The 72,089-nt window shown below is 46.0% G+C and overlaps 1 protein-coding gene and 2 long non-coding RNA genes across 5 annotated transcripts; all 3 read right to left on the bottom strand.

Annotated features, from left to right (window-relative positions):
- Window positions 1–32,094: 32,094 nt before the first annotated feature.
- LOC141023352 (uncharacterized) lies at window positions 32,095–33,522 on the bottom strand. The gene is made up of 2 exons (XR_012184489.1): window positions 33,241–33,522; window positions 32,095–32,448 (listed from the first exon to the last, which is right to left on the bottom strand). It is a non-coding gene; the product is annotated as an uncharacterized lncRNA (long non-coding RNA).
- Window positions 33,523–34,549: 1,027 nt separating this feature from the next.
- Window positions 34,550–39,019, bottom strand: LOC120964452 (uncharacterized). Of its 3 annotated transcripts, none has more exons than XR_012184487.1 (8): window positions 38,482–39,018; window positions 38,181–38,294; window positions 37,665–38,051; window positions 37,438–37,552; window positions 36,954–37,201; window positions 36,215–36,873; window positions 35,203–35,286; window positions 34,550–35,111 (listed from the first exon to the last, which is right to left on the bottom strand). It is a non-coding gene; the product is annotated as an uncharacterized lncRNA (long non-coding RNA). The 3 variants fall into 3 exon arrangements; XR_012184488.1 differs by having other exon boundaries at window positions 38,219–38,294; XR_005756824.3 differs by lacking the exon at window positions 38,181–38,294 and having other exon boundaries at window positions 38,482–39,019.
- A 526-nt stretch (window positions 39,020–39,545) lies between these two features.
- On the bottom strand, window positions 39,546–45,322 carry LOC109785142 (chaperone protein dnaJ A7A, chloroplastic). Its single transcript, XM_020343752.4, has 7 exons — window positions 44,763–45,322; window positions 44,348–44,459; window positions 44,199–44,256; window positions 41,381–41,423; window positions 41,116–41,164; window positions 40,936–41,016; window positions 39,546–40,830 (listed from the first exon to the last, which is right to left on the bottom strand). Exons 1-7 carry the CDS (start codon window positions 45,185–45,187, stop codon window positions 39,982–39,984), a joined length of 1,617 nt encoding a protein of 538 aa, XP_020199341.1. The 5' UTR covers window positions 45,188–45,322; the 3' UTR covers window positions 39,546–39,981.
- Window positions 45,323–72,089: the final 26,767 nt, after the last annotated feature.

The following is a 72,089-nucleotide window of genomic DNA, read 5'->3' as shown; positions in this document are numbered from 1 at the left end:
ACGACATAAGCCAAACCTTCTCAATTTTTTACCACGGCAAGGTGAGGTCATACCATGGCACCATGCCAGGCGTCATGTTTTTTAAGCATTTATTTCATTTTTCCTGTAGTTGAAAACCCAACAAACAAACATTTGTGGTTGACTATTGCCACAGATTTCATCGAAATATCTGTCCATTCCTTGTAAAAGGCATGAGAATTTACTAAATGGCACGAGCATGGTTTTCTAGGCCGTTCTTGTGGACCCTTTCATCTATCGATTGTTTGAACTTGAATTATGCGCATTAATGCCTAGGAAATGCACATAATCCCCTAAATATGGCAATTGAACCCGGAAAAGTGCCAAATTTGAACACGGTGATTTGCAGGTTGTATGTTCATCATAGAAGAAAAAACTCGTGGACAAAGGACAAAGGAAATTTGGAACCCCCCCCCTCTTCAATCTTGGTGATTTCCCCCTCGAAACCATGAAACTTCCTCGGTGATGGTTCGATTTATGAAAGGCGCGCATCACGACATAAGGAAAACATTCTCCAATTTTTACCAGGGCATGATGAGGCCATACCATGGCACCACGACAGGCGTCATGTTTTCCAACCATGTGTTTCATTTTTTGTATAGTTGTTAACCGAGTAAATGACGCATTTGTGGTTGACTATTGCCACACATTTCCTTGAAATATCTGCCTATTCCTTGTAAAAGGCATGAGAATGTACTAAATAACACGAGCATGGTTTTCCAGACCGTTCTTGTGCACCTTTTCATGCACCGATTGTTTGAATTTGAATTATGTCCATTAATGCCTAGAAAATGCACATAATCCCCAAAATATGGTAAATGAGCCCGGAAAAATGTCAAATTTGAACACGTTGCATTTGAGGCGGTATGTTGATCGTTGGGAAAAAACCGAATGACAAACTAGGACGGAAATTTGGATTCCCCTTCAATCTTGGGGATTTCCCTCTCGAAAGCATGGAACTTCCTCGGTGATGGTTCGATTTATGAAGGGCGTGCATGACGACATAAGCCAAACCTTCTCAAATTTTTACCAGGGCATGGTGAGGTTATACCATGGCACCATGCAAGGCGCCATGTTTTTTAAGCATTTATTTCATTTTTTCTATAGTTGAAAACCCAACAAACAAACATTTGTGGTTGACTATTGCCACACATTTCATCGAAATATCTATCCATTATTCCTTATAAAATGCATGAGAATTTACTAAATTTCACAAGCATGGTTTTCCAGGCCATTCTTGTGGACCCTTTCATGCACCGATTGTTTGAACTTGAATTATGTGCATGAATGCCTAGGAAATGCACATAATCCCCTAAATATGGCAAATGAACCCGGAAAAGTGCCAAATTTGAACACGGTGATTTGCAGGTTGTATGTTCATCATAGAAAAAAACTCATGGACAAAGGAAATTTGGATCCCCCTTCAATCTTGGTGATTTCCCCCTCGAAACCATGAAACTTCCTCGGTGATGGTTCGTTTTATATATGAAAGGCGTGCATGACGACATTTTTTACCAGGGCACGGTGAGGTCATACCATGGCACCACACCAGGCGTCATGTTTTTCCAAGCATGTATTTCATTTTGTATAGTTGTTAACCCAGAAAACGACGCGTTTATGGTTGACTATTGCCACACATTTCCTTGAAATATCTGCCCATTCCTTGTAAAAGGCATGAGAATGTACTAAATAGCACGAGCATGGTTTTCCAGACCGTTCTTGTGCACCTTTTCATGCACCGATTGTTCGAATTTGAATTATGTGCATAATTAATGCCTAGAAAATGCACATAATCCCCTAAATATGGTAAATGAGTTCGGAAAAATGTCAAATTTGAACACGTTGCATTTGAGGCGGTATGTTGATCGTTGGAAAAAAAATGAATGACAAAATAGGACGGAAATTTGGATTCCCCTTCAAACTTGGGGATTTCCCTCTCGAAAGCGTTGAACTTCCTCAGTGATGGTTCGATTTATGAAGGGCGTGCACAATGACATAAATCAAACCTTTTCACCTTTTAACCAGGGCACGGTGGGGCCATACCATGGCACCATGCCAGTCGTCATGTTTTTCAAGCACATATTTCATTGTTCTATAGTTGGTAACCCAGTAAATGACGCGTTTGTGGTTGACTATTGCCATGCATTCCATTGAAATCTCTGCCCATTCCCTGTAAAAGGCTTGGAAATTACTAAATACCATGAGTATGGTTTTTCCAGACCGTTCTTGTGCACCCTTTCATGCACCGATTGTTTGAATTTGAATTATGTGCATTAATGCCTACAAAATGCACATAACGCCCTAAATATTGTAAATGAACCCGGAAAAGTGTCAAATTTGAACACGGTGATTAGCAGGGTTTATGTTCATCGTCGAAAAAACTCATGGATGAAGGACAAAGGAAATTTGGATTCCCATTCAATCTCGGTGATTTACTATCGCACACGATTCATCTCCGTCGCCTCTGCGAACCGTGTGTGTTCACTCACACATGCAAAAGGAAAAGAAAACCCTCGCCCACTTTGTCCCCACTCACTCGCCGCGGACTCCTCCGCAACTTTGCACCCTAAGCTCGACGGCTGTTGGCGGCGGGCGTAGGTCGCGCTCCAAACGGCACCGGATTTCGCCTCCACCGCTTTCCGCCGCCTGTCTGCACCGACATTCTAGACTCTGGTCGAGTGGGGTTTTCTGCGGGATTGGGCCGGGGATTTTTCTCATGGAGAAGGTAATCAACTTAATTAGCAAAATATTCACTCATCTCTTATCGCAGACCGTCCGTCGCTATTAATCAACCGGCGGAAATCATCGTGGAATCATTTTTGTTCTAGCTGATTTGTGGGTGTTCATTCATGTGTCCATAGTGCGAGCGCAAATCGGGCAACTGTGGTCGTGGCCAGTCGGAAACGAAGTTCTATCTCAGCATTCTGTATGACTTCAGGGAGCGCTCGGTATGTTCAATCTCAACCTACCACGGTCGGCATGGCCTAAATTTGTGAACATATACCGTCTGTTGCTACATTACCTATATATTTGCATCAAATCTTTGTTACATTATTTATTTTTAATTCTACATTTTTGTACTTTGCTTTATATATATGGATCTATTCTATCTGTTACTCCCATATTTGCATCTTGCTCTGTTATGTCAATATATCTAATTTACGTTCTTAATTTTCATTTCAAGCAGAACATCCCTTGCTTTGCAAGAACGGGAGTAGAAGGAAATCTTGGGCTTTACTTTGCTGATGACTCCCAGGATGTCATATTGACAACGCAGCATGGATTTACAATGACGGTTAGCGTCAAACTTGATAAAGATGGTCACTCCTATTTTAATGCAGACCTTTGGAGAAAAATGTCTAAGTGTTATGAACTGAAAGCTGGCAATAAAATTCTAGTGCGTGCACCACAGCCTGGTCTAATTAACATGGATGTTTACTTCCCCAACGTCATCAGTCGATCAAAGTCTGATCGAGGTTAGTGTCCTTTAACTTTCTCCTTGCTGTCATATTACTATTTAAGCAACCAATTGATCACTATTTAAGCAACCAATAGTGATATCATATTCTGACTCCGTTCCTAGGCATTAACAAATTCTATTTACCAATTTATGCGCACTATATATTCTCCTGCCATGTTCTGAATAAATAATACCTTTCCACCTTTTAAGCAGGATATGTTGGATGCATAGTGAACGATCTATATGTTACTAAGCATACCAAATTTCACTGGAAGGACTTGAAGCATGTCATAAACTTTGTTGATAATCTGACAGAGATAGCACAGCGTATGAATGCTGGATTTTGGATGGGATTAATTAGACCTATGGTGCACACACTAAACAAGACAAATTGTGTGCACAAAACGCTGGTAAAAAGTCTTATTTTAATGTTGATGCGTATAAACTATATATGTCTTCAATGATATGTTACAATTGTTTTTTTATTCTACATGTCAACAGAAATTGCCCCCTGTAGCAGTTCCTGGATCGATTTCCCGGCGTGGTCGAATTACACTTGTGCCTGCTAATAACGCCAAAGTGATTGCAAGGTAATGCATTTCCCGCAGAAATGGAACCATTCAAACTAACAAGTTATCGCTTCTCGTGGCAATGCATCCATATTGGAAAATTGGAGACACTGTTCTACTCATGATCTACCAAGGCACAGGAGGGCTCTTCCTTTTCATTGACGAGATGCCGAGTCGCCGTGATCAAGCTGCTTCCAGTGGATAGTTGTGGTTGTTGGCCCTCAGCCTCTTAAAATGTGCTAGCTGTTACTATATATGGTAAGTATGTAGATATGGACCATATGGTTGTTGGCCCTTAGCCTCTTAAAATGTGATAGTTGTTACTATGTTAAGTATGTAGATATGGACCATATGGTTGTCAAAACCGTGTTACGAAGATCCTCCTTTTGTCGAATAGTGTAACCACTATATATATGTTACTCAAATTTTGTTACCCAAGTTCATAAATTTTCATGGAAAGTATTAGTATCGTACACAATTCATTGAGTTTAAGCGTGTGCCCGATGACCAGAAGGCATTTGCATATTAACTGTCCATATTGCAAACTCACGCACATGTTAACATAAGGAAACATATGTGTAACATACTAATCATCGCACAAGAGTACTCGCAGACGCATCGTGTGCGATACTCCGCCACCGCAAGCAACTAGTTTGCATTTTTTTTAAAGTATTTTGTACACACAGAATCGCACACGAAGTAATTGCATTGACCATCTGTGTTGTAATTTCTCATCGCAAACAGTTCATCCGAGTCAGCTGTTTGCCACGTATCACACACATCTTGTTTACACGACTCGTTTGTGTTCTTTTGGCTCATCGCAAACAGTTCATCCATGTGAACTGTATGCCGCATATCACACACATCTTGTTAAGTTGAACTGTTTCTGTTGTGTTCCCTAATCGAAAACAGTTCGTCCGAGTTAACCGTATGTTGTATATCGCACACACATTGATATGGCTGCCCGTTTTTGTTGTTCTACCTCATCGCAAATAGTTCAAATGGATTAACCGTGTGTCCTGCATCGCACACAAATTGTTATGGCTGCCCGTTTCTGTTGTTCTGCCTCATCGCAGATAGTTTGAATGGATTAACCATGTGTCCTGCATCGCGCACGCAACTAAAATCTGAACCATGTTTGATGGCTCCGCCATTGCAAACGTTTTTGCACCTTTTCTGACGGGTTTTTACACCACCGTTTGCGATTATTGCATCGCACACAATTTCAGCAAAGGGTCTTTGATCGTACTGTCGCGTTAGTAGTATCCTGCAGTAGTGTGTACAAACACTTGGAGATGATGGTGAGCTCCAATTTGGGCTCAAGTGGGTGGATGAAAAATATACTTCCTTCACAACATGGCTAGGTGGATGCAATCTTTGGGAAAATTGCGGAGGAAGCTATTGTTGTTGGATGTGGCTCAAATTTGGTGATAATGCATGATATGATCTTATGGTGGTGTATGCAAATTATGGGCTTCATAGGATGAAGCTATAATTTAATTTCTTTGCAATTTGACAGATCTAGCAGAAACTTAAAAGGGGTGCTCTGATCAAAACTTGACTTGGGTGTGGGTGGTTTAAGATTGAAATAGTGAAGATATTTGTAGGAGGATCTCTACAAATATCTTGGTGATTTTATGTGCAAGGAACAAGGGTGTTTTAGTGCAACTATGGTTCTAGGGTTTTTGTTAGTAGGGAGGGTTGTTAGGGTTTTGGGAGGCAGAACCCCAATCTCAAGTAACTAGGCAAGTCACTAGTCTGAATTAAACACAAGAGTGCAAATAAAATCCAAGAACATAAAAAGAAAAGGATGGGAGGCAAAACAAGAAATGAATTTTCCAGAAGGGAAAATCTAGGGTGTTACAAACCTACCCCCCTTAAGAAAATCTCATCCCGGGATGTCTGGGCTTACCTTTCCCACACGGAAACATACCTGGGGTTTCTCTGGTAGTGCTTGAGGTCTTGATCTTCTGGGTATACTGATCATTTCTGACTGCCCTGATCCATACTGTGACATTGGGTCTCTAGGGTTATTGGGGTTGAATTCTGGTTATCTAACGTCAATTACTTCTTGATGTTATGTCCTACTGATGATCAAACACCAAGCCTTGCTGGTATCATCTCTGGTTATAGCATGTCATCTGGGTGGTCCGTTGCCAAGTTTCCCAGGTCTTGCTAACGGAATTGTTCCTTGTTGATGTGTCTGTCCCCTGTTCTGAGGCGTTGAATCCTTTTTGTGGTGGTGGCTTGTTGGAATAATGGTTTATCCTGCTGACGTCCTTGTGTTGGCAGGGGCTTGCACGGGATCATATTGTCATTATGGTGTTGTATCCAATAATTGGTTTGTATTGTTGGCGGTGTAGTGTGCTTTGTGTGCCAAGTCTTGCACCCATATTCTCATGCGGGATTGGTCAGCACTGCATTCTGACACTAAGTATCGTATCCAGGGTGGGTACCAAGTGTCGTAAGTGCCTGACACCAAGTGCACCTAGGGTGGCCTCTAACACCAAGCATGTATATCTTCTCGTCTTGAGCTTGCTTTCCGTCTGGTTCTGTCATACTTTTCCAGGGAATCTTAAATTGCATGGGAACTCAATCTTTGAATTTGGGTGGCAATCCATTTGCGTGGGAAAACTGAAAGGTCAAACTCTTGGGTGACCACACATCCGTGTGTTTTATGACAGACCAATCTTGTCACGTGGTGCGGTGGTTCTAACACCAAGGCTTCTTGCTTTTTGTCTTATGGGTGTTTGGTGGAGTTGAGTCTGGGTATCGCTTGGTGTTAGTGCTCTGACACCAAGTCTTGTGTATTGTATGTGCACTGGGTCTTGTGTGAATGCCAAATCCTCCATTTGCGCCAAGTCTTGTCCCAATCGTAAAGATTCAACGAGATAAAAACAGCTAATCAATTTCAACAACAAAAGTGGAATCATGAGCCACTATTCTACAACTTATAATGCAAACTACACATAGACATTGTTCATAATTAATTTGCACTAATGATTAAACTTAATTAATTCATAATTGTGCTCCCACTCAAATCAAAATCTCTCATAATTGATAGTGAGTGATTCAAGAACCTGGTCTTGTTCTAGCCATTGATGTGTACATCACTGATGACGTGAACTTCGACCGGTAGGCAATCTTTTGTCGATCATATATACATATGGATCTTTTTCCTTTTTTGATGCTCCATGCTCGAGCTCACAACGATTGTGCCAGAACTTCAAGACAACTGAGTGTTGTCTGCTTGCTTGGTCTGCCCTCGCCCACCTTACACTTCACGGTCCGTTTGTACTCATGTGGACATGATGCACTCCGGAAAGCCACATGTTATAGATAGTTGCAACATTGGGAAGAACACCTTTTAACTTGATATTTTCAATGAGAGATCACCCGAATAATTGACTATTGCGCAGTCAGAGGATGCAAAAAATAAAGAGATAAACATCTCAGGCAATTCATAATAGCATGATATGGTATAGCCCTGGTGATGCAGAGCATCCTACTGTCAACCAGATGGACATGCCATCATCACCTGAGACACTGAGTGGGCCGATGATAAGAGCTCGTGCAATAGCAATCGAATCCAAGGTGAACTCGCTCCTTAGTTATTTCCCTTTGCATGCATGTGAGACACGACTACTACCTCAAATTGATATGTTATGTGTGACCAGGAACCAAGAGAAGATCCATGGAGCAGCTAGGAGCGATCACCGGAAGTGGAGCAAGGAGTTGAGAAGCTGGAAGCTACACGCATCGTACGTCCGAAAGCCACCGGACATCCAGTGCGGCAATAGGAAGAGTGCTCAGGAAATCTACCGAAGGCCAAGTCTACAGCGACCGGATGACTGGCCAACGCCGAATGTTCGACAAGCTCCAACCATAAATTTACTGACCACATCTGGAAATCTGATGCCTCATGTCCAGAGCCAAAACTTTGGAAGTTTGACGCCCTCCAGACGACCGGATGCTCGCGCGCCACCGGACGACCCAAACTCGTTGGACGGTCGACGCTGCTGATACGTCTCCAACGTATCTACTTTTCCAAACATGTTTGCCCTTGTTTTGGACTCTAACTTGCATGATTTGAATGGAACTAACCCGGACTGACGCTGTTTTCAGCAGAATTGCCATGGTGTTATTTTTGTGTAGAAATAAAAGTTCTCGGAATGACCTGAAACTTCACGGAGAATATTTTTGGAATAAATAAAAAATATTGGCAAAAGAGTCAACACCAGGGGGCCCACGCCCTGTCCACGAGGGTGGAGGGCGCGCCCCTGCCTCGTGGGCCCCCTGAGGCTCCACCGACCTCAACTCCAACTCTATATATTCATGTTCGGGGAGAAAAAAATCAGAGAGAAGGATTCATCGCGTTTTACGATACGGAGCCGCCGCCAAGCCCAAATCTCTCTCGGGAGGGCTGATCTGGAGTCCCTTCGACGCTCCGGAGAGGAGAATCCGTCGCCATCGTCATCATCAACCTTCCTCCATCACCAATTTCATGGTGCTCACCGCCGTGCATGAGTAATTCCATCGTAGGCTTGCTGGACGGTGATGGGTTGGATGAGATTTATCATGTAATCGAGTTAGTTTTGTTAGGGTTCGATCCCTAGTATCCATTATGTTCTAAGATTGATGTTTCTATGACTTTGCTATGCTTAATGCTTGTCACTAGGGCCCAAGTGCCATGATTTCAGATCTGAACCTATTATGTTTTCATGAATATATGTGAGTTCTTGATCCTATCTTGCAAGTCAATAGTCACCTACTATGTGTTATGATCCGTAACCCAGAAGTGACAATAATCGGGACCACTCCCGGTGATGACCGTAGTTTGAGGAGCTCATATATTCACTAAGTGTTAATGCTTTGGTCCGGTACTCTATTAAATGGAGGCCGTAATATCCCTTAGTTTCCAATAGGACCCCGCTGCCATGGGAGGGTAGGACAAAAGGGGTATTCTATTTCTCAGTCCTGAAGATATGCAAGAGGCAAAGAAATCTATGAAAGAAAAGGGTATTAAAGCTGAAGATGTTAAGAATTTACCACCTATTGAAGAAATACATGGTCTTGATAACCCGACACAGGTAGTAAAGGTAAATTCTCTCTATAGATTTGATGAAGGTGATATCCCTCGTTATAAGTCTGCTAGCCAATGCTTAGAGGAGTTTGATAATTTTATTGTTAAACAAGAAAACTTCAATGCTTATGTTGGTAGACAATTGAAACATAATGCTTATATGATTGAACACTTGAGTGATTATATGTCTAGAGTTAAAGGCGAACTTAAACTTATTAGTAAACATGCTTCTATGGTTACCACTCAAGTAGAACAAGTGCTTAAAGCTCAGAATGATTTGCTCAATGAATTAAATAATAAGAAAAATGATAATGTTGTTAGAGTTATGACTAGAGGGGGTAAAATGACTCAGGAACCTTTGTATCCTGAGGGCCACCCTAAGAGAGTTGAGCAAGATTCTCAGAGAACTAATGTTGATACACCTAGTTCTTCTAAGAAGAAGAAAAAGAAAAATGATAGGACTTTGCATGCTTCTAGTGAACCTGTTGTTGACACACTTGAGAATCCCAATGATATTTCTATTTCTGATGCTGAAACACAATCTGGTAATGAACATGAACCTAGTGATAATGTTAATGATGATGTTCATGTTGATGCTCAACCTAGCAATAACAATGATGTAGAGATTGAACCTGCTGTTGATCTTGATAACCCACAATCAAAGAATCAACGTTATGATAAGAGAGACTTCATTGCTAGGAAGCACGGTAAAGAAAGAGAACCATGGGTTCAGAAACCCATGCCTTTTCCTCCTAAACCATCCAAGAAAAAGGATGACGAGGATTTTGAGTGCTTTGCTGAAATGATTAGACCTATCTTTTTGCGTATACGTTTGACTAATATGCTTAAAAGGAATCCTTATGCTAAGTATATGAAAGATATTGTTACAAATAAAAGAAAGATACCAGAAGCTGAAATTTCCAGCATGCTTGCTAATTATACTTTTAAAGATGGAATACCTAAGAAACTAGGAGATCCAGGAGTACCAACTATACCATGCTCCATTAAAAGAAACTATGTTATAACTGCTTTATGTGATCTTGGAGCCAGTGTTAGTGTTATGCCTCTCTCTTTATATCGTAGACTTGATTTGAATAAGTTGACACATACTGACATATCTTTGCAAATGGACGATAAATCAACTGCTATACCTGTCGGTATTTGTGAGGATGTGCCTGTTGTGGTTGCAAACGTTACTATTTTAACGGACTTTGTTATTCTTGATATTCCCGAGGACGATAGTATGTCGATTATCCTTGGTAGACCCTTTTTGAATACTGCAGGGGCTGTTATTGATTGCAACAAAGGCAATGTCACTTTTCATGTTAATGGTAATGAGCATACGGTACACTTTCCGAGGAAACAACCTCAAGTCCACAGTATCAATTCTATTAGAAAATTCCAACGATTACTATTGGAGGTTTTCAATTCCCTCTTCCTACTGTCAAGAAGAAATATGATATTCTTATTGGTGGGGATGTGCATATCCCCGTTGAGGTAACTGAGGGTTATTCAAAAATTCTCCGGTTTCATGCAATTCGGAAAGAGATTGTTAACAAGACTTGATCAACCTTGTTAGTGGATTCCTTTTGATGAGCATGAGATGGATGAAGTTAGAAAGCACAACTCTTTGTACCCTCCTGTCACTTTCTGTTATTTAGATTAAATAAGGCAAAAATAGTATTTTCTGTCTGTTTTCTGAATTATCCTTGCAATAAAAAATATCCTGGAAATAAAAGTTCTCCAAATGCCCCGAAATTGAAATATGATTTTTTGTAGAATATTTAAGAATATCTGGCACTGAGAACACAACAGAGGGGGCCACCACCTGGCCACGAGGGTCCAGGGCGCGCCCCCTGCCTCATGGTCCCCATGTGACCCCCCCTCCACTTATTCCTGCACCCACACACTTCTTCTTCCTCCAGAAAAAATCCTCCCATAGATCAAACATGTGTTCTAGCTCATCTTGCTACCATTTTTGATCTCCTTGCTCAAAGCTTCATTCACAAAACTGTTTTGGGGGATTGTTCTTCGGTATGTGACTCCTCCAATGGTCCAATTAGTTTTTGTTCTAGTGCTTTATTTATTGCAATTTTTTGCTGCTTAGGTGACCCTGTTCTTGAGCTTGCATGTCAAATTTATATGGTCAAAAGTAGTTTTAATGCATGATATAGCCTCTAGGCACTTGTGGGAGTAGTTGCTATCAATCTTGTTGAGTTTGGTTCACTTTTATTTTGAGTCACTAAAAATTTCAGAAATTTTTCAGAGGAAGAAATATGTTTAGGAAAATGTACCAAGGTGGTTCCTCAAGAAAGCAAGGACCCAGGCTCGCGATACGTGAGCCGGACAATGAACTACCAAGGGAAGCTCAAGTGCGGCCTTGTGAATGGTCGTCAGAGGAGTTTATGGCCGGAGCAGGTATCAAGGATGAATTTGACGCGTATGTGCGTAATGCTGATCTTGAGGGCTTCGTGTTAGATAAGTGCCCGCAATACCGTTACCTAACTGATTCCTTTGTGAGAAGGTTTAAATTTACATCCTCACGCAATTCTCACACTGTTTTATTTGATCTTTATGATAAATCATATACCATGGATTTAGAAGATTTTAATACTGCTTGTAAACTCCCGCAGTGGGGCAATGTTAGTGAACCTCGCAAATCTGAATATAAAGACTTTCTTGCTAGTATCACTGTGGGGGAATCTAGAGAAATCACACAAGCTACCATAGGGAGCATTCATTTTCCTTCCATACATTATTTTGCTCTCTTTATAGGTAGATGCATTAACGGTAAAGATGAAGCTTGTCACATGTGTGTTCCAGATCTTTGTGTCCTCAAGAGTGCGGTATTAGAAGATAAATAATATAACCTGAGGGCCATTGTTGCACGAAGGTTGCATCTTAACGGTTTAAGTGGAGACTTGTTTGGTGGAATTTATGCAACTCGTGTAGCTAATTATCTTGATGTACCCATACATGCAAATGACATGGAATTGCCTCCCGCTTATCTAGATTATAATGCTATGGTTCGCCATCAGTTTGTTGAGAGGAATGAACAGTTCCTCCAGTACCGACTAATCTTCGACAGACGTCACATTGTCCATGTTGCTCTCCCTGCCCCTACTTTCTTTGACTTTCAGGCAAAAAGGAGATATGTTATAACCAGGGAGGAGGCTAACGAGTATGAAAGGAGGACGGAGGCAGCTCGCCTACAAGCTGCAGCTCGTCAGGCAATAGCCGCTACATCTCAGTACGACCCCAGCTACAACTTTGGATATCCACCAGGCCAGCCGTGGCCATAGACCAACTTAGGCCAAAAGCCTAAGCTTGGGGGATTATGTATTTCTCACCGATATTACATTCATGTTCACACACTCATGCCAGTTGTCGGTGCTCATACTTTTTCATTGTACTATCCATGCTAGTTTATTTTCTGTTTTAAGCCTTCTTCCTGTGTGTTTGAAAAACCTTAAGAAAAACCCAAAAAATTAGTTGTAGTTTTTAGCTAGTTTACTTTCCATGCCTGTAGTAGTAATAATTAAAAGAAGACCCAAAAAAGATTTCTCGTTCTTCTTTTGCTTGTTTGGAGCTTTCCCGAGTAAATAGTTTTATTATTTTCTTTGGGGGTCGAGAGGAGAAGACCATGATGAAAATGTTGAGTGGCTCTTATATGCATTATTGTTGATTTAACCAAGAGCCCATATTACCTTGTCTTCTCCCTTGTATTGAATGCTTGCAGATTCCAGCTTAGTCCAATTACATGTGCACTATTATTATTATCCACACCGTTCGGTCATGCAAGTGAAAGGCAATAATGACGATATATGATGGACTGATTGAGATGAGAGAAGCTGGTATGAACTCGACCTATCTTGTTTTTGTAAATATGATTAGTTCATCGTTCCTGATTCAGCCTATTATGAATGAAACATGTTTGCGATGACAATTAGAGATTATAGTTGCTCATGCCATGCTTAATTTGCTAGGAGTTTCTGATGGTTTACCTTGCATGCCAACATGCTATTAAAATGGTTGTGATGTGGTATGATAGGGTGGTATCCTCCTTTGAACGATTCGAGTGGCTTGACTTGGCACATGTTTACGCATGTAATTGAAACAAAATCAACATAGCCTCCATCATATTTATGTTCGTGGTGAATTATATCCTACTCATGCTTGCACTCAATGTTGATTAATTTTAGTGCATGTTCATGACTATTGTCGCTCTCTAGTTGGTCGCTTCCCAGTCTCTTTCTAGCCTTCACTTGTACTAAGCGGGAATACTGCTTGTGCATCCACTTCCATAAACCCCAAAGTTATCCCATATGAGTCCACCATACCTTCCTATATGCGGTATCTACCTGTCATTCCAAGTAAATTTGTATGTGCCAAACTCTAAACCTTCAAATGAAATTACGTTTTGTATGCTCGAAAAGCTCATGTATCAACTAGGGTTGTCTGTATCTTCCATGCTAGGTGGGTTATTCTCACGAGGAGTGGACTCCGCTCCTCATTCACGAGAAAATGGCCGGTAACCGGGATGCCCAGTCCCATGCTCAAATCAAAATAATTGCAAAGAAAACTCCCCCAGGATTGTTGTTAGTTGGAGGCACCCATTGTTTAGGACAAGCCATGGATTGATGTTTGTTGGTGGTGGGGGAGTATAAACTTTACCATTCTGCTTGGGAACGGCCAATAATGTGTGTAGCATGGAAGATATCGAGATCTCTTGGTTGTTATGTTGACAATGAAAGTATGCCACTCAAAATATTATTTATCTCTATTTCAAAAATCGAGCTCTGGCACCTCTACAAATCCCTGCTTCCCTCTGTGAAGGGCCTATCTATTTACTTTTATGTTGAGTCATCATCCTCTTATTAAAAAGCACCAGTTGGAGAGCACTGCTGTCATTTCCATGCATTACAATTAGTTTACATTGAGTATGACTATGACTGGATCTCTTTTGCCATGAATTACAATGTCTAGTCAGTCCTTGATCTTCAGAGGTGCTCTGCATTTATGTTTTGCGGTCTCAGAAAGGGCTAGCGAGATACCATCTTGTTATATCATATTATGATTGTTTTGAGAAAGTGTTGTCATCCGAGATTTACTATTATTGCTTGCTAGTTGATTATGCCATTGATATGAGTAAACATGAGACCTAAATGTTATTGTGAATATGGTTAGTTCATAATCTTTGTTGAAAACTTGAATGCTGGCTTTACATATTTACAACAACAAGAGAAAACAGAGTTTGTAAAAGTTTTCCTTTATCACTTTCAGTTTGTCAACTGAATTCCTTGAGGACAAGCAAAGGTTTAAGCTTGGGGGAGTTGATACGTCTCCAGGGTATGTACTTTTCCAAGCATGTTTGCCCTTGTTTTGGACTCTAACTTGCATGATTTGAATGGAACTAACCCGGACTGACGCTGTTTTCAGCAGAATTGCCATGGTGTTATTTTTGTGCAGAAATAGAAGTTCTCGGAATAACCTGAAACTTCACAAAGAATATTGTTGGAATAAATAAAAAATACTGGCGAAAGAGTCAACACCAGGGGGCCCACACCCTGTCCACGAGGGTGGAGGGCACGCCCACCCCCCTGGGCGCGCCCCCTGCCTCGTGGGCCCCCTGAGGCTCCACCGACCTCAACTCCAACTCTATATATTCACGTTTGGGGAGAAAAAAATCAAAGAGAAGGATTCATCGCGTTTTACGATACGGAGCCGCCGCCAAGCCCTAATCTCTCTCGGGAGGGCTGATCTGGAGTCCGTTCGGGGCTCCAGAGAGGGGAATCCGTCACCATCGTCATCGTCAACCTTCCTCCATCACCAATTTCATGATGCTCACCGCCGTGCGTGAGTAATTCCATCATAGGCTTGCTGGACGGTGATGGGTTGGATGAGATTTATCATGTAATAGAGTTAGTTTTGTTAGGGTTTGATCCCTAGTATCCATTATGTTCTAAGATTGATGTTGCTATGACTTTGCTATGCTTAATGGTTGTCACTAGGGCCCGAGTGCCATGATTTCAGATCTGAACCTATTATGTTTTCATGAATATATGTGAGTTCTTGATCCTATCTTGCAAGTCAATAGTCACCTACTATGTGTTATGATCCGGTAACCCCGAAGTGACAATAATCGGGACCACTGCCGGTGATGACCGTAGTTTGAGGAGTTCATATATTCACTAAGTGTTAATGCTTTGGTCCAGTACTCTATTAAAAGGAGGCCTTAATATCCCTTAGTTTCCAATAGGACCCTGATGCAGAACATCCTACGGTCATCCCCATGGACCTACCATCGTCTCATCAAGAGCCAACAGGACCCATGACACGAGCACGAGCTAGAGCTCTCGATAACGAGGTGACTTCTTTCCTTAGTGATATCACATATGATCCACCCGAGACATGGCTACTACCTAAGTTCGATATGTTGTGCATGATTAGGTATCAAGAGGACTCTCTCGAAGATGCACGTGAAGACGGACAAGCCGCTAACTCCACGGATGAAGAGGAACGTCGAAAGGAGAAGAAGGCAGCTCCAGGGCCCGGACATCCGGCCCCAGCCCCGGACATCCGGCCGCTGGAGACATCCACTACAGCAACAATCCAGCAACCGAAGCTACAGGACCCGGACATCCGGCCCCAGCCTCGGACATCTGGCCACGCACCAGCCCGGACATCCGGCCTCTGCCCGGAAATCCGGCGCCCATCACAGAATGTACCCGAAGCTAAACCACTTCAGCCCAGACATCCGGCCAAAGGCCCGGACATCCGGCTCTTCGCGAAGCCCGGACATTCGGCCCCGTCTGTCTGCGCACAGTAAAGGGCCGAGGCCCATGTACCCTTTCGCCCCCGTAGACTATATATACTCCTCCTCCTCCCTCTTTCTAGGGTTAGCATTGGTTTAGCCCATATGTGAGATAGAGCATTGCTCATCCATTACGGATCTACTCCATGAGAGAGACCGCGGCCCCTCTATGGAGAAGATCACCTTGGACTCAAGACCCCCTCTTGGGTGGCCCCATCAAGACCTCCTCTAGGAGAAGAACCGGTTACCTTTGTATCGTCCTTTGTTGGATTTGGATCTTGTACCTCCTCTCGTGTTTTGAGGATCTAGCATATGTGTGACTATATCTTGTTGGTTTGAGAGTTCCTCTTGTGTTTCCCCGTGTGTTCTTCGTGTTCTTAGTTGGGATCCGCTCCTTTCGTGAAAGATCGGCCATATAGGGTTCCACCCTACATCATCTTGGTATCATGAGCCACGTTGATCACGATTTCGGAGCCCCCTCTCTTTGTTTTCTAGCCTAGTTTTGTTGATTTTGTTCCTAATTTGAAAATTGCCCCACAAAAATAGCCCCAATTTTTTTTTGTGATTTGTTGGTGTGATGAAGTTTCGTTGGATTTGATCTGCGGATTTCGTGTGTTGCAGGTACATCTAGCTTTCCCCCATCTTTTCCCCAATTTCCATCCATAAAATCTTCCGAATTTTGCCCCGGATTTGACCTCTCCACACGGTGTTCATCGAGTTCGTCCACGTATCCAGAGCCCGGACATCCGGCCCGATAGCCCGGACATCCGGCCACCCCGGACATCCGGCCCTCAGCCCGGACATCCGGCCACCCCGGACATCCGGCCCTCAGCCCGGACATCCGGCCCCTGACAGCAACACTTCCATCCACGGCCCTGTTTCCCGCCTAACTTTCGTCCAATTTTGACCCGGTGCCCATTTCCACTTCCGCATACCACCACCACTTCCGCACAACACCACCATAGCCTTCCCGCTACCACCTCCGACAATTTTGAACCGTTTTGCTTTGAGAATTTGAGTTGTGGCTTTCGTTTCCTAATGTGTTTCGGCTACTTAGGGACGGTTCGACATCAACACCACCACCGCTCATCTTTGCCACGGACTACTACGAACGGCTACATCATTTTGGTATCAACCTCATCTTGGTATCGTGATATCATCATACTTTCTTGCATTTGCATTGATAACCCCATAGCCTTACTTTTGCGTCACTTACTCGTTGAGACTAGCCTTTGAGTATTGCCGGCAACGTAACTTGTGCACATTAGTGATCATACTTCCCATAGCATACATACCACATCATCGTGTTGCATATCTTGGTATCATCTCTTGTGTCACAAAGTTGTCATCATGTACATAATTGCTATCTTGGTTCGTGAAGCATTGCATGCGAAACGAGCTCAAACACAAAGAGCCAAACAAGCTTTTAAGCAAAAGGGAAAGATAAGCAAAGAGCTTATAAGCAAGAACCATACCATCATACAGCATTAAGATTGTCATACTCGATCATTTTGGATCATATCATCGGAATACCATACATATAGCATACTTGGAATAGAAGTCGTTGCATTTTTGCTTAGTAGGCTGTGCACAAGTTCATATCCGCGTATTGTGCAATCGTGCTAGCGTCTCTCTAGTGTTGTGCAATAAGAGAATTTTCATGGATTCCACATTTTGGCTCATCCCTTGGTTGCACGACCCCACTTATCTATTTGCGTGTGTGTTTCCGTGTACCCTATCTTGCTATTGGTCTACTTGTTGCATTTGCAAATTTGCGAATCTTTTCCAACATTATTGGGTCTCACTTACAATTGCATCAAATTTTGTGCCACCATCCTAACCAAGCTCCACCATAAGCTTTTACTTGTCTAGGTGTGAGAAACCGACAAGAATTGGTACCAATTGTGCTATTTCCTTGTTACACATTGGAGTGATCTTTGATCCACCTTCAACATCGGTCAAGGTACATTTGGTATAAGTTCTTCTCTTTCTCCCACTCACAAAATTTTGTTTGGAATGATGGATAGGCCAAGTACTTCTACCAACCCACTCTTTCTTGAGCAAGACGACGACCCGAACAACTACGTCACCAAGCTACACCTATTTGGTACACAACGAGCTTTGCATGAAGAGCAACTAGCAATGAGCGACCGCATCGACAATCTCGCCACCGACTTGCGACTCTCCGAGCAACGTACACGAGACTACTTCGACAACAAGCTCAACGAACACAAGCACGAGAATGACGCAAGAATGGACGAGATTCGTGCCTTGTTGGTCAACCGCTCTTCTACCACTTCGTCCTACTCAAGACGGAGCCGCTCGAGTCGACACTCCGACGAAACTATCTCCAGCTCAAGTACCCTGACATCGAACACTCTTCGTCGTGCCGCGTGTCAAGATCATCAAGAAAACCGCAACCCTTTACACGACACCGACTCTCAAGAGCATCGACACCGTCAAAACCAAGCTACATTCGCGCAAGCACAAGAACGGCAACCCCAACGCCAACAAGAACAAGAGGAGCGTGCGTGACAACATCAAGATGCACAAGATGCCGAGGCACAACGACAAGACCAACAACTACGTGAAGCTCAAGCACTTGAGGCGCAACGTGCCCTTCGTGATTCAAGTCGAGCCGTAGCCAACTGAGGCCGACAAGCTCGTGAGCATCAAGAAGCACTTCGCGATGAAGTCCACGAAAGGATTTATCAATCACGTGTGCATCGTCAAGTTCCTCAAGTTACTCGTTAAGTTCGACAAGCTCCTCCACAAGCTCGCCAACAACATCAAGTTCAACAAGAGCAACACGACAATGGAAATCCTCCAAGACAAGAACAACATGAGGTCGACAACAATCCTCGCCAAGAGCAACATGAGATTGTCAATCCTCAACGACATGGGCGTCATCATCCACGACCCCAACACAATGAAGAGCAACGATACGGCAAGCTAAAGTTCACCATGCCCAAGTTCATCGGAAGCAATGACCTCGAAGAGTACATATCATGGGCATTGAAGGTTGACAAAATCTTCCGCTTGCACAACTATGAAGAAGAGAAGAAGATCGTGATGGCATCCCTTGAGTTCCAAGATTACGTCCTCATTTGGTGGGAACAATTCATTGAGTGCCGAGAGGCAAGAGGTGAACCACCCATCACTACTTGGGCGCAAATGAAGGATGTCATGAGAGCACGTTTTGTGCCAAACTACTACAATCGCGACCTCTTCAAGAAACTCCAACTACTCAAGCAAGGAACCAAGAGCGTTGAAGAGTACTACAAGGAAATGGAGATTGCCATGATACGAGCCAATGTCACAGAAGATGATGAGCAAACTATGGCACGTTTCTCGAATGGACTCAATCATCCTATAAAGAAAATAGCCGACTTCCAACCATACTCGAACCTCATCGAGCTAGTGCATCAAGCTACCAAAGCGGAACGCCAAGTGCAAGATGACCTCAAATATGCAAAGTTCTCATCCAAGTCATATGGATTCTCCAACTCTCAAGCGTCAACGACTCCAACACCTTCTACCTCAACCAAGCCATCTACAAACAATGGCGACAAGTCAAGTTACAAGAAAACTTCGACAACCTCAAGTCGTCCTCCTACTTCAAGCAACTTCAAGCCGAAAGCTTCGTCATCATCTACCCCAACCGATGAGACCATCAAGACAAGTTCCTTCAAATGCTTCACATGCGGCGGCCGAGGCCACAAGTCCTTTGAGTGCACAAACAAGCGCACCATGATCCTCAACGATGACGAAACCTATGACTCCATGGGTGAAGAGGAGATGGAAGCCCTTGAGCAAGTGGCCATGCACCGGCATGTGAACGAAGATGAAGATGATCAAGTCTTTTGTGATGAAGATTTGAGCCCCGCTCTCGTAGTCACTAAGGTCTTGACTCTTTAATATCAACAAGACGAAGACCAAAGATGCCATATCTTCCACACAAAGGCTGGCATCAATGGAAGGTCCGTTAAGGTCATCATCGATGGAGGGAGTTGCCATAACCTCGCAAGTGAAGAACTATGCTCCAAGCTTCAATTGGTCAAGATGAAGCACCCGCACCCATACAAGGTTCAATGGCTAAGCGACACTGGCACCATCCAAGTCCAGCATAGAGTACAAGTTTCTTTCAAGATCGGAGCTTACAAAGACACTTTGGAGTGTGATGTCCTTTCGATGACCGTGTGCCACCTCCTTCTTGGATGGCCAAGGCAATTCGACCGAGGTGTCATCCGCAACGAGCGTACAAATCATTATAGCTTCAAGATGAAAGGAAAGGAGTACGTGCTACGACCTATGTCCCCAAGCCAAGTGCTCGCCGACAAGCAAGCCACCCATCATGGAGAGAATAGTGAGAGAGCGAACCACCAAAAAGAGAGTGAGCGCCACAAGCCAAAATTGAGTACCTCCACGATGAGCGACAAGAAGAACTTAGTCATATTTGCCACCAAACGTGAGATGAGAGGTGTGTGTGAGAACCCATCAAGTGTTATGCACTATGTCCTTTTGTGCAAGGACGAGGGACCAAAAGCTAACACCTCTCACGATCTACCTTTAGTGTTATCTTCTCTATTGCAGGAATTCCAAGATGTTTTCCTTGACGAGCTACCTCCGGGTCTACCTCCACTACGAGGCATCGAGCACCGCATCGACCTCATCCCCGGAGCGCCACTTCCAAACAAGGCTCCCTATCGAGTCAACTCCGAAGAAACCAAAGAAATACAAAGGCAAGTAAAGCATCTCATAGATCATGGACATGTGCGTGAAAGTTTGAGTCCTTGTGCCATACCGGTCATTCTTGTGCCAAAAAGAGACGGTAGCTTCCGCATGTGTTCCGAATGTAGACCTATCAATGCTATCACAGTTCGCTATAGGTACCCCATTCCATGCCTTGATGATATGCTTGATGAGCTTAGCGGTGCCACTATTTTTTTCCAAAATTGATCTCAAAAGTGGTTACTATCAAATCCGCATACAAGAGGGTGATGAATGGAAAACCGCTTTCAAAACTAAGTTTGGTTTGTATGAGTGGTTAGTCATGCCTATGGGTTTATCCGAAGCACCCGGTACTTTCATGCGTCTTATGCATTATGTGTTTCACCCTTACATTGGTGAGTTTGTTGTGATCTACTTCGACGATATCCTTGTTTTTAGCAAATCTCTCAAAGAGCATGTCACCCACCTTCGAACCGTGCTCCAAACTCTTCAAAAAGAGCGTCTTTATGCTAATATGGAAAAATGCCTTTTTGGCGTTGATAAGCTTGTTTTCTTGGGTTTTGTAGTATCTTCTAAGGGTGTGCATGTTGATGAATCTAAGATCAATGCTATTAAAACTTGGCCCCAACCAACCAATTTGCAACAAGTGCGTAGTTTCCTTGGTTTAGCCGGTTTCTACTGTAGATTTGTGAAAGATTTTAGCACTATTGCATCTCCTTTACATGCTTTGAGCAAGAAGAATGCACCCTTTGTTTGGGGACCATCGCAAGATAGCGCATTCAATGAGCTTAAGAATTTGCTTACTCATGCTCCCGTGCTTGCATTGCCGAAATTTGACAAACCTTTTGAAATTCATTGCGATGCTAGTGGTAATGGCATAGGAGGTGTGTTAACGCAAGAGAAGCGCCCCATAGCATACTTTAGTGAGAAACTTTCCGGAGCGCAACTCAATTACCCTATCTATGACAAAGAGATATATGCTTTAGTGCGAGTTTTGCATGAATGAGAACATTACCTTTGCCCTCATGAATATATCATCCATACCGATCATGAAACGCTTAAATATCTTAAGGGTCAAACTAAGTTGAACAAGCGCCATGCTAAATGGAGTGAGTTTATTGAGTCATTTCCTTATGTCATCAAGTATATCAAAGGAAAGGAAAATGTTGTGGCAGATGCACTTTCCCGTATATGCATGCTTGTTACTCAACTTGAATTGAATGTCATTGGCTTTGAGCACATAAAAGACTTGTATGAGCATGATCCTACTTTTGCTATTCCTTATGCCAAGTGTTTGACGCATACATCTTGGGAACGCTATTACATCAAAGGTGGTTATCTTATGAAAGCTAACAAGCTATGCATCCCCGAGTCTTCTCTTCGTTTGTTGCTTTTGCAAGAATCTCATGGCGGAGGACTCATGGGACACTTTGGATGCGACAAGACATTTGCTACGCTCTCCAAGAACTATTTTTGGCCCAAGATGTTTCGCGACGTCAACCGCTTCACCAACCGATGCACTACATGTCGCAAAGCTAAGTCTAAAGCTCAATCGCATGGACTTTATATGCCTCTTCCAATTCCGTACCGACCATGGGAAGATATTAGCCTGGATTTTGTCCTTGGGTTGCCTAGAACTAGAAATGCAAGGATTCCGTGTTTGTTGTTGTGGACCGATTCTCTAAAATGGCACATTTCATACCATGCAACAAGATAGACGATGCTTCACATGTTGCAAATTTATTTTGTAGGGAAATCTTACGACTACATGGAGTGCCAAAGACGATTGTCTCGTACCACGACGTCAAGTTCTTGAGTTACTTTTGGAAGACATTGTGCGCCAAGCTTGGAATCAAGCTTTTGTTCTCTTCGGCATACCATCCTCAAACCGACGGCCAAACGGAGGTGATGAACCATACACTCTCCACTCTACTACGCGTGTTGATAAAGAAGAACATCAAGGAGTGGGAGGAGTGCCTACCTATCGCCGAGTACGCCTACAACCGTGTAAGACATTCGACTACCGGCAAGTCCCCCTTCGAGGTCGTCTATGGCTTCAACCCATTGTCACCATTGGACATTATTCCTCTACCGCTACAAGAGCGCACAAACATGGACGCGAGTGCCCGAGTCAACTACCTCAAGAAGGTGCATGAAGATACAAGGCACACCATCGAGCGCCAAGTACAATAACTCGCGACCAAGCTCAACATCAACAAGCAACCCATGATATTCAACATTGGAGATCTTGTGTGGCTACACCTTCCCAAGGACCGCTTCCCCAACGAACACAAGTCCAAACTTCTACCACGAGCCGGTGGACCCTTCAAGGTGCTTGCACGCTACTACAACGACGCCTACAAGATCGACATACCACGCGACAAGTACTCTGTGAGCGATATCTTCAACGTCAAAGATCTCTCCCCGTACCATGGTGATGCGGATTTCGATCCGAGGTCGGATCTTTCCCAATGGAGGGGAGATGATGCGGAGCATCCTACGGTCATCCCCATGGACCTACCATCGTCTCATCAAGAGCCAAGAGGACCCATGACACAAGCACAAGCTAGAGCTCTCGAGAACGAGGTGACTTCTTTCCTTAGTGATATCACATATGATCCACTCGAGACATGGCTACTACCTAAGTTCGATATGCTGTGCATGATTAGGTATCAAGAGGACTCTCTCAAATATGCACGTGAAGATGGACAAGCTGCCAAGTCCACGGATGAAGAGGAACGTCGAAAGGAGAAGAAGGTAGCTCCAGGGCCCGGACATCCGGCCCCAGCCTCGGACATCTGGCCGCTGGAGACATCCACTACAGCAACAATCCTGCAACCGAAGCTACAGGACCCGGACATTCGGCCCCAGCCTCGGACATCCGGCCCCGCACCAGCCCGGACATCCGGCCTCTGCCCGGAAATCCGGCACCCATCACAGAACGAACCCGAAGCTGAACCACTTCAGCCCGGACATCCGGCCAAAGGCCCGGACATCCGGCTCTCCGCGAAGGCCCGAACATCCGGCCCCGTCCGTCTGCGCACAGTAAAGGGCCGAGGCCCATGTACCCTTTCGCCCCCCTAGACTACATATACTCCTCCTCCTCCCTCTTTCTAGGGTTAGCATTGGTTTAGCTCATATGTGAGATAGAGCATTGCTCATCCAGTATGGATCTACTCCATGAGAGAGACCACGGCCCCTCTACGGAGAAGATCACCTTGGATTCAAGAACCCCTCTTGGGTGGCCCCATCAAGACCTCCTCTAGGAGAAGAACCGGTTACCTTTGTATCGTCCTTTGTTGCATTTGGATCCTGTACCTCCTCTCGTGTTTCGAGGATCTAGCATATGTGTGACTATATCTTGTTGGTTTGAGAGTTCCTCTTGTGTTTTCCCTTGTGTTTCCCCGTGTGTTCTTCGTGTTCTTAGTTGGGATCCGCTCCTTTCGTGAAAGATCGGCCGCATAGGGTTCCACCCTACATCAGACCCCGCTGCCACGGGAGGGTAGGACAAAAGATGTCATGCAAGTTCTTTTCCATAAGCATGTATGACTATATTCGGAATACATGCCTACATTACATCGATGAACTGGAGCTAGTTCTGTGTCACCCTATGTTATAACTGTTGCATGAGGAATCGCATCTGACATAATTATCCATCACTGATCCAATGCCTACGAGCTTTTCACATATTGATCTTTGCTTAGTTACTTTTCCGTTGCCACTGTTACAATTACTACAAAACTGCTACTGTTACCTTTGCCACCGTTACCGTTACTTCCATACTACTTTGCTACTAAATACTTTGCTGCAGATATTAAGTTTTCCAGGTGTGTATGAATTGACCACTCAACTGCTAATACTTGAGAATATTCTTTGGCTCCCCTTGTGTCGAATCAATAAATTTGGGCTGAATACTCTACCCTCGAAAACTGTTGCGATCCCCTATACTTGTGGGTTATCAGCTGCCTATGCGCAGACCCAAGGGTTTCGGCCCATGTACCTCTCTCTCTCCACCCTTAGAATATAAATACCCCTTCACTTGGACAAACTAGGGTTAGCTCAGTGATAGCTCAGATCGAGAGAGAGCTTTGCTCGTATCAACCACCTCTCCATGTGAGATCAAGACCCCTATCTAGAAAAGACCCATCTTTGATTCAAGACCTCATCTCCTTCATAGGATTCGGGATGAACTCTGCATTGTATATTTGCTTTCTTTGTTGTTCATGTACCTTTGTGGATCTTGTGTGGTTTGAATCTAGTGGATGTGTGATTAGACATGTTCTTGAGTGTTCCTCTTGTGATTTCTCCTCGTTCTTCCCCGTGTTCTTCGTGTTCTTTGTGGGTATCCCCCTCTAATTCGTGAAATATCACCAACTAGGATTCCACCCTACATCATCTTTGATCAGAGCTTTGGTTTCCATGAATTTGGATTCCCCCCCCCCTCTGTTTCCTAGCCTAATTTTGTTCGTTTTTGTCCCAATTCAAAATCCCCACCAAAAATAGGCCTCCCATTTTTTTGCATTTTGTTGGTTCTTGTGAGATTCTGTTGTGTTCGATTCACGATTTTGTTGTTTGGCTAGTGGGTCTTGGCTTTCCCAGCTCCGCACCACGAAATTCCCCCAAAAAAATCCCCCCTCAATTTTGACCTCCAAAATCAAAAATATCGCCCAATATCACGCAACGGATCTAAAATCTCAAGTTGACCCAGACCAGCCGGATGACCGACGTTTTTCGGATGTCCAGAGCCTCCCGAACCACTGGAAATCCGACCCCTGCTATCCAACCAAATTCACAGATTTCTCGTTATTTCTGGATGTCCATTCCGCTCCAACCACAGGGCATCCGTCCATTTCCGGACGCCGGTACGCGTAGAAACTAACTTTGGTCGATTCTTATTTCGGCCATAACTAATTCATCCGAAGTCAAATTTTGACGTTCTTTAGCTTGTTTTGTAGCTATTGACATATACCATCCTAGAAAAATACTACCACCATCCTTTGACTTCATCAAATGTTTCAAATGTTGGCATCTTTGCCTGGGCCCTCCATCATATCATCCGCAATACCACCATAGCCTTCCGGAACCTAACCCATTTTGATCCCCATTGCATTTGTGGTTGCTTGAGTTGTGATTTGAGTCCTCTAAGGTGTTTAGGCTACTTAGGGATGGTTACTTCTTCATCAACCACCACACAGAGCGATACGAGCACCGACTAACTCCGTCAACTATAACACCCCACCATACTCTTCCGCCACCTTAACCCAATTTTGGCCAATTTTGTTTGATATTTTGAGTTGCGTTTTCCATTTCCTAAGGTGTTTCAACTAATTAGGAACGGCTCAACGTCAGCAACACCACCACTCATCATCGCCACGGACTCGACGTCGACAACGATCTCTTCACATTTTGACACTGCGACCGTAAGCAAGGACGGTAACTTCGACAACATCATTGTACATTTTTTGCCATTGCATTGATAGCCCCAAGCCCATTGCGTTACTTTACCACCAACATTAGCAAGTTGAGAATTGTCGGGCCACGCTATCTGTTCACCTTAATGATATGCTTACGCCACATAGCTACATTTAGCGTGCAATCATCATTGTGTCATTATGTCTCTCCCATGCATATCTTACATACTTGTCTCATACCTTGGCTCGAGCATCAAGCATAGTGATAAAGGAAGCATACAAAAAAAGAGGAAAAATATTTTAAGCAAAAGAGGAGATACAAAAGAGTTTGTAAGTACTAGAAATAGCATTGAGCCATTTTGCATAGTATATTGGATCATACATACATAGTATATTTGGGATTGAAGATGGCACGGTTACTCGCATAGGTTGGTGCACAAGCATATCTAGCCCATTTGAGCAATCGAGCTATTGTCTGTCTAGTATCCGTGCAACAAGAGATTTTCCGTGGTAACACATTTTGTGCTCATTCCTTGGTTCTGCGGATCTCACTTATCTCTCTCTCTGTGTGTGTGTGTGTGTGTGTTTTGTGCTCATTCCTTGGTTCTGCGGATCTCACTTATCTCTCTCTCTCTCTCTGTGTGTGTGTGTGTGTGTGTGTGTGTGTTCCTTTGTGCCACCATAGCTATTGATCTATTCGCTTTACATTGCAATTTTGTGAATCTTCCTCAACAATATTCACATCTTGGACTAACACTTGATTGAACTTTGTGCCACTTGTCCTAACCAAGCCACTCGATAAGCTTTACTTTGTAGGTGTGAGTGAACAAGCCTGGTACCAATTCCACTATTCTCTCAATTCACATTGAGTGAAACAGGATACATCCTCAACTTTGGGAAAAGGTAGCTTGGTATTGTTTATCTCATTTCCTACTCACCTTTGCTCGAATATTGTGATGGATAGGCAAATCACATCATCATCGGTCTTTGATGTCCATGATGCTGCGAACAACTACATCACCAAAACTCCCCACTTGGGACTACAATGGAGCAATGTGAGGCACTTTGCATCACCGCATTAAGGGACTCGCCACTGACATCTGTCACTATGAAGCAAAAGGGGCTACCTCGACAACTAATTGGACGCACACATGGATCAACTATGATACATGTCGTCCAACTACAAGTCTTCTTCCCCTTTATCATCTTCAAGGCGGCAGCGAGAAAGTTGCACACCTTCAGAGTGCCCATCTGCTGCAAGCGCAATTCGTCCACATCCTCATCTTCGTGATGACCACCATCACATTCATGATCCACATCGTCGTGAAGGGAAAGTCACCTACAAGAAACATGTGCACGAAGACAAAGAATACCATCGACTACAAGTTCAAGTATGACAACGTTACCATCAAGATGAAGATGCTCGAGATGCGCACACCAACAAATCCCAACAAGCTCTACATCAAGCTATGACCAACCTTCACGAGCACAAGAGAAGACCGTGAGATGACCGCCACCAAGAAGAAGGTTCGGTGCCAAGTCCAAGGCGACCGACTACAAACGGGGGTGGCCCTTCCATCTTTGGAAGCACCCCAAGGAAGATGGCCGAGCATGGGAAATTCCCTTCGGTCAAGGAGGCGGGCAACGGGGTGCCACATCATATGGACCTCATACAAGGAGACGAAGACAAGACGGTCGAGCATGGGATTTTCCCTTCGACCAAGGCGACGAGCACGAACCTCTTTCACAACATGAAGATGTCGCCCACATGGGACTCCTACTCAGAGTCAAGCTATGAGACCGCGCATGGGACTTTCCCTTCGGTATCGGAGGATAGTGATGATTTTCCACATCCAACGACATTCATATTTGGAATGTTATGGATGAGGAGGTTGAGCGCGGGACTATCCATTGAACCAAGGTGGTGGAAGGAGTTGAGTATGGAGACATTTTCACCTACATGTCTCCGACACCCACATATGACAAGATGCCCCAATTGACATGTGAGGAGAGCCACCACCACATGAGTGATATGAGTGACCCCACCATATGTGACATTGAGTGCATCTCCCATGAGAGAATGAGTGTGACCACCACTAGCCCCACACATGAAAACATTCAAACATCCTATGTGAGGTTGAGAGCCATCACCACCATATGAGTGAGAGCATCATAGTGGGAATGAGTGAGCCACAACACTTAGTGAGTGAGGTAGTTGATAGGCATGTGAGGCCACTATGATTTCTAACTTAACCTCTACTCCTAGTGTGTTTTCTTCCTTGGTGCTAGATCTCCTAAAAGACGAAGCACCTATCCTCGACGAATCCATACCTCCAATGGGCAAACTGATGGCCATGGTGGATGATGATGCACCCTTACATAGTTCCATCAAGTTGATGAAGATATTGACCAAGCGTAGATTTTTGCCAACTCACCTACAACACATGAGCGGAGCTCTAAAGGCAACATAGGTGATGGTGCTTCGCTTGTCCCACTAGTGGACTATCTTGACATCGATTGCTTGCATGATGTTGATCACCTTATGGATGCACCACATAATATGTCTTCTACATGCTTAGATGTGCCACCCATTTATGATGCATATGATGATGAGCATGTTGAATTACTTAGTTGTGGTGCTATGCTTCATAGAATATCATGTGAAAATTCTATTGGTCACATCATGTTTGACAACCAGTTAAACTTGTCATATGTTATGAGTGAGATTTTCCATATGGCATCATTACAATCTCACCATGGTGCCTATGCATATCCCATTCACATAAATCCATTTGCACATATGGCATAGATGACAAGCCCTTAGTTATTGGATTTTTCTTTTCATGCGATGATATTGCTAAACTTTCCTTGCAAAAATTCTGCAATTCATCCCATATGACATGCCATAAAAATGATTGTAGATCGCATGATTGCATCCATTGTGTGCACCATCCGCGTATCATGAATAACAATGCCCTAGATGTTTCTCATGATGCTTTACACATTTCGAATCTCTATTGTGCTATACATAACAACAAACCATTCATGATGGATGAAATATTCCTATATCATGCATCTCATTCGTTTGAGCACTGGATATTTTGTGCTAACCAACACAAGCACGTGCACATCATAATGGATGATGTGTACATATACCACTTGCACACAAATTTTCCTTTGCCTTTGTTTTGTGTAGGTACTCATGAATACTCATCAACTTCACAATCCCATGAGTTGATGAAAGGAGTTCTTGAGAGCACCGATGATTTGGGATATCTTGGAATGCTTCTTCCACCATTTCCCTTGCGCAAGGACTACGTGCATTTCTTTTACTTGGCTCCAACACGGCTATGGGATCTATGCCACTTGTCACCTTATGCCCATTTCACCATGTTCACCTTGCATGTTACGCCTCGTTCTATGCCTTTGCCATGCAATTGTGGCCCTTGCTTGCATAAGGTAACCAATAAGGACTAAGTAATTCACCTTATGATATTCTTGGTTTTTTGCATCACCCTTGATACATACTTGCTCGTTCATTGGGTTGATAGCATATATGTTCATGCCTCTCACATGATTTGTATTGATCATTGTTCCATATCTCCATTAGTTGCCTTGCACACATTCCCTTATAGTGAGTGCAACCATGCTATGCTTATTGATATAGAAATTGCACTAGCTTTCTCATTTATGCTTGGAGACTTGGATATCTTACTTGTGAAGCATGCTCGTTTGAATGAGCTTAATGCCTTTCACTATAATCACATCATATGCTTCCATATCATGCCGCATTCCCTTGTCGCTTCTTATGATAATAATGATGACAACACTGTTGGGTATCTCATGACATGAATGATAGGTTTCATATTCACGCTAACCTCATTTGTTTTTCCGAGTGTTTGTCATGTTCTTTCACTTGGAATGATTCACGAGGCGGTGCCGTCAGGAGACATATTAGTCATGTGAAGCCGTACACGATGTGCGACACCAACATTTTTGAGACCCTCCTAAAGGTGAACTGCTTCCCTTTGAGCCATCCTCAAATATGCATATTGGATGGGCCACACTTTCATTGTTGTTTCCTTCTTCTTGTCTACATGATACATCTATTGGATAGAGGAACGTCATGGGAGCTTCGTTCCACGAAACTTCAAGTTGAGGAGCGCTCAAAATTAGTGGATGCACCACCGGACCACCACTCATGCCATAACATCAACCAACTGTATGCCAAGAAACTTTGCCAAACTACACCAGCACATCCATATTTGTTGATGAACATGCTAGTTGGACACATCACACCCATGACAAGTTTGCTTTTTATGCATGGATGGACTCGCATTATAAATGGCTTGATGCATCTTGTATTTCCATGTCATCCATGATATATGAGCTTGTGCACTTTCTTAGCAAGTTTGTTGTGATCTACCTTGATGGCATATTTATAGAAAATGATCACATTGTCCACCATCAATTGCATTATAACACAATCATTTTGAGCACCAATTGTCATGCTCATGCTCTTAATAAACCGTCCCACTATGACATCATTTTGCACAATGGTCACATTAATCACATTCGCCACAAGTTTGTGTATACGACAAATGAATTTGCTCCCATGAATGCTTTACATATCATTTATATCATTTGTCTAAGCATCATGTGCCTTTTCATGAACAATCTTTTCGGCAGGACTAATACTTAATCGATGGACACTTTGTGTGTGACAACCATTGTATTTCCACGTTTTGCATGTATACCATCCCAGAGAGATCTTGGAGTACTTTGATCACATCATGTCCCTCCATATCTACCATTTGAATGGTCATACGGTTTATGATCCGAGGTCGAATCTTCCCAAGGGGGAGGGGATGAAGCAAAAGCATCCTACGGTCATCCCCATGGATATGCCATCGACACCTCAGACACCGAGTGGGCTGATGAAAATATCTCGTGCAAGAGCAATCGAATCCAAGGTGAACCCGTTCCTTAGTGGTTACGAGTGGAGAACCGGAAGCTACAGGCACCGTGCGTGGGGAAGCCACCGGACATCCGGCACGGCAAGAGGAAGAGCGCCCAGGAAATCTACCGAAGATCAAGTCTACAGCGACCGGACAACCGACCAACACCGGACATCCAACAAGCTCCAGCCACCGGACGACCGACCACATCCGGAAATCCGATGCCTCATGTCCAGAGCCAAAACGTCGAAAGTCCGGCGCCCTCCAGATCGTCGGACGCTCACGAGCCACCGGAAGACTGACACTTGTCGGATGCCCGACGCTGCTTGTGCGCTGACCCGAGGGTTTTGGCCCATGTATCTATCTATCTATCTCCCCCTAGACTATAAATACCCCTTCGCTTGGACGAACTAGGGTTAGCAAAGTGATAGCTCGGAGCTAGAGAGAGCTTTGCTCATATCTACCACATCTCTCATGGAGATCAAGACTTCCATGTGAGAAAACCCCCTAGTGGGTATCAAGACCCCTATCCAGGGAAGATCCATCTTAGATTCAAGACCTCATCTCCTTCATAGGATTTGGGATGAACTCTGCCTTGTTTCTTTGTTCCCTTTGTTGTTCATATCCTTTGTGTATCCTATGTGGTTTTGAGTTTAGTGGATGTGTGATTGGACTTGTTCTTGAGTGTTCCTTGTGTGATTTCTCACCGTTCTTCCCCGTGTTCTTCGTGGGTTCTCCCCTCCAATTCGTGAAAGATCACCAACTAGGGTTCCACCCTACATCACCTAGGCGCTGAGAAGTCTTCACAGTCTTCTTGAATCTTCACTTGAAATATCGTTGTGGCGATAGAAAAATCGTTGTCGTGGCAGCCGTTTCAAAAATGTTGTCGTGGCAGCCGTTTCAAAAATGTTGTCGTGGCGGTAATTTCAGAAAACGTTGTCGTGGCGATCTTTTCAAAAATGTTGTCATGGCACCAATTTCAGAAAACACTGCCATGGCACGAAATTTAGGCATAAAACATTTAGGCATGATGCATCCTAATAGAAGGTATGAAGCAAAAAAAATAGTACTATAAAGAAGCTTCAAAATACATATATAGAAACACTGGATGGTTAAGAATGGATATTTTGAAGCATGGTTCTATTGTGGTCAACTATCTAAACTGAACAAACATAATTCTGAGGTAGCATCAATACTTCAAAGCATCAATTACGGTGACACTATTTTCACTTCCGTCTTGCTGAAGTCTCAACGCATGCTGAACAGATGATTATGGATAAGCTCTACGCATGCTGCAAGCCCCTTGTCACCATTAGAACAGTCGGCGGCGAGCGGTGCCTGGTCATGCTGGCATCCTCAGCATCGATAGCCTCACTTGGCATTGCGTGGAAACAAGAAGGATGGCTGAAGTCGGGTACATAAAACGGTTATAAATAGAAAAAAAATAGGAACAAGGAAGCACAAAAGTTGCACTAGAAAAATGTATTACAATAAGAATAATGTTAGTGTGCTGGAAGTTCACTAGAATAGCCTATGCTCGCAGTGCTTGAAGCAGTGTAGTTCCTGGAAAATGTGTGTATAATAGAAAGCATATATGGGCAATGGTTGATGCAAAACTTCACCATGATTGGTAGAATCAAAATGGCATACAGAAACCAAATTTGTTGTCAGAACGAGGATACATGAGAAATATAGCGCGCTACAAGTCACCCTGTCGGAATAAATGGAAGTATGAATCTATCAAAATTTGTTGCTAATGAAAATGAATTTTGCTTCCAAAGCTTAAGACATAGAACTAAGTGAATTACAAAAGAATTTGGAGAAAAAGCTAACTGGGTATAATCACTTTGGCTACCAGAAAATAGGCAATGTCGAATTGACTGAAGCATGTGTGACATATATATGAGAAATATAGGAAACAATTCGGCATTGTTGTACAAAAAGCGTGGTTCTGCTAACGCAAGGTAGAGAGGATGCATAGGAAGCATGACACTTGGAAGCACAAAAAGTTAAGCTATGTAACACGGGTAGTGACATGTAGAAGCACAGAAATTTGACATCCAAAAGCAGTCAACACTCAACACACAATGTATTAGAAACTTAGTCGCATCTCTGAAATTAATCTTACCAAACTGAGAATAATCTGAACAAGGGCATACAGTTGATGGAGGAGGGGGCATTGATGCAAGGCGATACCTTCGATTCCGAGAAGGGATGTTCAAGATGGGAAAAGGACTAGAAGCTGCTCCTGGTTATCCGGCCGACATTTGGTACGTCTGCAGCCGGTTGATGCTCCAGGGAAGTAGACGAGGCAACGAGCAGCTAAATCTGGTATGGCACACGGCGAGGTAGTGCCCGGGGGGAGGGGGCATCATCAAGGAGTGCACGAGATCGGATCTTCCAGCCGCGGTTGATGGGGAACTTGAAGTGACATCAGTTGGGATCAAGGAGAACGGGGGATTGATTCTGGGCGCGGATATAGGAGAGGACAGGGGCAACGCAGTGGAAGCCAGACTCGGAGGTGGGGTGCGTCGATGTCGGCCAGGCAGGTGAGATCGTGACCATGAGAGGAACGGGGCATTGGGGAGAGATGAAACGAGCGAGTGATTAGGGGAGGAGGGATTTACGTGCGCTAAAAGTGGTTGGTTAGCAACAAACCATGGGATTAAGGTGTGATTCTCCATCCGTGGGATTAAGCAATTATCAACGGCAAACAAGTGGTATGACGAATGCTCTATATCAGACTATAGATATGAAGTGTTTCCCTTAGGTAATGCTAGCATCTAACGTTGTGCAGATTGTATATGAGAGCATGTATAATAACGTGCCTTGAGAACTGGAACTATTTTAAGTTGGGAATAAGTTTAACTATCTTTTTTGTTGTAATTAACAAATCAGATAATTTATCCCTAGTTTTGGCGAACAAATAGTTCACCTTACCATAGAAAATGAAAATAAGTCAGATATCTTCGTCGTGCCACTTCCTTTACCAACGTGGAGGGGTGAAAGGGGGAAAGGGACGTGCAGGAGACAATGTGTAGGGGAAAAAAGAGGCGACATCAAACATGCATACGTAGAATGGAGAGAGAAATAGAGGTGCGGAGAGTGTATAAAACGAGTTAAGGTTCATCAGAGAAACGGTGAAAGAGGGACGGTCTTACCGAACTCAAATCAGAATAGGATGAAGCAAAAGAGGGATTGTGAACTTATGAGCACACTATCACATCTACATGCTCTTCCATCGGCTTTTTACTTCAACTAGATGACCCGTTGCGCTAATGCCGCAAAAGCCGGCAGCAAGCCAAGTATTGTAAGAGTGGTGATAGGAAAACTTAGTCACAGATCAAAATAATGAATATACTTACAGCTCCTGGAACAGTCTATGCTAAAAGATAGTGCTATATCCCTTGAGTGGAAGGTGGGCGCTGCCAGGTAGGGCATGCCTCTTCCTTGCTTAGCATATTTGTTGTTGCTGGTGAGTACTCAATGTTTGAAACAGAGAAAGTAGTAAAAACAAATAATTATAGATAAGCACGTCATTATGCATATTAATAGATCGATGAGGAACAACAGCAGAGATTATATAGGTAAAAGCATAAGTGGTAGTTGTTCAAAAGCGCTGCTTCCATGGCAAGACAGCCGCGCTCCGCTGGTCGTCAGTACGGCGTCTCCATATATTCCCTCGGCTCACTAACGGGCTCAGGGCCGCAATAACCTTCAGCCGCCTGTATTGCCTGCGCCACACCGCAGCTCCACAGGCTCCAACCGCCGCCCTCCTCCACCGCAGGTATGTCTTTATCGGTCCTTCGTACAACAAATCCATGCCTTCCAAATTTATTAGTTTTACAGGAAAACTATAGATAGATCTGCTAATTTAGTAACCGATATTTCTAGATTGGTCGTCAGCACCGCGTTTCCATGTATTCCATCGCCGCGCAGCGGGCTCAGGGCCGCAGCAAGCTTCAGCCGCCTCGATTGCCTGCGGCACACCGCAGCTCCACAGGCACCAACCGCCGCCCTCCTCCACCGCAGGTATATCTTCATCTCTCCTTCGTAGCAAAGCGAGTCTGGGTATGAAAGAAAATCAGTAGTACTACAGATGACAGATGCAACAGTAAATAGTTTAGAACAATTAGCTTTCTTAAACTTAGAACAGACCTCATAAGCATTCACTGCCATCTCAAATTGTAGCAATTCTCTAGTCTTTATGTTGGAAAATCAACCAGCTGCATATCACCGATTCTTAAAAAGGAAAAAACAAAACAAATTTGTCAACATAAACTTTGTAGCAATTCATTCAACAAACATATATAGAAGAGAAAATAATCTGCCAACATGCCCTTCGTAGCAATTCATTTAACAAACAATGATAATCCGACAGAGCTCTCGGACTCACCGTTTGTTAGGCAGCATAGGTGTACATAAGAGACAATTAAATTTTTATAACAGACTATATAAAAGGACCACAAAATTATCACTTAATTATCCATGAAACAGATCACAATTATAAGCGACCATCTGTACTACAAAGAGCTTAGTATCATACATTCCATCTTGTTAACTTCCTCGATACTTCAGACTTAGAAAATGCTTTAGCATCATCAGAGTGTCTCCATTTAACTTTTTTTAGGACAAAATGTGTATCTGACCATCTGTACTACATAGTGCTTAGCATCATACATTCCATCTTGTTAATTTCCTCGATACTTCAGACTTAGAAAATGCTTTAGCATCATCAGACTGTCTCCATTTAACTTTTTTAGGACAAAATGTATATCTGTGCACACCCAGTTTACTAAATCAGAACACAAAATTTGGCATAACAACAAAAGCAAACACACAAGTATCAGTTCTCGAAGGGAAAAAATCGTGGCATCGAAGATCCAGAAGCGAGTACCAACTATTAGCAAAAGCAGCAACAGTTTTATATCTGTTCTCATAATTAATCATCACTGAGAAGCAATACAGTAGGATATCATGCAGTGCAGCAATCATCTACATAGCTGTTCTTACAAGTGAATTAACACAGCAGAAAACTCTTCAAACAGGAGATTAATTTTAAGCTAGATATTCGATAAAATAATCAATGTATCACCCTCCAGTTCATGTGGTTTTATTTTTTGTGATTGAATATTGAATAGAACACAAATGAGAAAACACAGGCTATTACCTGTACTTATGTTCCAAAAGTTATGAATCCAGTAATGGAATTATCTTCCGATAGCTCCAGTGCACACTCCAAATAATCAAATTCTTCCTCCGCCATGCAACACAGAAGGAAACAACAGAGAAGGTAGCAAACGCCAAAATAGACAAATAGGAACACCAATCGCACCATAGTAGAGCAGTAATAATACAAATAAATTCATAAATAGACAACATGATTACATGGACACGGTATTTGGTCCACAAAATGATGTTTGTAATACCTATGTTTTTATTATGAACGATTAATGGGCAAGACAGACCATGTACTTAATCAAAGGGTGTCAAGATATGATGGAGAAGCAACACTAAACTGCTAAGCATACCCCTACATGAGGTCACCTACCACAATATGCAGGAGACAAGATTTTAGGCTAGGTATAAACATACATGCACACGAGCTGAATTCAGATTTCAGTGCAAGGTCAAAATAGAGGATAAATCATTGTGCAATGTTTAAATTTGATAGAGACAAGGGAAATGATTGAATTTAATGGTCGTGCCTATACCCAAAACTAAATATGTTAAAGAAAAATAGGGAAAAGAATATACCATATACTCACCGCTACCATTCTTTGTAATCCCAACAAAAAATAACACACTTCTCTCCCCCTTAGAAATAGCCTGGTGCCAAAGGTATCATAGTTAAGCACCATAGTGTAATAACAGCGAAAATCTTTACTGAAGGATCAAAAGCACCATACCTAGGGCAGGGGAATCTGCAAATTTGACATAAGAGAGTGCAGACTTGTCTTAAATAAAACAATTACATGAGACGTGCCTTCTTCCTATTGCCATTCAGTCAACCATGGCACCATAGTCCTCACAAATTGGAACTCCCCAGTGCAGACTTGTCTTAAATAAAACAATTACATGAGATGTGCCTTCTTCCTATTGCCATTCAGTCAACCATGGCGCCATTGTCCTCACAAATTCGAACTCCCCTGCCTCCCTTTTCCACTCATACGCGACCAAAGAAAACCATGAACATAGCCAAACCAGATCAGATCCGGGCTCAATTCACGCAAATGCATATACAAAAATCGTAAGAATGCACAAAGAGCTTTTAGATATGCACCACCTGGGGGCATTCATAGAAGGTGTAGTTTTGAGATAAACTTGGAAACTAAACATCTGAGATCAGCAATAACATAAAGAAAATTCATAACTGGTCAGCAAGAGAATCACCTGCGATCTCTGTGAGCCACCTTTAAAGGATGAATTAGGGAGAGCTTCCACGTTTGCTTTTAGCAAGTTCGGAAAATGCTTTGATGTACTATTCGTCAATGCTCAGGATGGCAGCCTACAAATTAGAAGCAGACATATGTTTTGTTAGGCAATAAGGAAAAAGACAATCAAAATCTTATTTGAAGGAACAACTCTTCCATCGAGATTTTACAAGAAATATGTGATACCTTGTTGTTGCGTTCAGATTTAAACTATTCACAGACCTAGTGCGCACACTGAAAAACAAAATAAGTCTGTCAGCGCTGACGGAGAACAACGCGGGTTGGGAGTGGGTCGCCACCGTCGGCTACGTTGTGAGCGTCCGCGGCCTAAGAGCATCATGGCCAGGCTGAGCTGTGCGGAGTACGACGGTGTGGGGCGATGAAGATCAGGAGCAGTGTAGCTTGGTAGACGGCCGCTGCCGTCGGCGGCTTGAGGGCGTCATGGCTGGGCCGCTGGAAGAAGCCGAAGCGGCTCATGTCTGACGCGTTCGCCCAGCATCGTCGCCTATTGCGGTTGCTGCTCCCTTCCTTCTGTCGATGACGAGGAGCATGTGTCTTGACTGCAATCTATATCTGCAGTTGAACATTTTTACTTAAATGCAAACGAAAACAAAGAAAGGTATCCAAGTAGAACAATTATCTTTCTACAACCATCCTTTCTATCTTCCAACAGAATGAGAAAATATCTTGAATTAAACTAACAATGATCTTGAAGCAAAATGCATGAAGTTGGTGTCAACCAGATGCATGTTACAGATACTGGATCCTCTCTTGTTTGGTATTCCCTCACAGCCTTACTGAACTTTCATCAAACACCTTGCAGGCATAGATAAAAAAGAAATTGCACATGTAAATAAATGAGCTGAAGAGAAAGGGCAGGAGGCAAGGGGGAAAGCCAGGTGTGGCATCTTCTGCTTTTCCATGGCCGCCTGCACCTCGAGGTCGGCAGCTGCCCTCTGACAGAGAGAGGGAGAGATGTAGAGGGATAGAGAGAGGGACTCACCAACGCGCGGAGCTTGGCAGCCAAAACGGAAGGGAAGCCGGCCCCAATGACCTCCTCCGCCTTCTATGCTAGTCACCACCACTCGCTCCCGCGCGAGATGCAGGAGAGCGCACACGAGGCAGCCGCAGCTCGGCCTCTCCATCTTCTCCGGCCGCTGCAAACCATGGTGGAAGGTGGGCGGACGAGCTCCTCTCCATCTTCTCCGCCTGCTGCGGGGAGAGAAGGGAACGGGCAGCTCGAGATGGAGCAACGCCGGTCGCCTCCGGGTGCGGCGGCTCTGGCGAGATGGGAAGAGCGGAGGGAGGCGGCGGCTGCGCTGGGAGTAGAGAGCGCCAAGCGGGAAAGGAGGGACACGGGGGACCGCTCCGACCCGGCCGCCCTCCATGGGGTCGCCGCCGAGGCGCGCGGATGGAGGAGACGAGGACGCGGCGCGCGGACGGAGGAGGAGGCGGCGCGGATGGAGGAGGAGGCGAGGACGCGGCTAGGGTTCGTGGGGAAGACGCAGTCTGCACGGTCTCGCTCCTGCCCGCGCTGCCTGGCTTTTTGGCCTGCTGAAAAGACTAAAATACCCTTGGCCCGTTGAAAAGACTAAAATGCCCTCGGCGGGGTGCAGAATTTACAAGCTGTGGCATAGCGATTATATGAGGCGACGTGGAGGGCGCGGTCGTGACTACGAGTCTAGAAGGGTTTATATGTTCAATGCAAGCTAAACTGAAGCTAACATGTCCCCAAGTTCACCTAGATGGGAACAGAAGCTAGATATGTCCCGAAGTTCACCTAGATGGCAACAGAAGATATATACTACGTCCGATCCTGGTTTATTGGTCCCCTTCATAATTTATGCTAAATTTTGATCAAAAATTTAATTAACAAAGTGTTAATTCATGTCAACAAAAATTATACCATTGAATTTGTATTTGATCATAGTTTTCAATGATATAATTTTTTATGACATGCATGAACATTTTGTTAGTTAAATCTATGATCAAAATTTGACACAAAATACAATAGGGACCAATAAACGAGGACGAAGGTAGTAGATTGTAATAGCTGCAAAGGACTACTTAATGGAATCCGAATCCGCAGTGCCACCAAAATGCCACATGTTCGTGTTACAGCTTACAAAATGCTCATAAAATGTTGCAGCACTTCTGCAACAAATATTGAAAACCTTTGAGCAGTAATAATGCCCCTAATACTTTCAAAGATACAAGAATCATATGTCATCAAAAAATAGGCTAATAAGCTTGGCTAAAGCATACGACAGGCTATTGCAAAAAGTTCACCATCCATTTGGTGATTTGCGGTGACCTACCTTTCTGTAAGCTTAAAATGAAGATATAGACATGGCTTTATCTCTCAACAGTTTTCCTCCATGACACTGCGTGCAGAATGAGCAGAGTTCCTACAGTAACAACTCCAACTGTCACTTTGTCGCTGCAATTTGCATCAAAATTGCCTATCGCACAAGCACCAAACCAACCAAGCCTGATTCAGTTATCATCTCCTACTGTTTGCCGGCTCAGCCTTGTTGAGGTTTGCAAGCTCTTCGATCAGCTTTCTCTCGTCGCTGCTTAGACGCTTTGGAATCTCAACCTGGACACGCACCAGCTGGTCTCCGCGAGCATTTGATTTACCAAGAAGTGGAACACCTTTCTTGGACATCACCAGAGTTGTACCCGGCTGGGTCCCCGAGGGGATCTTCAGGTCAACCACTCCATCAACAGTGGGGACCTTGACAGTTGTCCCAAGAATTGCATCAATGTAAGAAACCTTGCATGTGTAGAGAATGTTTGTCCCATCTCGCTTAAGAACTGAATCCGAGAGAACATCAATAAAGACATAAAGGTCTCCTGGCGGGCCTCCTCTCTGACCAGCATTACCCTCAGAACGGACCCTCAACCTGCTTCCAGAATCCACTCCTGCGGGAACCTTCAGACTGATCCTCTTTGTCTTGCGCACACGGCCATCGCCCCCACAGGTTTTGCATGGGGTGGAGAATTCACCAGTGCCACCGCAAGTATTGCATGTGGATACCTGCTGGAATATTCCAAGTGGTGTTCTTGTGGAGGAGACCACCTGGCCCTGACCACCACAAGTTTTACACGTGGTTGGCTTTGTGCCAGGCTTGGCGCCACTTCCGTCGCAAGTATTACAGCCTTCCAGCCTAGTTATCTCAATCTCTTTCTCTACACCAAACACTGCATCCTTGAAGTTGAGAACCAGATTGTAGCTCTCATCATCACCCTGCATTGGCCTGTTACGAGCAGCACGGCCCCCGCCCATTCCACCCATTCCACCAAATCCTTCGAATAGTGACTCAAAGAGATCAAATGGGTTTGAGTAATCCTGCAAGCCGAAATGTTTATATTATTCTAAGTTCAGAAGTTAAAAATACAAAAGGTAATCTTGATCAAACTTGTGAACTGGAGAACACTATTAAGGAACACTTACTCCCGTTCCCATGCCAGAACCCTTCAAACCAGCTTCTCCATATTTATCATAGATCGCTCGCTTCTCATCATCAGACAAAACCTACAACAGCAATCATCTTCATGTTAGCTGGAAGAAACGTGCACTGCTAGAATGAAGAACATAGAATGGATAGAACTGGGTAAGACCAACTGGCCTAACCTCATAAGCATTGCTGATATCCTTAAACTTTTGTTCAGCGCCAGGCTCTCTAAAACAAAGACAAAAGACACATAAGAACTAACTCTCATGTTCTTTGATCAAGCTAGATGCAAAGATGGCTAGTGCACAAACAAATAAGAATCAAGAGATATAAAGATGAGAAGAGCACAAGGTCAAGCTGTAAGAGAGCTAAGAGAAAATAAGAAGAATACAAGAAGTGTTACAAGGAGCTGAAAAGCAACAAGGTAATGATTATCCAACTTACTTGTTCACGTCAGGGTGATAGCTCCGAGCAAGTTTCCGATAGGCTGGAACAGGACATATATTCTTAGAACCAACACAGAAAATAAACTACAGGTGTGTCTACAGTATTGCATACCAACCTCATATTTCCATTAAAATGAATACTAAACAAGTGAAAGAATCAGCTAATGAGTTGATGAAAGTGACATAACAACATCATAAACTCATGGCATTCATTTGAGTCCAAACAAAATGGCATAAAGATCATGGCGTACTTTGCACCAAAGGCTAATGATTCAATTACATGCTAATGGTGCAGGATATTAGTTTACCATTTACCAATGATACACTAGTATGTATACACGTGCTTTGCACGTCTTAATGTAATGGAATGACTATGATAAAAAGGGAAAAAGGTCGGAATTCCAATTTGGTTCCTGGTTGCACGTGCTCTTGCACGTGAAAATTATTTTTGAAATGACAAAAAAATCCCAACAAAAATTATATGTGTTCATTGTCACATCCAAATGCTATCTACAATTTTTTAGAAAAAAGGTTAAGCATTTTGGCCTGCGCAAAAAAAAACAAATTGGACACAAAATGTCACCCCAAACTATTATTTTTCACCGACGAAACAATACTGCTCCATTGCGCATGAAAATTGCCAAGCATGCATGCAACAATAACACAAACATCTACAAAAAAATAGATTTTTTATTAAAACCTTTACTTTTTTTTTTCGGGTTACTGGTCATGTGGGAGATTGTGCTCCTGGGAGCCAAAACGCTTCCCCCGGAAAAAGTGATAGATTCAAAGTGAAAAAAAAAACAGTGATGTATGAATGCTGATATTAGTTAAATATTATAAAAGCAGGAAGTAGTATTCATGCCAAAATAGTGTACATTCATTTAAGGAAAAACAGCACGGTTCTTTACTTTTTCTTTTAAATACGGTTCTTTACTTTCTCCACGTTCTCCTACTAAAACAATCTCGCCTGGGCTCAATCAGACCTTCGTGCGGTCATGTGGTAACACAGCCCATTAGGCACCAGTTATGGGCTTCTTTTTTCTGGAAGGGCCACATGGATTGTTCTAGAACATAATAGAGATAGCAACAGTCTACTGTTCATGCGAATCCTGCTGGTATTGGCCGTTGGATTTGGAAGACTAACGGTTATGATTGATGCTCTTAGTCCAACTTAAGACTGGTACGCTATATATAGTAGTATAGTATAGATATCTTAATGCAGTACTGATTTTATTTCACATGTACACTGTATGACTAAAAGAGAACTAAAATTGGAGGTTGGAAATCGACTATGAAAAGTTTGCATATCTGATCATCACAAGAATTTGGTGGGTGCTAGGAATCATCCGGCTGATCCCGTGCGGGGATCAGCCGCCTTGTGCGCCGTCCGATACAATGCTTCACAGCCGCTGGATTGTTCTCTCAAGCAACACACGCCTGACCGGACTCCTAGAATATGCTATGCAGTACCGCATTCCTCCCCGGTCGCCACAACGACTGCTGGTAGCCGTCGCACAAACAGCCCTAGCAGGCAGTACAGCGCTGCCCCTGTTCGTCGGAGCATCGGTTGTCACTTCATAGCAGCTTTGCCATAGCAGCAGCGGTCATGCTCCATGGAAGCACCGATAGCCAAGGGACGCTCCATTACTGCTCCGTTGTAGCGCCGGGTATGCTCTGTGGCAGCACTGGAGGCCCCTCGGCGACGCTCCATTGCAGCTCCATGGCAGCACTGGGTGGTCCCAGTGATGCTCCTGTCGCAGCAACGACGATGACGCTCCATTGCAGCTCAATAGCAGCACCACGGCCCCGGCGATGCTCCGTCGCGGCACCAATGACCACCGACAATGCTCCATTGCAGCTCCATCGCAACACCGCCCCAGCCCCCGGCGATGCTCCGTCGCAAAACTAACGCCCCCAAGACGATGCTCCATTGCAGCTCTGTCGCAGCACCCCCCGGCCTCGGCAATGGTCCATCGGCTACTCCTTGTAGCAAAGGGTGGTGTTGCATAAACTAACGAGCTCCCCTGGCTAGAGCACCCGCTGCTCCCTTGAGGCACAGATGGAGCGCCGCCTACCCCCGTTGCGGCACATCACGCGACGGGCAGTCTGTTGTCAGCACTGGCACACCCATCTGCAGCATCGGGGCCCGTGGCCCTGCAGCGCCAGCAGTTGCGTTTTGCACCAGTGCGTGTCGGCTCTTGTAGCGGTCGTGGCTGGCCTTGCACATCCCCTCGCCGGCTTGCAGCAGTTCCAGCGGCATGGTGGCGGTCTGCTCGGAGCAGGTGGGTGGCGCTTGCAGCAGCGACGGTGCTGCGGTCCGTGCTGCGACGGTGGTACACGAGTTGCGGTTGTCGGCAGCAAGCTCACAAACGGTGGAAAATCAGAGAGCCAAGAGGGAGGAGAGAGACGCGAGAAGAATACAAGAAGATAGGTATGGATGGCTCGCGACGTCTCTTATAGAGGATAGGATGGAAGACATGCTGGGCCACATCCACATGGGCACGTGGCAGGTGATGGACGCGGTTGACGAGTGCGTAGAAATCAACCGGTTGATTCTAATCATTTTCCCAAGAATTGATATGACGAACAACAGGATGACTAAGAAGGTTTAAACTGGATGGAAACAAAACCTGGTAACGAACTACATAATACGTAAAAAAAACTACTCCCTCTGTCTCATAATATAAGATGTTACTACATCTAATATGTGAGTATATTGGATGTAATAACATCTTATATTATGGGACAGAGGGAGTAAATAGCATCTAAGTTAATAAATTCAGAGCATGAGCTGCTAAATAAAGGACACTCACCACTCTTGATTTCAGATTTACTAGCATTTCTCGACACGCCAAGTACGGAATAGAAATCCTGTCAATTGGAAGTTTATCAAAATCCATCAGGACATCAAGTACTTACAGACAATAACATCAGCGATGCAGAATGAAAAGAAATAGCTCACTGATTCAGCTCGAACGATAAACCGTGAACCCCTCCGATGGCGAAATCTTGGTGATGGTGCATGATTTAAGCTAGCACTAGGTGATGCTAGGTGTTTACCTCTGCCTCTGGTACTGCACGAACACACAAATAGTAAAATTAATTTAGTTTGCCGAGCCAACCATGTGTATCCTATCGTAGATGTCGGTTAAACGTTACTAGCACATCTTTAATTGTTCAGCTGACGAACCGAAATTGCAACTACCTGGCTACTGCTAATCTTTGATAGAAAAAATGAGTTGGTGACAGGAAGTGATAACAATTGGGAGGTTAGAACACAAACTGCAAGTACGACAATGGTACAGATTGACCACATATTTCACTATGAAAGTCCCTGGCACTACAAGCTATGGAACTATAATCGCGCACGAACGTACCTATTTTTCGATGCCATGAATCTCGGATCGATGGCCACGGAACCCCGACCCCCATAGATCGATCTGGATCGAGGTTCGAATTCGCTCCCCTGATTCGCTACAGGCAGCGAACCCACGAAACCGGAGCAGCATACCACAGGCGTCGTCGGCCTCGTCCCGGCCACTCGCCGGAGACGAAGGGAGGGCGGCGCGGGGGATACGTGCGGGTGGACGGCCGGGCGGGAAGGGGTGGCAGGGAGGCGGTGCACTGGGTGGAGCATGGGGGCGGCGGGGGGTGGCGACGCCGGCGAGGTAGGGTAGGGAGGAGAGGCGAGCTGTGAGCTTGGTGGGGGGCAGCGAGCGAGGGAGATTGTAGCTGGGTGGGCTAGCCCAAACCTTATCTCTGTCTCGCTGTTTTTCTTACGGACACGCGCGTTGCCGTGCATCAACCTCCCATCCGACGGTTCTCTTCTGCCTTGCCTAGTATTTACATTCTCGTGCCACCCTGCCTGCTGTGCTCAGCTCGCGCTCTCTCTGGATCTCTCTCGCGCGCTCTCCCCCTCTCCTTCTCTCGTGTGCGCGTGCAGCGACTAGCGAGCCATAGACAAATACACGTTGACATGTAAGAGCAACTCCGACGTAGGTGTCCATTTCGTCCGCCGCCGTTTATTTGGGTCGGCACGAACAAAAGTGAAGACCCAACGCGCCGACCCATTCGCAAAATGTGTCTGCTTTGTGTCTGCGCCAACCCATTTGCGGCAGAAATGCGTCGGCGCAGACGCGAAACGGACGCCTCACGCGCCTTCTTGGTGTCCGCCTTATCCCCATCTGGCGGCCGTCCAACTACCGGGGTCAGTTTAATTTATGACGACCGCCCAACTCGGGCCTACGCGTCAGCGACGACAGTCGGGCTTTTTTAATCTAAGCGTGCGCGCGGGGGGGGGGGGGGGGGGGCGTCCTCATCCGCTTCCAAAAGCTCCTCGTCCCCATCACGCCACCCTCTGCTCCCTCGACGACGGCAACCCTAGCCACCGCAAGGATGGGTTTTCTTCTCCGGCAAATGCAAGGACAAGGCCCCCAACACCCCTCTCCCCAGCCTCCGCTGGCGTTTTCCCGCCGGCCGAGGCAGCGCATGAACGTCCCAGTGCACCAGGCGAAGTGGCACTGGGAGAACCGCGTCCCTCTCCCCTACCCCGACGTCACCCTGCCACACGACTGACACTTGGATTCGGAAAGGATCTCAGAGCCGGCGGCACCGCGGTTGGCGAGGGCGCACGCGGAGGAGGTGCGGCGCCGGTGGGCGCTGCTGACGCCGAAGCAGCGTCGCAACAGTGCCTACAACATTGACTCGCCCTATTGGGGCGTTGGTTCGCCTTCGAGCACAAGGAGGCTAGGCGGCGCGACGTCCGCGACGTCTCGCATGGCTCCCCGCCGCCGCCCCTCATCGTTCGCGACGAGGACCAGGCGGCCCTGACGGCTGTCCTCCGGGAGAGCGAGGAGGAGGAGCAACACAGAGAGGAGGATGAGGCGACGTACGAGGCGCGCATGGCGGAGGCCATGGCGTTGTCCATAGTCGGCGACTGCGTAGTGCCGTCGCTGGCCCCGCCGTCTCCAACCAAGGCCGAGCCGGAGCCGACCCCATCGAGTGCTCCTCCTGGACCAGAGTAGTGCACGAGTGGGTCAGCGCGCCGACGATCTGGATGGAGCGACGGAGGCGCAGGAGCGCGCCTATCTCGAGCAATGGCACCAGCGAAGGCTGGTCGAGGAGCGCCGCGAGGGCGAGTACCTTGAGCAGCTGGAGTGCGACGCCGAGGAGGAGGCGCGCCGTGCCCAGCCACCGGCGGACGACGTCGCCACCGCCTGGAACACGGCGTTCCCTTGGGCCGGCCCTGCGCCGACGCTGATCGACCTCACCGGCCCCGACGATGACGAGTACGCCTAGGGCCGGCGTCGCCTCGTAGTTTAGTTTTATTAATGTTTAATTAATGTAAATATGGACGCGTGGACTCTCGGCGGCCTTTGTGGCCGGCATTAATGCTTAATTAATGTTTTTTACTTTTGAAATATTTGTGTTCTATCTTTTTCTGCACGCCGTAAAAGTGGGTCGGGCCAGTGTTGGACGCATACGCCGACCCAAACGCAGAATTAGACGTGAGTGTCCGCCGTGTTGAGTAACGTGATTGTATTAGGAAACATAGGTTAGACTAGAAAATATTCGGGCTTGCCTTGTACTCCAAGTAGATCATGTACTCCTATGTATATGCCCACGAGGCTCAAGCAATACAACGAACAATTCCACCAATCCATCATATTCCGCACCAATCCCTCTCTCCCTTCTAACATGGTATCAGCCTAATCACGATCCAAACCTTAGCCGCCGGTGCTTCCGCACCCGCGCGCCGCCCCCGGGGCGGTCGGCCTCCACGACCGCTGCTGGGGGCCGCGCCGCCCGTACCTAGGGTTCGTCCGCCGGCCATGTTGGCCGGCTGCCCTAGAGAGTCTTTTTCCCGATCCTTTGATCCGGGTTTTCTCTCTCTCGCCGATCGCTTTGATCGGCGTCTTCTTTTTGGTTTTCCGATCTATTCTTGATCGGTTTGCGTCGCCCACCGCCGCCGTCGACCCCGAGCGCATCTACTCCGACCCTGGCGCGACCAGCCGGCCTCTCCTTCGACCCGGCGGCCACGCGCGCCGAGACGGCCTGTCAGGGCTAGCCACCGTCCGCGCGTCGGTCCGCCCGTCGCCCTGCGCCGGCCGTCACCGACCTGCTTCGACCGGGACACCTGCATCGCCCCGACCCGGCGGCCTCGCGCCATGCGACGACCAATCATAGCTGTCGCTCGCGCGCCGGCCCGCCCATCGATCCACATCACCCGCCTCTGCCGCGTCTGCACGGCGGCCCGGCGGTCTACCTCGCCGGCCTCGTCCTCAGCTGCGTCGGGACGGCTGCGTCCGACTCGTCGGCTGCCTCAACTCGGGCGCCGCTGCTCCGTTGGTCGCTCGGGCCTCGCTGCCCGGTCGCCGGCGTTGCTTTGGCACCTCAGGTGTCGGTGCTGACAATTTCGTCCGCACGACGTCTCACGTCGTCCGTCGTCGTCGGCTTCATCTCGGACTCCGCCGCCACCATGCCTCCACCGAGCGGCGTCCCCGACCTCGCGCGTGACCGGCTTGATCACCCGCTCGCCGCCGCGATCCGCCTCATTTACGCCGCGCGACCGACCTGGCCCGTCGTTACGCGCGCCTCCGCAGGTCCCGTGAAGTTCGTCCCCGAGTTCAGCGCGCCTCTCCACTGATCGAGCATCGGGCTGCCGCTGCGTCGCCCCGTCGGGCCGCAGCGCCGCCGCCCCGTGGTTCTCCTCGCGGCTGCATCGACTCGTGCGTTGCCGCTGCATCGCCCCTTCGGGCCGTAGTGTCGCGATACACGGTCCCCGCCGCCGCCCCGAGGCCGTCCCCGCGGTTGCACCGACTCGCAAACCGCCGTTGTGTCGCCCCTTCGGGCCGCAGCGTCGCGGCTCGCGGTCCCGGCCGCCGCCCCGAGGTCTTCCCGCCGTCGCCCCGACCCGCCTACCGCCGCTGCGTCGCCCCTTGGGCCGTAGCGTCGCGGCCCGCGGTCCACTCCGCCGTCACCGCGCGTCGACCTCCCGTGGTATGCACCGCGCCGTCTCCCTTGGCGCAGAAACGCCACCGTCCGCGCCGGTCTTCGTCACGCTGTCAGGGTTCTTCGCCTACTTCGAGCACCGCCGCCGCACTCCTAACCTAGCCGCCGCCGCCGTCAGGCTGCCGCCGCCGCTCTTCTTTGGCCGCCGCCGCGGCTACCTTCGTAGCTGCCGCCGCCGCCCGTCCACCCCACTTCGTCTTCGTCCAGCACCAGCTCGTCGCCAGCGTCGTCGTCATCTACCCCGACCGCTTCATCTACTCCGACAACCGCGGGCGACATTCGCCCCGCGCCGATTGGCGCCGCAACCGTCGTCGAGTCCTTCTCTGCTGGCCTCTCCGACCTCTTCGACATGGCGTATAACTCGTGCAGGTCCCAGTCTACGCATGCCCGATGCTGGCAACACCGCCGTGTGCCTTCGTCCACGACGTGTCCCCGGGCCTGGCAAGCCTGGTGCGGCGCTTCGTCAACTTCGTCTTCGACCGTCTACGCATGCCCGGTGCTGGCAACACCGACGCGTGCCTTCGACTACGATGTGTCCCCGGGCTTGGCAAACCCGCCGCGACGCGTCGTCAACACCATTCTCGTTCCTGGCGCATCACTTCTTCGACACCACTGCGCCCATGACTAACTCGGTGCCTCCTTGCGCCTGCGGCTCCACGGCGACTCCATCGACACCGGCTACCCTGACTCGACATCGACCACAGCGTTCTTCGCACGGCTACCTCGACCACGGCTACACCACCCTACGCTCTCGGCTACATCGACATCGGCACAAAGGGCTACCGCCTTGCTTGAGCAACCTCGTCGGTTTCCACTCCAGCCACGACCTCCGCGATGCGTCGACCGTTACGACTGTGGGGGGGTGTCCGTCGGCTTGCCTTCGGATTCTTCTCCAGTCTCACCGTCTGCATCGCTACCGTTGTGACTGCGGGGGGATGTTGAGTAACGTGATTGTATTAGGAAACATAGGTTAGACTAGGAAATATTCTGGCTTGCCTTGTACTCCAAGTAGATCATGTACTCCTATATATATGCCCACGAGGCTCAAGCAATACAACGAACAATTCCACCAATCCATCATATTCCGCACCAATCCCTCTCTCCCTTCTAACACGCCGGACCGACCCAACTGGACAAAATCGCCGTCCGTTTGGGTTGACGCGTTTGAGTTACTCTAATCATGCAAAATGCTATGATCATAGCAACACAGAATCTGAGCAAAATCTGGATGTGCAAGATCGGATGCGGTGGTGCAAAATCTATCCTATTCAATCCATCTAAATAACCATAAGTGCTGATGAGAATTAGCAATAATTTATTTATGTTATTCAGAAAAGAAAAACTGTATATTTTTTATTTTATGCCTAATTGCAGAATTATCAGACACTTATACAAACCATGTGTGAAGATAAAGGAAAAAATGATTAGGTGATGTTCAAGAAGTTTTCCACGTCACTTTTTGCTCATGAGAAGTTAGAGACCAAGTTTCCATATTGTGGACTTAGATTCTGACTGCACAGACATACCTAACTTAAAACGCATATAACTTTTGCATCAGACTTTAAATTTGGTGAATCTTTTTTTAAATGTTTTACAATCAACTGGATGATTGTTCTCTCGTAAACCGGTTCTTCTGATCAACGCGTGCCCCCGGGGGCCGCCCACCGCATCCCCAGCCTTATCCTCTTGAGCGTCTCTGATGCAGAGCATCCAACGATCACCCCATGGACCCACCATCGTCTCCCAATCACCAAGTAGACCGATGACAAAAGCACGTGCAAGAGCTATCGCGACCGAGGTGACATCTCTCCTTAGTGACCTCCATATGAACCACGTGAGACATGGCTACTACCTCAACCGAAAATGCTATGCGTGCTTAGGTATCAAGAAGACGACCTCGGAGACCCTCGGAATGAAGGCCAAGTCACCACGGATATGAAGGAAGGAACACGACGGAAGGTGTGACGCCCCGACTTAATCATGCACTAATCATATACGCAAATGCGCACGATCAAGATTAGAGACTCATGGGAAGATTTCATAACACAACTATAGACATAGATTAAAATAGGGATAATTGGTTTTTATACCCTTAGTTATGCCCCCCTTGCCAGGATTGCCCCTAGTTTATGAAAACACGTGATCTTGCCCAAACCCACTTTGGCGTCTTGTGCTTTTGCCCTTTGACCGTTTGACCGTCACTTTGTAAACTTCATAACTAATTCATATTAAATCCAAAAATGCAAATAAGATACCAAAATGCTCAGAAAGACATCACTCGTATGTCAATGTCACTTGCATTCATGTCAAAGGTATTGGTAAGTGCCCATCCGAGTTTTAGCTCTTATCATACCACCATGAACAGTAAAATTTAAAAAAATCAAATAAATCAAATAAAAAGTTGATGGCAAAGAATGACAAATGTTTTAACTGTTTGCCAAGTTTCATTAGGGAATGACATTCGTGGAAGTTGTGGCAAAAGAAAAAATCTATTTTCAAGTGTTGATTTTTTTTGCCATGACTTCCACGAATGTCATTCCCTGATGAAACATGGCAAGCACTTAAAACATTTGTCATTCTTTGCCACCAACTTTTTCTTTGAATTTTTTCAATTTTTTTGATTTTACTGTTCATGGTGGTATGATAAGAGCTAAAACTCGGATGGGCACTTACCAACACTTTTGTCATTAATGCAAGTGACATTGACATACAGGTGATGTTTTTCCGAACATTTTGGTATCTTATTTGCATTTTTCTTATTTAGTATGAATTAGTTACAAAGTTTTCAAAGTGACAGTCAAAGGGCAAAAGCACAAGACCCCAAAGTGGGTTGGGCAAGACCACGTGTTTTCAGAAACTAGAGGCAATCCTGACGAGGGGGGCACAACTAAGGGTATAAAACCAATCATCCCATTAAAATAATGCAAGCTTTATATTACAAGCTAGGGGCCTCGAGGGCTCAAATACATAGCTCGAATACAAATGAGTCAGCGGAAGCAACAATATCTGAGTACAGACATGTTGGGAAACGTTGCATGGAAAACAAAAAAAATCTACGCACACGCAAAATCTATCCATGAAGATGCATAGCAACGAAGGGGGAGAGTGTGTCTATGTACCCTCGTAGACCGTAAGCGAAAGCGTTTAACAACGCGGTTGATGTAGTTGAACTTCTTCGCGCTCCAACCGATCAAGTACCAAACGTACGGCACCTCCATGTTCTGCACACATTCAGCTCAGTGACGTCCTCCGCCTTCTTGATCCAGTAAGACGACGAGGTAGTAGATGAGTTCTGGTAGCACGACGGCGTGGTGACAGTGATGGTGAAGTGATCTCTGCAGGGCTTCGCGTAAGCACTACAAAAATATGATCGGGGGTGTAAATGGTGGAGGGGGGCGCCGCACACGGCTAGGCAATTGTCTGTTGTGTGCTAGGCACCCCCTCCCACATATATATAGGTGGTTGGGAGGGAGGAGCGGCCAAAGGGGGCGCCCAAGTAGGAGGAATCCTACTTGGGGTCTCTCCCAAGCAGCACCATCCCCCTGCCTTGTATAAGTGCGGGGGAAAGGTAGGGGAGGGTGGCGCCCCCCTTTCCTTTCCCATTTGGGGAGGGAAAGGAAGGAGGGCCTCCCCTCCCCTTTCCTTACCCTAGGACCTGCTGTCCAAGGAAGGGGTGCACCAGGGGCTGATCTGTCCCCCCTTGGCCCATTAGGCCCATACACTTACCGGGGGTGTCCGGAACCGCTTCCGGTGACCAGATGACTACCCAGTGCACTCCGAAACTCGTCCGGTGTCCGAATGCCATCGTCCTATATATCAATCTTTACCTCTCGACCATTTCGAGACTCCTCGTCATGTCCGTGATCTCATCCGGGACTTCGAACAACATTTGATCACCAAATCATATAACTCATATAACAATATATCGTCAACTAACGTTAAGCGTGCGGACCCTACGGGTTCGAGAATTATGTAGACATGACCGAGACACCTCTCCAGTCAATAACCAATAGCAGAACCTAGATGCCCATATTGGCTCCTACATATTCTACGAAGATCTTTATCGGTCGAACCGTTATGACAACACACGTAATTCCCTTTGTCCATCGGTATGTTACTTGCTGAGATTCGATCGTCGGTATCTTCATACCTAGTTCAATCTCGTTACCGGCAACTCTCTTTATTCGTTCCATAATACATCACCTCATGACTAAACTCCTTAGTCATTTGCTTGCAAGCTTATGATGTGTATTACCGAGAGGGCCCAGAGATACCTCTCCGATACTCGGAGTGACAAATCTTAATCTTGATCTATGCCAACTCAACAAACACCTTCGGAGATACCTGTAAAGCATATTTATGATCAACCAGATACATTGTGACGTTTGATAGCACACAACGTATTCCTTCGGTATCCGGGAGTTGCATAATCTCATAGTCGAAGGAATATGTATTTGACATGAAGAAAGCAATAGCAATAAACTGAACGATCAATATGCTAAGCTAACGGATGGGTCTTGTCCATCACATCAGTCTCCCAATGATGTGATCCCGTTATCAAATGACAACACATGTCTATGGTTAGGAAACCTTAACCATCTTTGATCAACGAGCTAGTCTAGTAGAGGCTTACTAGGGACACGGTATTTGTTTATGTATTCACACATGTATTTAAGTTTTCGATCAATACAATTCTAGCATGAATATAAACCTTTATCATGATTTAGGAAATATAATAATAATCATTTTATTATTGCCTTTAGGGCATATTTCCAGCAGTCTCCCACTTGCACTAGAGTCAATAATCTAGTTCACATCACCATGTGATTTAACACCCATAGTTCACATCGCCATGTGACCAACACCCAAAGAGTTTACTAGAGTCAATAATCTGGTTCACATCGCCATGTGATTAACACCCCAAGAGTGCTAAGGTGTGATCATGTTTTGCTTGAGAGAGAGGTTTAGTCAATGGGTCTGTCACATTCAGATTTGTATGTATTTTGTAAATTTCTATGTCTACAATGATCTGCATGGAGCTACTCTACCTAATTGCTCCCGCTTTCAATATGTATCCAAATCGAGACTTAGAGTCATCCGGGTCGGTGTCAAAGCTTGCATCGACGTAACTCTTCATGACAAACTCTTTATCACCTCCATAACTGAGAAAGATTTCCTTAGTCTACTTTAGGTACCTAAGGATAATTTTGATCGTTGTCCAGTGGTCTACTCCTGGATCACTATTGTACCCCCTTGTCAAATTCATGGCAAGGCACACAACAGGTCTGGTACACAGCATGACATACATTATAGAACCTATGACTGAGGCATATGGAATGACTTTCATTCTCTCTATATATTCTGCCGTGGTCAGGTTTTGAGTCTTACTCAACTTCACACCTTGTAACACACGCAAGAACCCTTTCTTTGACTGGTCCATTTTGAACTTCTTCAAAACTTTATCAAGGTATGTACTTTGTTAAAGTCCTATCAAGCGTCTTGATCTATCTCCATAGATCTTGATGCCCAATATATAAGAAGCTTCACCGAGGTCTTTCATTGAAAAATTCTTATTCAAGTATCCTTTTATGCTATCCAGAAATTCTATATCATTTTCGATCAACAATATGTCATCCACATATAATATCAGAAATGCTACAGAGCTCCCACTCACTTTCTTGTAAATACAGGCTTCACCATAAGTCTGTATAAAACCATGTGCTTTGATCACCTCATCAAATCGTATATTCCAACTTCGAGATGCTTGCACCAGTCCATAGATGGATCGCTGGAGTTTGTACACTTTGTTAGCACCTTTAGGATCGACAAAACCTTCTGGTTGCATCATATACAACTCTTCTTTAAGAAATCCATTAAGAAATGCAGTTTTGACATCCATTTGCTAGATTTCATAATTATAAAATGTGGCAATTGCTAACATGATTCGGACTGACTTAAGCATCGCTACGGGTGAGAAGGTCTCATCGTAATCAACTCCTTGAACTTGTCGAAAACCTTTCGCAACAAGTTGAGCTTTGTAGATGGTGACATTACCATCAGCGTCTATCTTCTTCTTGAAGATCCATTTATTCTCAATGGCTTGCCGATCATCGGGCAAGTCCACCAAAGTTCACACTTTGTTCTCATACATGGATCCTATCTCAGATTTCATGGCCTCAAGCCATTTATCGGAATCTAGGCTCATCATAGCTTCTTCATAGTTCATAGGTTCGCCTTGGTCTAGTAACATGACTTCCAGAACAGAATTACCATACCACTCTGGTGTAGATGGTGCTCTGGTTGACCTACGAGGTTCGGTAGTAACTTGATCTGAAGTTTTATGATCATTATCATTTGCTTCCTCTCTAGTTGGTGTGGGCATCATTGGAACGGTTTTCTATGATGTGCTACTTTCATCGAGAGAAGGTACAATTACCTCATCAAGTTCTACTTTCCTCCTACTCACTTCTTTCGAGAGAAACTCCTTCTCTAGAAATGTGCCATTCTTGGCAACAAAAATCTTGCATTCGGATCTGTGGTAGAAGGTGTACCTAATTATTTCCTTAGGGTATCCTATGAAGACGCACTTCTCCGATTTGGGTTCGAGCTTATCAGGCTGAAGCCTTTTGACATAAGTATCGCAACCCCAAACTTTAAGAAATGACAACTTTATGTTTCTTGCCAAACCACAGTTCATACGGTGTCGTCTCAATGGATTTAGACGGTGCCCTATTTAACGTGAATGCGGCTGTCTCTAATGCACAACCCCAAAATGATAATGATAAATCGGTAAGACACACCATAGATCGCACCAATCTAATAAAGTGCAGTTACGATGTTCAGACACACCATTACGCTGTGGTGTTCCAGGTGGCGTGAGTTTGTGAAACAATTCCACATTGTTTTAAATGAAGGCAAACTCGTAACTCAAATATTCGCCTCCGTGATCAGATCGTAGAAACTTTTATTTTCTTGTTACGATGATTCGCCACTTCACTCTGAAATTCTTTGAACTTTTCAAATATTTCAGACTTGTGTTTCATTAAGTAGATATACCCATACCTACTCAAATCATCTGTGAAGGTCAGAAAATAATGATACCCGCCGTGTGCTTCAACACTCATTGGACCGCATACATCGGTATGCATTATTTCTAATAAGTTATTACTCGCTCCATTGTTCCGAAGAAAGGAGTTTTAGTCATCTCGCCCATGAGGCATGGTTCACAAGTATCAAATGATTCATAATCAAGTGATTCCAAAATTCCATCCATATGGAGTTTCTTCATGCACTTTACACCAATATGACCTAAACAACAGTGTCACAAGTATGTTGCGCTATCATTATCAACTTTGCATATTTTGGCATCAATATTATGAATATGTGTATCACTACGATCGAGATTCAATAAACCATTCACATTGGGTGTATGACCATAGAAGGTTTTATTCATGTAAACAGAATAACAATTATTCTATGAATTAAATGAATAACCATATTGCAATAAACATGATCCGGTCATATTCATGTTCAAGGCAAACACCAAATAACATTTACTTAGGTTTCAACTCTAATCCCGAAGGTAGAGGGAGTGTGCGACGGTGATCGTATCAACCTTTGAATCATTTCCAACACATATCGTCACCTCGTCCTTAACTAGTCTCTGTTTATTCTGCAACTCCTGTTTCTAGTTACTAATCTTAGTAACTGAACCGGTATCGAATACCCAGGGGCTACTATGAACACTAGTAAGGTACACATCAATAATCAAATATACTTTCATTCACTCTGCCATCCTTCTCATCCGTCAAGTATTTGGGGCAGTTCCACTTCCAGTGACCATTTCCTTTGCAGTGGAAGCACTCAGTTTCAGGCTTGGGTCTAGCTTTGGGCTTCTCCATGGGAGTGGCAACTTGCTTGCCATTCTTCTTGAAGCTCCCTTTCTTTCCCATGCACTTTTTCTTGAAACTAGTGGTCTTGTTAACCATCGACATTTGATGCTCTATCTTGATTCTACCTTCGCTGATTTCAACATCGCGAAGAGCTCGGGAATCGTTTTCGTCATCCCTTGTATATTATAGTTCATCACGAAGTTCTAGTAGCTTGGTGATAGTGACTAGAGAACTCTAACAATCACTATCTTATCTGGATGATTACCACTTGATTCAAGCGATTGTAGTGCCTAGACATTCTGAGCACATGCTCACTCGCTGAGCTATTCTCCTCCATATTGTAGGCAAAGTAGAGGTCTCATACCTCTCGACACGGGCATGAGTCTGAAATACCAATTTCATCTCTTGGAACATCTCATATGCTCCGTGGCGTTCAAAACGTTTTTGAAGTCCGGTTCTAAGCCGTAAAGCATGGTGCACTAAACTATCAAGTAGTCATTGAGCTTGCCAGACGTTCATAACGTCTGCTTCTGCAATAGGTCTGTCACCTAGCGGTGCATCAAGGACATAATTCTTCTTTGCAGCAATGAGGATAATCCTTAGATCACGGACCTAGTCCACTTTATTTCTACTATCATCTTTCAACTTAGTTTTCTCTATGAACATATCAAAAATAGGGGAGCTATATTGCGAGCTATTGATCTACAACATAGATATGCAAAACTATAAGACTAAGTTCATGATAAATTAAGTTCAATTAATCAAATTACTTAAGAACTCCCATTTAAATAAACATCCCTCAAGTTATCTAAGTGATACATGATCCAAATCAACTAACCCATGTCCGATCATCACGTGAGATGGGGTAGTCATCAATGGTGAACATCTCTATGTTGATCATTGATGCGGCTTGAACTACGTCGGTATTTCCCCAAAGAGGAAGGGATGATGCAGCACAGCTAGGGTAGGTATTTCCCTCAGTGATGAGACCAAGGTTATCGAACTAGTAGGAGAACCACGCAACGCCACGTGAACGGCTCCTACACACAAAGAACAAATACTTGCAACCCGACGCAAGAGAGGGGTTGTCAATCCCTCATGTGTAAAAAGATAGGGAAAATTGTAGTAGATTGCATAAATAGATCTTGCGGGAATGTGAGATAAAATAAATAACAATAAATTGCAGCAAGGTATTTTTGTGTTTTTGGATTAATAGATCTGAAAATAAAAGCAAATAAAAATAGATCTCGAAGGCAAATATAATAAAGAAGAGACCCCGGGGCCGTAGATTTCACTAGTGGCCTCTCTCGAGAAAAATAGCATACGGTGGGTAAACAAATTACTGTTGGGCAATTGATAGAACTTCAAATAATCATGACGATATCTAGGCAACGATCATTATATAGGCATCACGTCCAAGATTAGTAGATTGACTCCTGCCTGCATCTACTATTATTACTCCACACATCGACCACTATCCATCATGCATCTAGTGTATCAAGTTCATGGAGCAACAGAGTAATGCAATAAGAATGATGACATGATGTAGAAAAGATCTATTTATGTAGAAATAGACCCCATCTTGTTATCCTTAATAGCAACGATACATACGTGTCGGTTCCCCTTCTGTCACTGGGATCAAGCACCGTAAGATCGAACCCATCACAAAGCACCTCTTCCTAGGGGAAGAAAAAACAATCTAGATGGCCTAACTAAACCAAAGATTTGAAGAAGAAATACGAGGCTGTAAGTAATCATGCATATAAGAGATCAAAAGACTCAAATAACTTTCATGGATAAAAACATAGATCTGATCATAAACTCAAAGGTCATCGGATCCCAACAAACACACCGCAAAAAGAGTTACATCAAATAGATCTCCAAGAGACCATTGTATTGAGAATCAAAAGAGAGAGAGAGAGGAAGCCATCTAGCTACTAACTACGGACCCGTAGGTCTACAATGAACTACTCACGCATCATCAGAGAGGCATCAACGAGGATGATGAACCCCTCCGTGATGGTGTCTAGATTGGATCAGGTGTGAAGCGGAGCATCCTACGATCATCCCCATGTACAGTCAAGCATACGCCATTGGACCTAAGGTGAACTCGCTCCTTTCCGAATCTTCCCTTTCTGCATGTAAGACATGGATGCTACTTCAAGCGCGGACCTTGTGCATACTCAGGTACACCCGAGGAGACCATGGAGAGCCCAAGGACCAAGGCCAAGCATGCGCGGAAGCGAAGGAAGGAGAAGGAAGAAGAGCCTACGGCTACAGGCCCCGGACATCCGGCCCGACCCCCGGAAATCCGGCCCCTACCTATCCAGAGAGCTCCGGAAGCGACCCCGACAACCCGGAGATCCGGCCCCATGCCCCGGACATCCGGCTCCTCCCGAAGCCCCGGACATCCGGCCCTTCCGCCCGGAAATCCGGCCCACCATCACAGAACGTCCAGAAGCTGGATCTCGCTAGCCCGGACATCCGGCCCAGCGCCCGGACATCCGGCGTCTCGGGAAAGCCCGGACATCCAGCCCGTCGCCCGGACATCCGGCCCCTCCCGCCTGCGTGCAGTGTATCCGGGCCGAAAGCCCATGTACCCCTTCGCCCCTTAGACTATATATACTCCCCTTCCACCTACATTTTAGGGTTAGCAAAGGATTAGCTCATATGTGAGATAGAGCTTTGCTCATCCATTACGGATCTACTCCACGAGAGAGACCGCGGCCCCTCTATGGAGAAGATCCCCTTGGATTCAAGACCTCCTCACGGAGAAGACCCCCATCAAGACCTCCTTACGGAGAAGAACTGGTTACCCTTTGTATCGTCCGTTGTTGACTTTGGATCTTGTATCTTACCTTTGTGTTCATGGATCTAGCGCATGTGTGATCTATTCTTGTTGGTTGAGTGATTTCTCTCGTGTTTCCCTCGTGTTTCCCCTCGTGTTCATCGCGTTCTTCGTAGGGATCCGCTCCTTTCGTGAAAGATCGGCCATCTAGGGTTCCACCCTACATCATCTTGGATCAGAGCTTAGGTTTATCACGAATTTGGAGCCTCCCCGTGATTTCATCCTAAATTCGAAAATCCCCACCAAAAATAGCCCCCAATTTTTTTTTGTGATTTGTTGATTTGATGATGTTTTGTTGATTTTGATCCATGGATTTGCTTGGTTTCGAGTAGATCTAGCTTTCCCCCAATTTTCCCCACTTTCCATCCACGAAATCTCTGCAATTTAGCCCCCGAAATCATCAATTTCTGCCCCCAAATCGAGTTCCTCGAGTTCATCCTCGGATTTGGAGCCCGGACATCCGGCCCGTAGCCCCGGACATCTGGTCCCCCGGACATTCGGCCCGTGGCCCGGACATCCGGCTCCTGGAGCGCAATTTCGCGCGCGGTTCTGGACATCAGGTCCCGGAAATCCGGCCCGAGCCCCGGATGTCCGGCCCCTGGGATTTCAGCCTTCCCCGTTTCACCGTTTTGTGCATAACTAATTCATCCGGAGTCCGTTTTTTACGTTCTTTAGCTCGTTTTGAAGCTATTGACATCCCCCATCCCATAAAAATACCACCATCATCATTTGACTCCATCAAAATTTTGGTACTTTGGCATCTTTGCCTAGGGCTTCCACCATAACTTCCGCATAACCACCACCGACTTCCGCAACCTATCCAATTTTGTTCCCCGTTCCATTAGTGGTTGTTTGAGCTGTGATTCGAGTCTCCTAAGGTGTCTCGGCTATTTAGGGACGATTGCTTCTTCATCAACCACCACCATAACTTCCGCATAGGCTTACCCACCATACACTTCCGCCAACCCAACTTAACCCAATTTTGTTTGTGTTGTGAGTTGCGTCTCCTAAGGTGTTTCGGCTACTTAGGGACCGTGCTTCGAACTCCGACACCGTGTATAGTTCACCACCACCTTACACTCCACTTCCGCATTGCGTCTCAAAACCCCATCATTGCATTTCCGCAATCCCATCGAGTTTCCGCAAAACTACCACCGCTTTCCCGCTACCACCATTTGACATTTGACATTTGAGATTTTGAGTTCGCGGTTTTCCCGTTTCCTAAGGTGTTTCGGCTACTTAGGGACGAGTCTCCATCATCTTGGTATCTCCATCAAGATCACCGCAACTCATCATCGCCTCGAGGTCATCATCGACTTTGACCACTTCACCATCATCCGTCCTTGGCGTACAAACGAGAAACAATCGACGGTAACCTCCATATCATCTTGGTATCGTGGTATCCCTCCATTGTATATTCCCTTGCACATTGCATTGTTAATGTGACGCCCGGGTAATTAAGCTACATCAATCCCACGCTAATGGTGCCACGTTACCTCCATTACTGTTGCTAATCTATCGTTAGATCAAAACCGGTCCAAATTTCAAATTCAAAATTTGGTAAATAATAAAAGTTTTCAAACATTAAAATAAAAATGTTCGGTTTGTACTAAATATTACATAGATAATTATGGTGTAGAAGACACAGTTTTACAAAATGCATAAATATTTTAAATTGAATTAAAACAGACGAGAAAATAAATAAAAGAAAGAAAATACAAAAGACAAAAAAAAAGAGAAACCCCCCGGGCTTCGGCCCAGCTGACCACTCCTCCCCCACTCCCTCTTATCCACTTCCCCCCCGAAACCCTAGCACCCCACTCCCCACTCTCCCCCACTCGTTCGCCCTCTCCCTCTCCCCACCCAATCCGATCTGGATCGGGGCACGAACGCCGCCGCCGAGCCCTGCGGACACTACGCCGGACCGCCCTCCCGCCCCTACGCCAACCCCGGTGAACGCCGCCCCGTCATCGTCGCCGAATCGCCTCCTCGTCCCCCTCCCCACCGGTCGCCATCGCGCCTCGACGCCGCCCCGCTGTGGTCGCCGTCACCCCGCCGCCCGGACCCCCTCGCCGGACTGCCTCCCCATCGCCCGTCTCCCACCACCGCCGCCTGAGGCCCCGACGACGGCGCCGCTCTCCCCGTCGCCCCGCCTCGCTGGACGCCCCCGCCACCTCGACGCCGTGCCCCTGCCTCGGGTCGTCGTCCACCCGTCGCCTCGCCGGCGCCGCCCGACCCGCGCCACCTCGTCCGCGTCGCACTCGCCCCCATCGTCGATCTGCCTCGCCGGACCACCCCGAGCCCGGTGCCCTCCCCGACCGGCCCCTTGTGAGCTGCGCCCCCTCCTCCCGCTCTCTGCCTCCCCATGTCATTCGTCGTGCACGCGGATGCGCCGCGCACGACGCGGCCCTGCGCGCTGCTGCACGTCCACGGCCTCCCGCCGTGCTCACCCCCTGCCTTGGCCTCGCACTGCACCACTGGGCCACGCACGCCTCCCCTCGCCTCCGCTGCTCACCCCCACGCACGTCGACGCGTCGCAGCCGCCCGGCCCGCGCGCTGGCCGCACCGCGGTCGGCCTCTGCCGTGGCCGGCGTCGCCGCCCCCTGGTGGCCTCGGGCGCACACGGGCGCCCACGCCCGCACCCATTTCGCCCGCTCCGTTAGGCTCCTCTAGGCCACGGACACATGGGGCCCACGCCCCTCCCAGAACGTTTTTTAAAAAGGAATTAATAAAAGTGATAACAAAAAAATAAAAATATTAATTAATTAATTAACTAAAATAATTAACTTAATTAATTATGTTTAGTTAACCTAATTAACTAATTAAACTAATTAACTACTGTTACTTAATTGAACAGTCAATGACACGTGGGTCCCACTGGACCCACAGGCCAGTTTTGACCCAGTCAACCGCACTGTTGACTGCCGACGTCATGCTGATGTCAGCATACACTATTCTGGATAATGTGGATTTAAAATGATTAAATAAATTCTAAACATAATTAAACTTTAGAAAATCATATAAAATAAACCGTAGCTCACATGAAAATACTTTCTACATGAAAGTTGCTCAGAACGACGAGACGAATCCGGATACGCAGCCCGTTCGCCCGCCACACATCCCTAGCATAGCAAACACGCAACTTTCCCCCTTCGGTTCATCTGTCCGAAAACGCGAAACACCGGTAATACTTTCCCGGATGTTTCCCCTCTTCGCCAGTATCGTCTAGTACTACGTTAGGTCACCCCTAGCACCGCGTATTGCCATGTTATGCTTTGTGATGCTTTGATTGCTCTGTTATTTATTGTGTTCCCCCTCCGCTTTCCGGTAGACTCCGAGACCGCTGCTGGTACCCTTGTGATCAACTACATCGATGACGAACCCTTCTTGCCAGAGCAACCAGGCAAGCCCCCCCCCCTTGATCATCAGAAATCGCCTATTCTTCTCTATACTGCTTGCATTAGAGTAGTGTAGCATGTTACTGCTTTACGTTAATCCTATCCTGATGCATAGCCTGTCATTGTTGCTATAGTTGTTACCCTTACCTGCTATCCTACTTCTTAGTATAGGATGCTAGTGTTCCATCAGTGGCCCTACACTCTTGTCCGTCTGCCATGCTATACTACTGGGCCATGATCACTTCGGGAGGTGATCACGGGTATATACTATATACTTTATATACATGACACAGGTGGTGACTAAAGTCGGGTCGGCTCGTTGAGTACCCGCAAGTGATTCTGATGAGGGGGCTGAAAGGACAAGTGGCTCCATCCCGGTAGAGGTGGGCCTGGGTTCCTGACGGCCCCCGACTGTTACTTTATGGCGGAGCGACAGGGCTGGTTGAGACCACCTAGGAGAGAGGTGGGCCTGGCCCTGGTCGGCGTTCGTGAATACTTAACACGCTTAACGAGATCTTGGTATTTGATCTGAGTCTGGCCATTTGGTCTATACGCACTAACCAACTAGGCGGGAACAGTTATGGGCACTCGACGTCGTGGTATCAGCCAAAGCTCTTCTTGACGTCAGCGACGGAGCGGCGCACGCCGGATTGGACTGGAACGCCTGCTAGGCTAGGTATGCTTCCGGCCGCGTACGCAACATGGAGGTGTGCAATGGGCGATGGGCCCAGACCCCACGCGCATAGGATTTAGGCCGGCGTGTTGACCTCTCTGTTTAGCCTAGGTGGGGCTGTGACGTGTTGATCTTCCGCGGCCGGGCATGAACCAGAAAAGTGTGTCCGGCCAAATGGGATCGAGCGTGTTGGGTTATGTGGTGCACCCCTGCAGGGAAGTTTATCTATTCGAATAGCCGTGTCCCTCGGTAAAAGGACGACCCGGAGTTGTACCTTGACCTTATGACAACTAGAACTGGATACTTAATAAAACACAACCTTCCAAGTGCCAGATATAACCCGGTGATCGCTCTCTAATAGGGCGACGAGGAGGGGATCGCCGGGTAGGATTATGCTATACGATGCTACTTGGAGGACTTCAATCTACTCTCTTCTACATGCTGCAAGATGGAGGCTGCCAGAAGCGTAGTCTTTGACAGGATTAGCTATCCCCCTCTTATTCTGGCATTCTGCAGTTCAGTCCACCGATATGGCCCTTTACACATATACCCATGCGTATGTAGTGTAGCTCCTTGCTTGCGAGTACTTTGGATGAGTACTCACGGTTGCTTTTCTCCCTCTTTTCCCCCTTTCCATTCTACCTGGTTGTCGCAACCAGATGCTGGAGTCCAGGAGCTAGAGATCCCGAGGATGATTCTACATGGAGTTCGGCTTCGAGGAGTAGTTAGGAGGTCCCAGGCAGGAGGCCTTGCTTTTTCGATCGTTGCTACTTTTGTGCTAGCCTTCTTAAGGCAAACTTGTGTAACTTATGTCTGTACTCAGATATTGTTGCTTCCGCTGACTCGTCTATGATCGAGCACTTGTATTCGAGCCCTCGAGGCCCCTGGCTTGTATTATGATGCTTGTATGACTTATTTATGTTGTACAGTTGTGTTGTGATATCTTCCCATGAGTCCCTGATCTTGATCGTACACATTTGCGTGCATGATTAGTGTACGATTGAATCGGGGGCGTCACAAGTTGGCTTCAGAGCCGACTGCCTGTAGGAATCCCCCTTCCAAACTCCTTGGCCGAAGTCGAGTCTAGTCATTGAAAAACTTTTACTAACATGGCTGTGTGTCTTACGGGCCCACGTCGCCATTGGGTGGTATTAGGATCTTTTATTCCTTGACCTTTACTCTGGGACTCTGAACTCTCTCCTATTCGGGTTAAATGATTTTTCTAAAAAGACTAACTGTAGGGTCTCGTAAATACTTTCTCCCGGAGAGCCCCTTATCACAGATGGTCGCCGACTGCACCAGAAGATGTTGAAGATACTCTTCGATCATTCCCGAGACCCTTGTGCCCTCTGCCTTTTCAATTCCCTACTACCGTTATATCCATATGGATAACGACATACACTTGTTGTTCATACAATTACTCTGAGTTTCTCTTGTTATTACGAGATACATCGAATTGCTTTCCGGATTTTAAGAATCCCTTGTACCACTGCCTTGTAGTTCCTTGCCGCAGAAATACCCATACGGATAATTACTCGCACCTACCGAGTATCGACTCATCCCCAGTTGATTCATGTATTTCACAATAGTCTTCAAAATACTATTCGATCTTCCGAAAATCCTCAGGAGCCTATTGCTCTTGAAATTCTTGTTCGCTTGCATTATGGTTAATCCCATAAGTCTCGTAATCTTATTGGCATCCCTTGTCATTATCATTTTGAGTCCGTTGATTCAATATGTTGCGAATGCTCGCAATCCTCAGTCAGATCCTAGAATTCATCCTTCTGGCTCAGACATCATTTGAATGTGAGCTGGTTCTTAACCAATCAATGCCTTGATCGGTTGTGCTTCTAAGTCTATTGAGCTTATTCATTTTCGATCAGAACGATTGCTTTTGATCCCTTGCTTTGGAAATCATAAATTCCTTTGCAATTGAGCTTTGAATTAGTCTTCTCTAATCGGATCTCCTTGCATTCTTTCTTCCTCTGGTTGAGTACCGATGCTCACATCAGATCCCTTGAAGACCACCGGATCCTTTGTTGGAGTTTATCTCACAATATCCTCATATTCAAATAACCTTGTGAGCTTTTCCATGAATATATAAAGCCTTTGGTAAATTGTATCCTCTGCTTTATCAACCATGCTCTACTTTTGAGCTTGTGTTATTTACTTCTGAAGTTCGTGGTATATGTTCTAAGAAGCCCCGATGGCTTGAACCTATGCCTTCCTTAATATGTGTGAACTCGAAAGTTTTCACGAGTCATACTCTTCTGGTATTTTGCCATATAAAATTTCAACACTACAACTTCATCGAACGCGAGAAGTAAATGAAAGGATATGCATTGGAGAAGTGGGAGTCGACCTTGAACTTTGTGTTCATGCCCATGGACACGATGTAGATCTTCTCATCGAAGCTTCTTTTAAAATTAATTATTCCCTTGGTATAAGTTCATCTTATATCTGGGATCTGGCCTTTTTCAATCGTGGTTCTGACCATGTTCTCCTTTAAATACCATTTCTCATGCAAGTTTAAGCACTTGTCCTCTGCAGAGCAATACCCCCGTCCAACCTCTACTTTGGTCTGTCGTCGAGTATTACCCCCCTGGTATCTCAAGAATGCCAAGGAACTACTTAACTTCTTATGAGTTCTTCATCAACTAATATTCTTGCCGATTCCATTTTTCCAACGGGTTCTGAGTTGTTAGAACCCCTCAAGGACACTGATAAGTGAATCAATTCCACACTCTGATTCAATAACTCTAAGTAATTTTCGTTGCTTATGAGTTTAATAATCATTTAAGTCATTCCTAGCCTGATCGGCTATATCATTAGCGTGCTAAATTTTAACTGTGCTACCTGGTCCTTAACCGTGGAGCACAACTTTCGATGATGAGCTAAGCTTATGTCGATCTTCCTCATCTTATCGTTTCACCTCCAACAACAAGCTTGGTTTGGAGTTTGTGTCGTACCCTTGGTTCCAATAACTTTTCGCTTCACCATTCCTTTGACTTGATGTCATTGCCGATCGATTACATCTTCAAGAAACCTCTCGACAAGTGTGTCGTGATCATCGTCAACATTTTAACTTCTTCCGAGATATCAATTGAATTCATGATGAGAAATTCCATGCTTGTCCCTCAATGATCTGTGTTATCATCGACCACATCCATGCCTTCCTTTCAAACACAACTTGGTCTTGTTTTAAATGAACTTTAAGTTCCTTGCTATCCAGCAATTGTTCTTCTTTACCTTGGAACATTAACATCTCTTTTGTCCTCAATGTTGTGAGAATTTCACCACCTCTTAAGAAATCTTGGTATGGTGATACTTCTCACCATCACCATTCCTTCTTGGGTCCTCGTGTTGATTCCAACTGGGGTACCAACGAGTGAGCGATGCTGTTTGGATCCTGCCCTTCTAGCAACCCTATTGCTTTGAAGTTAATGGTTGGCCGTTCATTCTTAGACTATTGATTATTGAATCACCACTCCGACGTTGGTCGTGCAACCCAGCCCATATTTCGGGTGCACCTTTCAACCAATGTTTAATTGTGTATGTTTTCCTTGAACATACATCATTATACCATTTGATCTGACAAATGTTATCTCCTTATTCACATGATTATGGAAATCCATCTTTTTGGAAATCTCGAGGAATTGTCGCTGAGTCCATCAGCCACCCCCTCATCCTCTCCTTGATTTAATGATGAACTCTTGTTTCGGAACTCGCTTCCATGGTTTAATTCCCGAGAATCATACAATGTCACCTCGACAATTTGTGTTGCACCTTTCTTCTCAGGCATCCCGAGTCTGAGGTATCCTGACACCAATATGATCTGAATCTTGGTCAGAAATGATGGTTGGAACATAATTCCAAGACTTATAACATTGGTCTTTATATAACCCGGTAAGATGATGTCATGCCTAGCACACCTGGCCGGATGACCTATTGATATAGTATCCTCTTTACCAAGGTTAGCCATTCTTCCATGAGGAAATTGTAAGACTTATTCCATAAGTTGTTCCTGATGGATCCTTTGTGTATCCATAGCCTGATCTTTACCTAATGACCATGTCAATGCTATCTCGAAGCATGTCTGTGGTACTCCGATTTTCAACAAGAACATTTGAAGCCCAATGCTAAATGTTTCTTGCTCAATTATCCAAACACCGTTGTTTGGGTAATGACATGAAATTCCTCTCCCCTTACCTAAATGGTTTTCTACATTATATCCTGTCACGGATATCATGCCCCGCTTGCCCTTGGGCAAGGATATATCCCTGAAATATGTGCTTAAACACATTTTCCTTTCCATTGTTCTGTTTACTCTGATAAACATATTTTCCTTTCCATTGTTTGGTTTAACCTTTCTTGTGATCTATATGATCTAAGCATTAATCTTCCCTGCTTATGTAAACACCTCGGTGTACAATTCTGTCAGTAAGACCCTGTTACTTTTGTTGATGACATTCCGGTAACCGCCGATGGACGAGAACTTTGCCTACTGGTCCGCCTCGTTTCAACGAGCAGGAAAATGGTTCTCTTCGTCCCTCGCCCTTGGTACCGACGTTGTTGCCGACATAATCGACAGGCTACCCTCTGACATGTCTTGCTATCATGACCGTGCAAGATGTCACCGTTCCTCCTACTTTTAATCCACATGGTGGGCCCATAACCCACAGTTCCACAGGATCGAAACCTGACTCTCCTGTACACCCCCTGTTCCCAAGGATGTTCCTCGCGCGTGGCCTCATATATAATTCACGAGCCACCTCCCGTGAGATCATCAATTCTGGTATTAGACACAAAACTTATTCCCATTGCTCTGGACCCCTTTTACACTTTGTTTCAGGCATCGAACGATTGCCTAACTGCTTGAAACTTTCCATGATACCTCCTTACTTTACTCTCGATATCTTCTTAAAGTTCCAGTTCGAGAGTTACTTTCCGCTACCTTCCCCGATATTAGCTACTGGATAGTCAACCTTGCACAGGTCCGTTGTCCCGGAATACCCCCTTTATACATTCGTAAGTACGATTGAGTTCCAGAAGAAAGGATGCCGACTTCAGCATGATGACCTGAAGCAGAGAAATGAAGACATCAACATAATGGATCGACCTCTCTGAGAATAGCAACCAAGACCGAGAAGACTCGTTAGAATTTCGCGACCAAATCCCTTCCCCCTTACTCCCCCTCTTAAATCTCGCGACGAGATTTCTTGTAGAGGAGGAGAATTGTGACGCCCGGGTAATTAAGCTACAGCAATCCCACGCTAATGGTGCCACGTTACCTCCGTTACTGTTGCTAATCTATCGTTAGATCAAAACCGGTCCAAATTTCAAATTCAAAATTTGGTAAATAATAAAAGTTTTCAAACATTAAAATAAAAATGTTCGGTTTGTACTAAATATTACATAGATAATTATGGTGTAGAAGACACAGTTTTATAAAATGCATAAATATTTTAAATTGAATTAAAACAGAAGAGAAAATAAATAAAAGAAAGAAAATACAAAAGACAAAAAGAAGAGAAAGAAGAGAAACCCCCCTGGGCTTCGGCCCAGCTGACCACAGGCCCAACTGGGCCAACCCACCAGGCCCAGCCGGCCACTCCTCCCCCACTCCCTCTTATCCACTTCCCCCCGAAACCCTAGCACCCCACTCCCCACTCTCCCCCACTCATTCGCCCTCTCCCTCTCCCCACCCGATCTGATCTGGATCGGGGCACGAACGCCGCCGCCGAGCCCTGCGGCCACTACGCCGGACCGCCCTCGCCGCGACGCCCTCCCGCCCCTACGCCAACCCCGGTGAACGTCGCCCCGTCACCGTTGCCGAATCGCCTCCTCGTCCCCATCCCCACCGGTCGCCATCGCGCCTCGACGCCGCCCCGCTGTGGTCGCCGTCACCCCGCCGCCCGGACCCCCTCGCCGGACTGCCTCCCCATCGCCTGTCTCCCACCGCCGCCGCCTGAGGCCCCGACGACGGCGCCGCTCTCCCCGTCGCCCCGCCTCGCTGGACGCCCCCACCACCTCGACGCCGAGCCCCTGCCTCGGGTCGTCGTCCACCCGTCGCCTCGCCGGCGCCGCCCGACCCGCGCCACCTCGTCCGCGTCGCGCTCTCCCCCATCGTCGATCTGCCTCGCCGGACCACCCCGAGCCCGGTGCCCTCCCCGACCGGCCCCTTGTGAGCTGCGCCCCCTTCTCCCGCTCTCTGCCTCCCCATGTCGTTCGTAGTGCACGCGGATGCGCCGCGCACGACGCGGCCCTGCGCGCTGCTGCACGTCCACGGCCTCCCGTCGTGCTCACCCCCCGTCTTGGCCTCGCCCTGCACCACTGGGCCGCGCACGCCTCCCCTCGCCTCCGCTGCTCGCCCCCACGCACGTCGACGCGTCACTGCCGCCCGCGCTGGCCGCACCGCGGTCGGCCTCTGCCGTGGCCGGCGTTGCCGCCCCCTGGTGGCCTCAGGCGCACACGGGCGCCCACGCCCGCACCCGTTTCGCCCGCTCCGTTAGGCCCCTCTAGGCCACAGACACATGGGGCCCACGCCCCTCCTAGAACGTTTTTTTAAAAAGGAATTAATAAAAGTGATAATAAATAAATAAAAATATTAATTAATTAATTAACTAAAATAATTAACTTAATTAATTATGTTTAGTTAACCTAATTAACTAATTAAGCTAATTAAGTACTGTTACTTAATTGAACAGTCAATGACACGTGGGTCCCACTGGACCCACAGGCCAGTTTTGACCCAGTCAACCGCACTGTTGACTGCCGACGTCATGCTGATGTCAGCATACACTATTCTGGATAATGTGGATTTAAAATGATTAAATAAATTCTAAACATAATTAAAACTTTAGAAAATCATATAAAATAAACCGTAGCTCAGATGAAAATACTTTCTACATGAAAGTTGTTCAGAACGACGAGACGAATCCGGATACGCAGCCCGTTCGCCCGCCACACATCCCTAGCATAGCAAACACGCAACTTTCCCCCTTCGGTTCATCTGTCCGAAAACGCGAAACACCGGTAATACTTTCCCAGATGTTTCCCCTCTTCGCTAGTATCGTCTAGTACTACGTTAGGTCACCCCTAGCACCGCGTATTGCCATGTTATGCTTTGTGATGCTTTGACTACTCTGTTATTTATTGTGTTCCCCCTCCGTTACTTCTTTCCGGTAGACTCCGAGACCGCTGCTGGTACCCTTGTGATCGACTACATCGATGACGAACCCTTCTTGCCAGAGCAACCAGGCAAGCCCCCCCTTGATCACCAGATATCGCCTATTCTTCTCTATACTGCTTGCATTAGAGTAGTGTAGCATGTTATTGCTTTCCGTTAATCCTATCCTGATGCATAGCATGTCATTGTTGCTACAGTTGTTACCCTTACCTGCTATCCTACTTCTTAGTATAGGATGCTAGTGTTCCATCAGTGGCCCTACACTCTTGTCCGTCTGCCATGCTATACTACTGGGCCGTGATCACTTCGGGAGGTGATCACGGGTATATACTATATACTTTATATACATGACACAGGTGGTGACTAAAGTCGGGTCGGCTCGTTGAGTACCCGCAAGTGATTCTGATGAGGGGGCTGAAAGGATAGGTGGCTCCATCCCGGTAGAGGTGGGCCTGGGTTCCTGACGGCCCCCGACTGTTACTTTATGGCGGAGCGACAGGGCAGGTTGAGACCACCTAGGAGAGAGGTGGGCCTGGCCCTGGTCGGCGTTCGCGAATACTTAACACGCTTAACGAGATCTTGGTATTTGATCTGAGTCTGGCCATTTGGTCTATACGCACTAACCAACTACGCGGGAACAGTTATGGGCACTCGACGTCGTGGTATCATCCGAAGCTCTTCTTGACGTCAGCGACGGAGCGGCGCGCGCCGGATTGGACTGGAACGCCTGCTAGGCTAGGTCTGCTTCCGGCCGCGTACGCAACATGCAGGTGTGCAATGGGCGATGGGCCCAGACCCCTGCGCGCATAGGATTTAGACCGGCGTGTTGACCTCTCTGTTGAGCCTAGGTGGGGCTGCGACGTGTTGATCTTCCGCGGCCGGGCATGAACCAGAAAAGTGTGTCCGGCCAAATGGGATCGAGCGTGTTGGGTTATGTGGTGCACCCCTGCAGGGAAGTTTATCTATTCGAATAGCCGTGTCCCTCGGTAAAAGGACGACCCGGAGTTGTACCTTGACCTTATGACAACTAGAACTGGATACTTAATAAAACACAACCTTCCAAGTGCTAGATATAACCCGGTGATCGCTCTCTAAAAGGGCGACGAGGAGGGGATCGCCGGGTAGGATTATGCTATACGATGCTACTTGGAGGACTTCAATCTACTCTCTTCTACATGCTGCAAGATGGAGGATGCCAGAAGCGTAGTCTTCCACATGATTAGCTATCCCCCTCTTATTCTGGCATTCTGCAGTTCAGTCCACCGATATGGCCCTTTACACATATACCCATGCGTATGTAGTGTAGCTCCTTGCTTGCGAGTACTTTGGATGAGTACTCACGGTTGCTTTTCTCCCTCTTTTCCCCCTTTCCATTCTACCTGGTTGTCGCAACCAGATGCTGGAGTCCAGGAGCTAGAGATCCCGAGGATGATTCTACATGGAGTTCGGCTTTGAGGAGTAGTTAGGAGGTCCCAGGCAGGAGGCCTTGCTTTTTCGATCGTTGCTACTTTTGTGCTAGCCTTCTTAAGGCAAACTTGTTTAACTTATGTCTGTACTCAGATATTGTTGCTTCCGCTGACTCGTCTATGATCAAGCACTTGTATTCGAGCCCTCGAGGCCGCTGGCTTGTATTATGATGCTTGTATGACTTATTTATGTTGTAGAGTTGTGTTGTGATATCTTCCCGTGAGTC

This window comes from Aegilops tauschii, chromosome 5 (genome assembly GCF_002575655.3).
Source record: "Aegilops tauschii subsp. strangulata cultivar AL8/78 chromosome 5, Aet v6.0, whole genome shotgun sequence".
Lineage (NCBI taxonomy): Eukaryota > Viridiplantae > Streptophyta > Magnoliopsida > Poales > Poaceae > Aegilops > Aegilops tauschii.
The sequence above is the reverse complement of the archived record's forward strand: the minus strand, read 5'-3'. Positions and strand labels throughout refer to the sequence as shown.

Bases quoted from the DNA above. Each gene is read 5' to 3' on its own strand.
- LOC109785142 (XM_020343752.4), bottom strand. From the start codon at position 45,187: ATGCACGGCAACGCGCGTGTCCGTAAGAAAAACAGCGAGACAGAGATA. The intron at 44,460-44,762 runs GTACGTTCGTGC...GTGTTCGTGCAG, and splicing joins TTCATGGCATCGAAAAATAG to TACCAGAGGCAGAGGTAAAC. The intron at 41,017-41,115 runs GTTAGGCCAGTT...TTGCTGTTGTAG, and splicing joins ATATCAGCAATGCTTATGAG to GTTTTGTCTGATGATGAGAA.